At 34.7% G+C, this 71,476-nt stretch overlaps 7 protein-coding genes across 7 annotated transcripts; 2 read left to right on the forward strand and 5 right to left on the reverse strand.

The window, feature by feature from the left end:
- Nucleotides 1-2,115: 2,115 nt before the first annotated feature.
- LOC110111803 (GDSL esterase/lipase At3g48460) lies at nt 2,116-4,147 on the reverse strand. Its single transcript, XM_020843821.2, has 2 exons — nt 3,513-4,147; nt 2,116-2,908 (listed from the first exon to the last, which is right to left on the reverse strand). The coding sequence occupies exons 1-2, from the start codon at nt 4,128-4,130 to the stop codon at nt 2,405-2,407; spliced, it is 1,122 nt and encodes a 373-aa protein (XP_020699480.1). The 5' UTR covers nt 4,131-4,147; the 3' UTR covers nt 2,116-2,404.
- Nucleotides 4,148-7,257: 3,110 nt separating this feature from the next.
- Nucleotides 7,258-7,865, reverse strand: LOC110111797 (early nodulin-like protein 1). The gene is made up of 2 exons (XM_020843806.2): nt 7,667-7,865; nt 7,258-7,592 (listed from the first exon to the last, which is right to left on the reverse strand). Exons 1-2 carry the CDS (start codon nt 7,857-7,859, stop codon nt 7,258-7,260), a joined length of 528 nt encoding a protein of 175 aa, XP_020699465.1. The 5' UTR covers nt 7,860-7,865.
- A 2,172-nt stretch (nt 7,866-10,037) lies between these two features.
- LOC110111796 lies at nt 10,038-18,920 on the reverse strand. The gene is made up of 5 exons (XM_020843805.2): nt 18,699-18,920; nt 15,586-15,697; nt 13,061-13,132; nt 12,751-12,968; nt 10,038-10,315 (listed from the first exon to the last, which is right to left on the reverse strand). Exons 1-5 carry the CDS (start codon nt 18,806-18,808, stop codon nt 10,210-10,212), a joined length of 618 nt encoding a protein of 205 aa, XP_020699464.1. The 5' UTR covers nt 18,809-18,920; the 3' UTR covers nt 10,038-10,209.
- A 3,009-nt stretch (nt 18,921-21,929) lies between these two features.
- LOC110111840 lies at nt 21,930-35,001 on the forward strand. Its single transcript, XM_020843873.2, has 10 exons — nt 21,930-22,231; nt 23,706-23,775; nt 27,355-27,479; nt 28,464-28,572; nt 28,647-28,710; nt 28,794-28,849; nt 32,144-32,251; nt 32,683-32,832; nt 33,737-33,907; nt 34,708-35,001. The coding sequence occupies exons 1-10, from the start codon at nt 21,996-21,998 to the stop codon at nt 34,942-34,944; spliced, it is 1,326 nt and encodes a 441-aa protein (XP_020699532.1). The 5' UTR covers nt 21,930-21,995; the 3' UTR covers nt 34,945-35,001.
- A 1,903-nt stretch (nt 35,002-36,904) lies between these two features.
- On the reverse strand, nt 36,905-50,412 carry LOC110111859 (DNA repair RAD52-like protein 2, chloroplastic). Its single transcript, XM_020843898.2, has 4 exons — nt 49,866-50,412; nt 47,486-47,523; nt 46,692-46,783; nt 36,905-37,203 (listed from the first exon to the last, which is right to left on the reverse strand). The coding sequence occupies exons 1-4, from the start codon at nt 50,177-50,179 to the stop codon at nt 37,057-37,059; spliced, it is 591 nt and encodes a 196-aa protein (XP_020699557.1). The 5' UTR covers nt 50,180-50,412; the 3' UTR covers nt 36,905-37,056.
- A 3,226-nt stretch (nt 50,413-53,638) lies between these two features.
- LOC110111853 (probable calcium-binding protein CML10) lies at nt 53,639-54,807 on the forward strand (the record flags this gene model as incomplete). Its single annotated transcript, XM_020843888.2, has 1 exon — nt 53,639-54,807. A coding segment is annotated over one exon (513 nt), but the record flags the coding sequence as incomplete, so codon positions are not given.
- A 3,539-nt stretch (nt 54,808-58,346) lies between these two features.
- LOC110111807 (protein FRIGIDA) lies at nt 58,347-70,070 on the reverse strand. The gene is made up of 3 exons (XM_020843824.2): nt 68,555-70,070; nt 59,457-59,632; nt 58,347-59,150 (listed from the first exon to the last, which is right to left on the reverse strand). The coding sequence occupies exons 1-3, from the start codon at nt 70,002-70,004 to the stop codon at nt 58,530-58,532; spliced, it is 2,247 nt and encodes a 748-aa protein (XP_020699483.1). The 5' UTR covers nt 70,005-70,070; the 3' UTR covers nt 58,347-58,529.
- Nucleotides 70,071-71,476: the final 1,406 nt, after the last annotated feature.

The following is a 71,476-nucleotide window of genomic DNA, read 5'->3' on the forward strand; positions in this document are numbered from 1 at the left end:
TGGAAAAATATAGATGCAGTCATTTCGAGCTTTAAGTAAACCAGGAGCAAAAGATTCAAGCTTCGTTTGAGATTATTTTTTTACTACTTTCTTAAACAGTTTTTTAGTACAAAATTTTTTAGTTTAAAAAATTTTTGTACTTAAAAGTTAGTTTAGAAGTAATTAAAAAGTCGTACCAAAAGAAGCCTAAAATGCAGGCTTACTGCTCACAGTAACTTTTAAGTTTTAAGTCTATGCTTGCAGGCCATCATTGTAAGGTCTTTCTTGATAGTCCTGAATTGTGCTTGTAAGTGTATATGGAGAAGCAAAGTAGGAGTCTCCTAAATTGGAATTTTTATTCCGTCAGGTTACCTGATGTAGCTCTACGTCAGGTAGCCAATAATATGTCGTCACGTGCTCTTACTCTTTACCGCGTGGATCGACAACCCAACCCGGAACGGACCCGGGAGTTTGCGTATTGCTCCGCATTGCTAGGTATTGGTCTATTTTGCTCGACAAAAAAAGAAAATTATCATTATGTGAAGAGCAATACTAAGTAATACAGAGCAATACCGAGCAGTATCGAGCAATATTGAGCAATATCGAGTTCTTTTAGGTATTACTCTGTATTGATCTTCACAGAGCGGTATATCTCGTTATTGCCAAGCAATACCAAGCAAATACCGAGCAATACACGAAAATAGTAATCCCGGATTCGGTCTGAGTCGGGTCGTCGGGCCGCGCGGTAAAGAATAAGAGCACGTGACGACATATTATTGGTTACCTGACGTAGAGCTACATCAGGTAACCTGACGGAATAAAAATTCCCTAAATCGAGTGAAAACTTGTATTTATCTTTCCATTGAATTTTTAACATAATTTTTTATACTGATGTAATGATTTCAACTGTTTAGTTGGTCAAAAGCTGAGAAGATACATTGAAGATGTTTCTACAATGATGCTAAAATAAAATTAATTAAGCTTAAAATAACCTTAAAATAAAACAATCATTTTTAAATTCAGTGTGAGTTATTAATGATATAGGGAAAAAAGAGAAATTTTAAGGAACTGTCTATGTTGGCCTATAGCATTATTTGAATCTACTTGTTCAGTGATCACTTCAGTGAGCACTTTAATCTGATTAAGGCTTCATCTGAAATGATTTTTTTACTGTTTCGTAAAATAGTTTTTTAGCTAAAAAAATATTAAATTTTTACTGGAAAGTTGTTTTATTGCTTCTTAAAATGAAATTTTAGGACAAAAATTTAATTATGGTCCTTGAGTATCAGCAAGCAACATTGTGATACGCCCTAATGATTTTTCTAGAAAATCACCTTAAGGTTATTGTAATGATGCGAGGAACATAATTTACTATATTTCTCTGATGCAAATTTGATTTTAAAGCATTTTCAATTGATGAAAATTTTGAATATGATTTGAATTTTGATTTTGAAGTTAGGCGGCTACCTAACTCAATTACTTCTTTTTGGTTTTGGAACATTTAGATCAATTAAGATAAATTCATACACATATCACATATACAATTCAAGACTTCTTAGTTGACAGTCAAAGCTCCCACGTAACAAGCCAAGATCAGCTGCGTACTCAAATACTTGTAATCCTTCATACCTATCCTTAAATGTTTCCATATAAAAGAAGAAAAAATAAGCACTCGCATAGCACCACTAGGTATTGTGTTTGTGTGAAGTGTTATTAACAAATGGAAAGGAAAATGTTATCTTTTGAAGTTTAGTAGCAGGGGAGTGATGGCCTAAGAGTTTTCCTTGATTTAGATAATCATTAAGGATTTTGTGTTTGCTACTTTGTGGTTGCCAATCTATTAGGCTTTCAAATTCTTTGCGCTCTATGAACAATGACATTTTTGTTAGCCAGCTTCCGGCACATTTCATTCCTTGAAATGATTGAACAATTCTTATTATATTTGATTAGCTAGGATTGTGAAGTCTAATTAATGTTCTACAAAGAAAATATTTTATATAAAAATAGCATATATGGATGGACATTCACGACAAAATCACTCTAAGATCGGGTAAGCAGCCAAATGGTCGACAAAAGCTCTTCCTCCCTTCTCATCCCGCGCTTAAATCCCCTAACGTCCAAAAAAAAAAAAAGATCGATCTTAAATTTCCTCAAAATTTTATAATAAAGAAGCTTCATTATTAAAGTTTCACAAAAAGACCGTTGACTAATTCCCTACAATTTTATGATTGATGATTATTGCTTTGGAATCTTCGTAACAATCACTTATGAAGTACCAAACACCAACCACTATTAATTGAGAGCACCTCTCATCAATCTCTACATAGATGAAAAGATCACGAAACAGCTATTAACTAGTTATTTTCACCTTCTCAGCTCTTGAATCCTTACTCATTACGTACTACATGAAATAGTTCAACAGCTCTTACTCCTCCTTGTTCCTTATAAATGTATCAAATGAAGGTTGACAGTATCCGCCATGGAAGAACATGTCTGCAACTTTCCTGTACGTTGCTTCAGTGAGGTGAACACCATCCCAGTTGACATACTTAGAAGGATCTGAACAAGCTCTAGAGGCTTCTGCAGATCCACAAGTATTAAAAATGTCAAAGTTATATTGTCCTCCCCCTGCACCACAGCAAGCTTTGAAAAGCTCGACGAAGCCGTTTGCTTTCGGGCTCTTCATGATGGTGCCGTGAGCTCTTAGGTAGTCGGCGTACAAGATAATGGCTTTCGGATAACGGGTCCTGAGCTCCTGTAACTTGTTTTGTAGAAGAGAGTTGTGGGCAGAACCAAGCTTGTTGATGCTTGCAGAGCACCCAAAACTATCCCTATCTTCTGGAGAGCTCAGAAATAATGACAGTGGGAGGCAACCAACTAAAGGCAATCCTTGAACTACTACATGTTTGGCTCCTCTTTTTATTATCTCCTGTTGTACCAACATGCTTTATATGAAAATAAAGAGAAAAAATTTATGTAGCTCAATAAAATGCTTCACAATTTTAGTTTGAGATGGTTTTCCTACTGCTTCATAAAGCAGTTTTTTAGTTAAAAAATTAAAATTTTAATGCTAAAAAGCTGCTTTAAGAAATCTAAGGCTTCGTTTGGGCAAATTATTAGGTCCGGTCATCGGACCTATTTCTGGACATCCACTAAAAATTTGCCACGTGGTCTGTGCTTTGACTCAAAAAAGAGTAGTCAAAAGCGCAAGTAAAGTGCAAGTAAAGCGTAGTTAAAGCGCAGTCAAAGTGCACAGTCAAAAGTAATCCACGTGGCAAGTTTTTATTGGATGTTCGGACCTATATATTTCTAGGTAAGGTGACCGGACCTTTTTGTATTGGATGTCCGGACCTTCGTTTGGGACGGTTTTTTATTGTTTTTTAAAGCAGCTTTTTAGTACATTTTTTTGTACTTAAAAACTGCTTTAAGAAGCAATAAAAATCTGTCCCAAACTAAGATTAAATTCTTGCCAAGTCTTGCAACAAAACAGCCCTATTAAAAGAAGAAGAAGTAGAAGATAGTATAAATATTACCTGCAGCAAACTGATGACATTCCCAACAGCTTGCTGCTGTATAAACTGCGGTGACAGAGAAGAACCAAAACTGTATGCATAGTCATTGACTCCGATTTCACCGACCCAGAAGAGTGCTCCTTGCAAGGCCAATCTGCACTCTGCCGATCCGACTTTTCGACAACCTTTCTTCTCCAAGTAATCGTTAAACCATTTGAGCTCAGTCCCCAGCGACTGCGGCGTGATGTCTAATGTGATGTTATGCTGCACAAAAACCTCATGGTCAAGTGCAGTTGAGCCTGCTACAGCAAAGTTAACTCCATGGGAAGATGACTGAGAGCTTTGGTTTAGGTAGGGAGGAAGGAAAGGGAGAGATAGAGTGGTGGCGAGGAAGTCGATGACCAGGCGGCCATCGGAGTATCGATTAGTTGGGTGGTGGAAGAAGGTGGTGCCATATGGAGGGTTGGAGACAGAGCCAAAGGCATAAGGGCCTGTTGTCGAGTGAGTGTTGCCAGTATCAGTGAAGGAGTCGCCGAAGGCATAGATTTTTGTGAAAGGTTGTTTGTGAGGAGGAGGAAGACGAGAGGAGAAGCTAAATGGAAGGAGGAAGATGACTAATAGGAAGGAGATGTAATTCATTACTGAATAGAGCTGTTTTGCTTTTCTGAGTTTGAACTGAAACAGAAGGAAGGACTTCTTTTATAGGAAGGACTTATATATTATCATTTAATCACACAATTTGACTCATAAATTTATTTATTTATTTAATATTATTGACAAAATTTTATTAAAAAAAATAAAAATATCTATATTTAATAAATTAGACTTACTAAGCTCATGAGAGCTTAAGTTAAAATTAGTCTATTAATTAAAAATGTTGACTATTTTTTTTTTTTTGTTTTTTTTTTTTTTTTTTCATTATATTTATTTAGGTGCTCGTAGCTAAAAAATTATATTTTAAATTACTTTTTATTGTAAATTATACATTAACCTTAATATTCTGAATATAAAAATTATAAATTAACTACAATAAATCAAGCATTTATCCCACTAAATAGTATCAGTTATCTGAATTTTTTCACATATTTTGTCCTATTAAGACAGAATATTAAAAACATTTATGTCCAAGTCTCAAGTATTAGATGACAAAAATAGAGAGTTGTGTTACTTATTTAACATTCAATACAAAATTTATCAGCAATCTTGATGTGATTCATAACACGAGAAATTATCATGTACGGAAATCAGATACAGCTCTACTTTCGGATGTGAATCAAGTGCAGCCTCGTTAGCGGTACCGAGTGAAGGGGTGATGTGGCGCATTCTGATTTGTCTCCGGACGGCGTTCGGCATTTGCACATAATAATTAATCCATAACATGAATATAAAAAGTATACACAATGATAATTATTCCTCGTGTAGTTATCCCATCTCATCCTATATTCCTGTGACTTTGAAAATATAGACAGAACTCTATTTGGTCTGTTCTTTGGGAGCTTTCGCTATTAACCAAGAGGTCCTATATTTGAGTCTTGTGCATATGATATGTGCGTGAGTTTGTTTTAGACTTTATTTGGGACAACTTTCTTACTACTTTTAAAACAGTTTTTTAATACAAAATTTTTAATTTTAACATAAAAAAATTGCTTCAAAAAGTAATAAAAAAGTCATAATGAATGAAGTCTTAGGCTTCGTTTGGGACAACTTTAAGAAGCAGTAAGAAAGTCGTCCCAAACGAAACCTTAATTGACCTAAATGTCTAATATGGTGTAATAAATATGAACCGCATAAAGAGAACTGTATTGGTGGGTTAGCCAGATGGTGACCGGATTTCGACAATTATTATTGCCACCGGCCGAGGCGGTGCCTATAGTGGAAGTTGTGACTGATGTTGATTGTACGGTCATGATGGAGCTAATAAACGAGAATTTAATCGCTTTAAATTACGCTCACCCGCCATGGCGGTGATAGTATACACTCCGTTGCCAATTAATTGGGCTGGAAAATTTTGGTAAGTTCATTTAAAATCTCTCAACATAATCTGGAAAACTATTTAGATGCTTTTTGGTGGGGTACATTAATTTTAAATTTAATTTTTTAATATTTGATTTGAAGAAAATAAACACTAACTAATGATTTTTAAGAATTTGAAATATATAAAATTAATTAAATCGAATAATTATAAAATCTTGTATTACTTCTCTTAGGATTTTTATTTCTTAAGTCTTCCATAGCGTGACTGTTTCACATTTTAGCAGTATATAAAGATTCAACATGAATAGATAAAAATAGTAAAACCAGAGAAATTTTTACATGAAAAATCTGAAAAAGAAAAAAAACTATGGGTTCTGATCCCGTTGTAGAATTCACTATGCACTAAGTGATACAAAGATGCTCCGTTATCGAATAAAAGGAAATAAAAAGATATCCAACAACATGGTTTAATTTTTCCAATACAGATTATAAAAATAAATGTTCACAAGAGAATAAATGTACCCAACACTACATAAGGGTCATATCTTGTTATAATTCTGGAGATGGTAAACATTTATGATGCGAATCTTTGATAACGATAGCGGTTGTTGGCGACAATAACTGGTAGTCGTCGTATCAGAGATAGTTGGAAAATGATAGAGAGCTCTCCCTTCTTCTCTCCTCCTCCTCCCCCTTCATGTGAAGAATGTGAGTCTATTTATAATTTTTTGAGAGTGACATTCTTAGTAAATATGAAGAAGATCCAAATTAAATTTGGAGTGTTCTGTCAAAAGGCTCATAGTAATTCATTATATTATAGAGTTTTCGTCAAGCATTTAAGTGCATTAATTATGTCAAAATTAAGTAATCTTAGGCTCGTTAGTTTCGTTTTGTTGAGCCGCTCAATTTTCCTATAAGCATGTCATATCGATTTGACATTTGTGCCGAATCAATATGATTTTTTGTTACAAATCAAGTTTTTTTCTATTTGTATTTTAATATATTTAAAATATATTATTAAAAAATAAACATATTCTTTAAAATTTTTAATTTACATCCAATCACTTAATTCTTGCATTTCAGATACCGCCTTTATAAAATTTATTTTAAAATATTCAATGAAACAAGCTTTAATAATGAGCATATAAAAAATAAATTTAAATAAAATAAAAGCAAAATAAGTAATAATTGTGTATTGAACAGTGGAGGAGTTGATAAAGAGTTTTCTTTTCAATCAAGACTAAAGAGCTTCCCGTTCGAAGTACAAACAAATCCCTAACTTTCTAACATTTGCAATTAAATCCTAAAAATATAACAATTTTATTTTTTTCTACATGGAATGGGGAAGCAGAGTATAATTGCAAATTCTCCTTTAAATATGTGACATTGGTATTTAAAATAAATGCTGAAATGTTGATAATATCAGCATCTAAATAACATTAGAAGAACCACCACTTTGAAATAGTGATTAAATTAGGAGCTTGAATTAAATATAATTTTTTTTAATAATCATAATTAATTATTCAAAATGATATTGCATTATTACAATCCTTATAAAATTAATCTTATAAGAATTCCTACTCGAAATTTATGTAGATAAAATAACAAAGCATCAACATTAACACTCCATGTCAAGAAGTTATTTTTCACATCAGCATTGATAAAAACAAAGTTCCATAATAATCAAAATAACTGTCTACGAACACCAAATCTATCAATGCTGATAAAAAAACGGTCCATCACGAAAAACCTAATAATTGGACAAAAGCAGTCAACCTTGATATTTTTTTGACTAATTAAACCCTAAAGCAAGTGCTAGATTTCCAACCGTCAACAAAAAGATAGTGAGTGAAGTAGAATGCAGATCATTGATAACAGAGTCCGATGAGTCGGTATCGTTCCTCTGGTCTGGCGGTGATGCATTAGGCCCCGTTATCACCTTAATAATCATTCTCTCTCCCCTTTCGCAATGCCCATTGACTCCGCTAATGAAATAAAAGAGGCCCGCTCGCTCGAACTTGAACTCGGTCTTGCCATTATTGGAAAAGAAGATTGGGTGCATCGATCGACACTTGTCGTATTCTGACTCTGTCACTACTAAGACGGAGTCCTTATTGTACTTGAAGTCTGTATTGTAATGAGCCGACATCAGTGAGATCATAGAGATAATATTTTGCTATGTTAAGATGAAAAGCACTTACTAATGGTGTCGTCAACTTTAAACCGGTTCTTAGCGGCCCACTTGTTATAGAAATCTGGATCTTTGGAAGAGGGAATGGCCCAATCTCCATCGCCGCCGACGGCGAAGTCGGTGGACAAGGTGAGCAGGGATGAAATGGAGAAGAGGGAGAAGAAGAGGAGGAGTTTGAAGGAGACGAGAAGTGTGACTTCCATGGCGTAATTACTTGTTTGATTTCTTTCTCTAAGAAATGGTTGAGAGAAGAGGACTGTTGGAGAGCGAGACAAATAGGAGAATGTGAGAATAAGAAGCAGAAGGATTAGCGTAAGCAGTTAACAAGATGAGACCGTGGGGCTGCCGTGGCTTGCGGTGGAATTTGAATTGGTAATAGCCGTTGGAGATCGAGGCGGGAGGCAAGAAGAGAATCCGGGATGGAAACGTTAGATTTTTTTTTTTTTAATATCCCTTTTTTATAGCTTTCAATTTATTTTTTTGGTATGTTTAAATTACTTCGAATGACTGGTTTTTTTTATTTGAAAAAAGAAAATCCAAGTCGTTTAAAATGAATTTGTTGAATGGAATTTTGTAGCTTTACCATTTAACTAATGATAATTAGAGAATTAGAGATAACATACAGCTCACCTTGTTCTGTTGGTTGAGAGCTTAGGCTTCCAACTAAAAAATATTGGATTCGAATCTTTATGTATACATTGTGTGTTCATTACGGAATTTTGCACGCAATGGAATGCAACCCTGCTCTTATCATTTTTAAATTGTATTTAATTCAATTTTATTTAAATTAATATAAAATCAAACTAAATGTCTATTTTCATTTCAGTTTAAGAACAAAAAAGCTAGATTTGGCAAATTAGACCATTTAACAATAGTATAGACCGAATCAAATAATAGGAGTTTTTGTAAATTTTTTATTACAACATGGGTGGAACCAACCATAATTTTCTGAGGGGGGGAAACTATTATAATTACGTTTGCATATATGTCGCGGGGGGCTCAAGGGGGCACGCCCCCTGGCAGGGTGTCGATTACTATTTCTCTTTGTATTTGGATCATCATATCCTAGCCAGTAACACATATACACAATATATTTAATATATTGGGGACAATTGTCCTAAAATTATAGTATTTTAATATTTTTAGAGGGCAATTACCTAAAAATCTTATAATAAAAAATTAAAAAATACCTAATGAATAGTAGAATGAAAAAAAAAAATTTTTTGAAGGGGGGGGGGGGCCACTTATAATAACTACGTTCGCATAATATGTCGCGGGGTGAGTCGCCCCAATGGCGACCGTGGGGAACGCCCCCTGACAGGATTCGATTTACTATTTCTCTTTGTATTTGGTTCATCATTCCCTAACAGTAACACATCTACACAATATATTTAATTACATTGGGGGCAATTGCCTAAAGATCATAGTATTTTAATATTTTTAAGAGGGCAATTACCCCCTAGCCATAATGTGGTTCCACCCCAGTATACAGATATTAAATTTAATTCAAAATATTGCCGCCCAAATATCTACTGAGTTCGATCATTCAAGATTTAATTTTACATCATTCTCCATTAATTTACATAGAAACACTGATTCAAGCGAAAATACATTAGATACTAAATTCATGGAAGTGCACAACTCTCTCTCTAAAATTTTGAAAATTTGTAATGACATCTCCATCTCATATTGAATTTGAATTTAATTTAATATGAATGTGATAGATAATTCAAGTCAAGTAAAATTAAATAGAAACTGAATAATCACTCAGAAAAAAAAATTCTAACACACTTTTTCTATTTCTAAAAAAAATAATTCCCTAAACATTTTAAAAGTTTTGAGCCGCTGAAATTAAAATTTCGTTTGAGACTACTTTTTTATTGCATTTTAAAAATAAATTTTTAGTAAAAAATTAAAAATTTTATACTAAAACTCTGCTTTAAGAAGTAGTAAAAATAACCGTCCCAGACAGCCTTAAATATACAAAAAAATAATAATAATAAGTTAACCCTTTATTTGGTCCATCAAAACGTACATGAATTTTTGTAGCTTTTTTCAAAGAATAAATGATTTATCATCAACAAATACATAATCAACTATTGCAACACTATTATCGTCGCATGTTTGAGCAAAAAGCAAACAAAATAGAAAAAAACCGAAGTTAATCTTATCATAAGATACACTCAGGCTTTGTTTAGGATGACTTTCTTACTGCTTCTTAAAACAACTTTTTAGTATAAAAAATACGCTTTTGTTTTAAAAAGCAGTAAGAAATCCGTCCCAAACGAAACCTCAATTGCAGCACATGCAAGCAATTTGGTACATGCTTTTCTCTATGCGTCAAAAGCCCAAGTCGTACTTACAAAATTCATCAATAACGCTATAATAACACTTAACGAAAATCAGCTCTCGCAGCATCAACAAACAAAGCGAATAACAAGTGCATCCATATGAACATTATGTCCAGTTAAACGTGTAAATTATCATATATACGCTCCATAAATTTTTAATTATTATTGTCTGAAAAATATGCCGTGTACCGTATAAGACAAACTAATAGGCATTCTCTGCAGGCTGGTGGTAGGTTCTGCGTCGCAGCTGAGACTCCGATGTGGGCTGCTGTAAGAATATCCTGGTTGGATCGTTGGGATCCACATACCTACATTTGTAAAGGAAGAAAAAAAGATAAGAATCAAACTGGTGTGAATCTAATTCTAACATCTTATATTGCAAGAACTTGGTAGAAAACTCTAAAAGATAAAAGCGAACAAATATGATCCAATTCTAACTTCCTAGAAAATGATCTTAGTAGAATACTCGAAAGATAATAAGAAGAAAACTGGAATGAATCCAACTTTAGCATCCTTTAACAAAAATGACTCGTGTCATGACCAAAGCGAACAAATATGATCCAATTCTAACCATACATGACTCGTGTCATGACCAAATAGGCACCCATGTGGCTCCTCGTTTCTGGCCTGATCCCAATTTCAAGGCGAGTCCCCTTGGTCGAGTCTTCCACAAATAAGTTGGCATGGCGAGTCTAATGGGCAAGCTGGCGAGTCGATATGCAAGTCCTTTGGGTGTGCTAGCAACTCTCTAGGTGCAGTTATAAGGCTACTAAAAGCAAGAGGTGAGCTCCTTCAGGCCATAATAATCACGAGCTAAAAGCTAGCAAAGTCTAGAGAATTGAGCCCTTGACCTCCTGAGATGCTCCTTCCCCGAGTATTTGTGGTGACTTGTTGATTTGAGCAAAGGCAGTAGCTTCGGGGAGCTGTCCCCCGTTGAAGAGCAAAACTCTTTAGAGCCTGAATGAATCTATAAGAGTTTCTTGCAGCTCATAGTGGGGATTATTCTTTGACTTATCTAAAACTGGATTGCCTTCTTATATTAAATGGATCATGTCGCTCGTGTTAGATAGTTTAATTCTATTTTTTTCTTACTCATCGTCAAGGAGTTACCCTGCTATCACCATGGAGAAAGTGGGTAGGTTTTGCTCTCCTCACTCGTCATGGAGGAGGGTTATACACTTATACTCTTTGTTGTTGGTGGCAATGTGAGTGGGATCCATGTTGGGCAGCAAGGTGAGTGTCCGGATCTCTGCTATCCTACGACGAACATTCGAGTTAAAAGATTCTTCTGGTGTACTTTCTCTTCGTGCATTCTTGATAATCCTCCTAAGGCATCCTAGATTATCTTTGTGGGTCTTTCCTCCATTTCCATGAAATCATGATGAGTAGAGCAGTTGGGAGCATCCATATTCATGGATGGTTCAGTATTTTTATTGTTCTTCGAGATGTGTATGTCTTCTAATTACTAGCATCAATTTATGCTCACCTTACCTTTTAGGATATTTGATCCAAATATATATTTGGATGACACCCGACCTTATGAACAAACAATTTCAAGAGAAGTTAAGAGTGAATATGGGAAAAAAATGAGAGGATTTAAAGAATTTAGGAAAAACCCCAAAAAATCTCAAGAATACTCCGACAGAAAAATAATTCTTTAAAAAGATTCAGAATGTCTCTCTTCATCCTTTTGTTTATGGGAATCTGAGGGCTACAAAAAAAGGTAAAAAAGTATATCACTAATTGTAGCCCATTGCATACCATACATGACACGTGTCATGACCTGATAGTCGTCACCCATGTGGCTCTTCATTTATAGTCTGATAGTAAATTTCAAGGCAACTCAGAGCTGGCCAAGTCGAGAGGATTAGGGCGATGGTCCTTCCTTGCGGCTATGTTCAGGCGGTGGCTTGCTGATATGAGTAAAGGCGAATAACCTCGGAGAGTTGTCCCCTGTTGAAGAGGAAAACTCTACCTGAATGGATGTGTACAAGTTCCTTATGGCTCCTGTTGGGGACTACTACTTGACTTATCAAACCATGGTGAGTCACATCCTTAGGCTAGCAAGTGCTTGTGGAGGCAAGGTGATTGTTCTGACTACACTCTTGATACTAGAACCTATTCAAATTCCTCTCTTCGAACCTATTAGATACATGTGAAAGTCCTACATCTACATGTACAAGTATATATATATATATATAATGTTTTTTAAATTTATTAAAAGGTTCGCATATAATTAAATGATTCATTACTGTTCCGCTTGAAATAAAATGAGTTGAATACGAACATGCTGTTAATGAATAATTTCAAACGAGTTGATCTCAAATAAACAAAAATATGAATGAGAACATGACCATGCAAGCGTGACTCGTTCACACCCCTACTTAGTATACTCAAAAGATAAGAATCAAACCACTATGAATCCAACTCTAACATCTTACTATAATTAAATTTGGTAGAATATTTAAAAGATAATAATCAAACTAATAATGAATCCAATTCTAGCATCCTAGAATACGTAGTATAATACTTTAAAAGATAAGAAACAAACTAGCATAAATCCAATTCTAATATCCTACAGCAAGAACTTTGGTACAATACTAAAAAGATAAGAAGAAAACTATTATGATTTCAATCCTAACATCCTTGAACAAGAACATGGTATAATATTCAAAATATGAGAATCAAACTAGTATGAATTCAGTCCTAAATTCCTTTAATAAAAACTTTGTAGAATACTTACGCAGAACGAATCATCTCATCCACTGGAGTCTGGGCAGCTTGCAATGGGTCGACACGAGGCACGGCCTCGGCAGGAGCGTTATAGTGCTGATTATAGTGTCTTACAGATTGTATCAGGTTCAAGAAAAGAGGGACAAAAGTTCCACAACCACCTTCCTTGAACAAGATCTTGAAGGAATGAGTGGAGTAGAGGGCCCTATGCTGTTCTTCTGGTATAACCTATGATTTGACACATTAATAGATTAAACGTACAATTCAAATAAAATTGAAAGTAACAGCGATGCAAATAGAAAGGTTGGTTTATAACACACAGGTTCCACTTTTCCAGAAATGTTGTTGCAGTGGAAAATTGGCTGGTTGAACTTATCTTCATGAATATGTAACTGCAAGTAGAAAAACTAGTCTTTGATCAGTAAAGAAGGAAAAAAGAAGTGCACACTAGACAAAAAAGGGAGCAAAAGCTAAGCCAGATGTGGTATTCGTTGAAAGAAAGTTTTATATGATATTTATAATGTATGAATGTAAAATCATAGAAGCCAAATGAAAAAAAATTTGGTCAAGATGAGCATTATAACTATCAATTGTTAAGAGATAAGTGTAAGACTAGTGTTGATTGATTATTGTGTATTAAACTCATCTCAAAATAAATATTATAGTTATAAAACTCATCCTGATCAAATTTCAATCATAATATTCTACCCAAATTTTATCCACACCACAGTGGAATGGAATATGCATGGCCATTACTAGCAAAATCATAAAAAAATAAATAATAAGGTGCAAAAATAACTTGATGCTCGCAATACACAAGTGACAAAAAAATAACTTGATGCTCGCAATACACAAGTGACAAAATATGTTGGCCCGCAAAGAGATTTATTTGTGCCAATTAGGAATATAAAATGATACAAAATCTTAAATTGAAGTTAATTCATCAATTCAACAAATATTAAAATGTTAAGACAATTTTAGACATGTCTAAAGAAGTTGTTTTAATCAATAAAAAGCATTAGGAAGGTTAAAACTATAATTTTCAAGATTGCAAAAATCAGACCAGATATTGAACTAGAAGAATAAAAAGTTCAAGGTTTAATGGCTCAATCAGGATTGAACCAGATGACGTAATAAATATTAAAATTATTTAAATAAGATCTAAATGATATAATAATTATATATCATTTAATTTTGTGTGACTAAAAAATAAATATAGTTCATGCGTAATATTTTTTAAAATTTTAAATTTTAATATCATCAATACTTAAATTTGATTTTAATCTAAATTTAATTTCTATATAAGTATATAATTTAATATAAATTATTATTAATTTATTGATCATAATTATATGTACTTAATACTCATTTAAAAGTTATAATAGATTTAATTTATATTAATTTATTAAGTTTAATATTATATTTAATTTTAAATTTATTAAATTAATTTATTAAATTATTTAAATAAAAAACACTTGAACGGGCCGATTTTAAAAAACCGAAACCGGATCAACAGTTCACGGATTAAAACAACAGTTCTTGCGGTTTCAATCTGGTCTAATGCCAATCCGGTTTTTATGATGAATCAGATCGGGCATCTAACCGATTCATGATTGAACCAGTCAAACCGATCAGTCCGGTCCGGTTTTTAAAACTATGATAATTTTAATGGTGAATATAAATGCAAAACACAATTGAAAAATCATGATAATCTTTTATTTGACATTTCACACATTTACAACAACACTATGGGCAGGTCTGCTCCAGAATAAATCTGTCAAGAGATAGAATCTAGCAAGTGATAATGCTCATCACATAACAATCCTAATCACTACATTAAAATTTGCGGTGAAAAAGCACTGTAGTCTTGTCTGCAGAAAATGTGAAAGCCGCTCCGACAAAAATTTTGGGTCATGATAGGTTTTATAAATACTGAATTTACTATGAGATGAATGCAATATATGCCTAATCAATTCAAATTTATATTGCACTCATCTCAAAGCAAATTTAATTACCATGAAAGCTATGCTGGCCCATTTTTTTTCAATAACTCATTTGGTTGTAGTAGAACGTTTTCCTTCAGTTGTCAACAACTGATAAATGAGTGAAACGCTAGTCGAACAGATCATTTAACTCTTCCTCACTCCCTTCATATATGTCCTCAGATGAGCCGAAGAGCACGTTCGGTGTTTCAGCACACTCAAAGGTAGTGTTTCACAAAATTATTTCCCGCACCATGCACTTTCTATATATGAATTGAATATCTAACTAGTTTGCATAGTGTTAAGTACATAGACAAACTATCGACCATTTTCTCATGGATCAGAGGGAAACAATGAATTTCATAAAGTTCCTCCACAATATTGCATTTTTTTTCCATTAAAGTCCTCATACCCTCATTCACAGTGTGGCATCTTTTTTTCATTCCCCCTTCCGCTTTTTTGGTTATAGTTGTTCTTTTTCCTATTATCATCATCCTTAGTCTTATTTCAAGTAATTTGGATCAATTATAAAATCTCATTCTCCATTCATTCTTATTGACTGTTGCCTGAGATGTCAAAGTTATTTTAAGTAATTTTTTTGCACAGCTCATATTTCCACCTTCCTTTTTCAAAGTATAGTAAAGTGAATGAAAGATTTTTATTTGTTTACATTTCAGCCAATAAATAATTCTCATTGTAAAATGTTATTTTTTGAATGCAGGCTAATGTATGATTGTGCTTGAAAATGCATAGTTTGATTATAATAAACATATAAACAAAAGTGTGCTATTAAAACATGACTATTATATAATAAAAATGTAAAAAAGAGATATATAATGAAGGTAAAGGTAAGTCATTCATACCAAGGGCATATCAAAAGCTACGAAGTTCCCGACAGGCTTTTTTGCTACAAAAACAATACGCACATTTGATAAGTAGATGATTCCCTTTGCTTTGACATGACCACTACCAGATCTGCAAAATAGGTTATTGGTTTGACACATTAAATGAGTAACCGGTTATTAACCTCGCCAAATAGCAAATACGAGGCCTCTGAAAAAATTAAATTGAAAGGCTAGAAGAACCACCTTTCGTACAAGAGCACAATAAAAAATAACTAAGGCCCAGCACACTCAATAATTTGTTGACCTTCTATACAGCAATCATTTAGAATAGACATTCTGGAGAAAAACTGAAAAAGGTATGCATCTTACCTAGGGGTGTAAGTGAGCCGAGCAAGCTCGAGCTTGACTCATTTATGGGCCCACGAGCAGAGCTTATCGAGCTCACGAGTTGAGTTCGAGCTTGAGCCGGCTCGGCTCGTGAGCTCGCGAGCCGACTTGAATAAATATTAATATTTTTAAAATAAATTAATAAAAAGCACCTACATTTTATTTAATAAATTTAAATATTTAAAAATAATAATAATGTTTAAAATATTTAATAATATAAAAATAAATTAGTATTTTATATTTAAAATTAAATAATAAAGGTTTAAAATATTTAACTAAAATTTAAATACTTAAATATTTAAATTAATTAATAATATTTAAAAAAATACTATTAAGGCTCGCGATCCGACTCGAGCTAGTTTATAGTGGGACGAGCTCGAGTTCGAGCTCGACTCAAGTTCAAGCTCAAGCTTGAGGTCGGTATTTTACAGTTGAGCTCAACTCGACTCGTTTGCATCCCTAATCTTACAAGATACAAAACTAACCTTGTCAAGTACAAAAATTAATAACTGATAATTGCAGCTTTCTCGAAGCTATTGAAGTACTTCAAGCAAATAATAGACATCAATATTTGAACCTTATTTGGCATGGTCTAGGACCTACTAAATGAGATAAGGCTATGAAGGACGTTTTCTCGGGCTTAAACTAAGTAATGGTTGTGATGGAGAATCTACGGAGGGATTTCTCTCGATAGTTTAATGAGTGCAAGCGATCACCAGGTGCCTAGAAGACTAGTTGCTAGTCACACTGAGTCGAGCGAGCTCTATAGCATTAGCATCTCAAACATTAGGAAACCATATTGCCTTAAGTGCACCAAGTGCTTTTGAAATCCGTTGGAGCTTTAACAATTAGATTATGGTTCTCTTCACAGTTGACCATGCTAATGATGGCAACCAAGGTGATATGATCCCTAGATGTTGTGGATCTATGATCCATCCTCTATCGAGATAAGAATTTCCATGTGGATTACGATCACCAAGATCTCTATTTAAATATCTCGTTTCAATTAGAAAACTATAGTAGCAAAATCTGTCTAAAAAATCCTCAATGTTGTGTGTCTCAAATACATCTTTTATCAATATCAAGGATTTCATTTCCACTTCCACCAATAAGATTACTATTCCAAAACTCCACATTTAAATTTAAAAAAAAGGCAAAAAAGGAAACATGTTCTCCTTCTCTAATACATGCTATGTCTCAACATGCTACATTTATATAATCAATGAAGGCTCAAAGCCCAACCCTTGGCCACATCCAAAAATTTTAAGCACTTAAACCTATAAGCGCTAATCCATAGATGATTTATAATATGATGACAAAGCTCAATAAGTAAAAAAAGAAATGTGGATGCAAGTGAGGTGATGGTAGCAAGGAGGTGTTGAACCATGTGTGTGGGTGTAACATAAAAATTTCAACTGACAATTCTACTCCTCCACATGGTAATCCATAAATTCTTCAAGATGGAATGCCACATCCAACATTAACGAGTTGCAACTAACGGTGGAGGTGCCCAAGCGAGATAAGGACAAGTAGGAGGCATAGATGGAGGCGCTTCAGCAATGCCATGCAATTTATTCATGGGCATAAGCTTGCTAATGTCACATTGCAAGGATTTCCCCGTCATTGTGAGGTAAGAAACATTTGAGAGAAAGAAGTTGAAAACCCGAAAATGCCGTTTTAGACCTCGCACGCTTTTCAAAGCGCCGCGACGAGTTTTAAGTGAAAAATCTTACTGAGCTTTAGCTTAATGTTAGTTGTTAACATTTTCAGGTAAGCTTAAATTAATCAAATGAGTAGAAGGGGCGGCAATGTTTATCGTAGGGGAGGAGCTCCGGAAGAAAGGTAAGGACGAAGAATATGTTTGCTTATATGCTTATGTGATTTCAAATTTTATTGTTATAGTGGCTCTTTCAAAATATTTTGGAGATTTATTTAGGGAATTGATAAATTTAGGAATTAGATATTTGACCTACCGTCCGACCTCTGTTCCCGCCTCGCCTACGCGATCTCACCGGGCTGGGTCGTGACAGAAATAAGCTTGAATAACAAAGTATTTATAACACTTTGTTCTCAATTAAGAGCAATATCAACAAAATTGCACACATGACAGTCTCTCATATGCTGAGAACCAAAAATAGTTTTTAAGAACATAATGAAGCACCATAAGACCTACCAATAATTTACCCAAAAACTTTCTTAAGGATTGCCTTAAAATTTGAACACGTTCAAATTCTATCATGATTCACTTCTCAAATGTAAATCTTCGTGAAACAAATTATAGATATAAATGAAATTCAAGTACTTCACATATAAAGCAAACAAAATATATAGTTAATCAATCAAAACTTATATTTCATCCATCTCAAAACAAATCTAATGACTATAAAATCCATCTTCATCAAATTTTGATCAGTATATCCTTCCTTTTTTTTTTTCTTTTATTCAATCCCATGACCATGTCAAGGAAGAACAAATAAACCAATGTAAAAGGATTCACAACCGTCCTTTCAACTTTCTTAGATGACCCATAAGCATCTTTCAAATATCTAAAACGCCCATCATATCCCTAGCATCTAGTAACAAATAATAATTAGGACGATTCCATGTAAAAAATGACAAAGGAAGTCCTAATCGATCGCCAAAAGACAATTATATAAAAAAATATAAATCAAGAACGATTGGCAACGTAGAAAAATGAAATTATCAAAGACGATTTCCAGGATAGGAAAAGTGGGGAAACTAACCCTGGGATCTTGTCGACCTCGAACTCGACGCCGTCCCGAGCTAGGACGAACATCTCACCCAGAAATGGGACTGGCATCCCGTTGGAGAACAGCTGAGGGTTCAAAGCCATCCCGTCTTCCTCTGAGTCGATGATCGGATCAGATCAAGGTTGAGAAGAGAAAAATTGACGACGATATACCTTCGAATTTCTCTCCTTTTATTATGTCGGAAACAAATAAATATTTATTTATCTCGACGCCCTTCAGAGGGTTCGAGAGCTATTTGGATATTGCATTTTTACAAGTCATGTTATAAAAAATAATATTGATATTTCTTGTTCGGATAATTAAAAATTATGTAGATATATTTTTGACACAATGAGTGGCATTCTAGAAATATGTATTTTTATAATAAAAAATAATCATAATTATATAACACTATTTACTTATAACATTTTAGCACTAATTATTAAAGATTGAATTGCTTATCTAATTATTAATTTTAATTATAGCCTAGAAAATGATTATATTATGTAAATATAATTTAAAATATTGAATTATATTTATAATTAATATGCATTCTTAACTTGATTGTGCATGAGTCTCAATGCACACTTGAATTGTAAGCTTCTAAAAAAAATTGGTACCATCAAGACTTTGATTTCAACAAACTCATCATTAAATTGATTGGCTTGATGAGACGAAATGAAGAACCCCAAATATGATCTAACCCGAGTCGAAATCAACTCGGATCAATAGCTTGAAGAATAATTGAAAATTTTTAAATTAGTTGAAGGACAAAATAATATCTAAATTTGGCATACATATAGTCAAATCGAGAGTCACGGTAAGATGAATCCAACGAGCTCAAAGTTACCTAATTCTAACAACATTAAGACACTTAAATGGCATATGAGAGTTCTATGATCAAGAGATTTAGTATGGACTGTTTGATAGTATTTTTTATTTTCTCCCATTTGTTTGAACATGTCACTCTCAAAATTATATAAATAGGCCCCTCGTATCTACATGAGGAGGTCCTTTGGCTAAATATTCAAGATAACTTAGAGACTCTAAGAGTCCCAAAGCTCCACTCGATTGCCAACATCGTCAAATCACTACCAAATAGTCGTTATCAAACCTTTATGGCCCAACCATTGTCATCAGATCTTCATCGCTTGATTGTCATTGTTAGACCTTTGCTGCCCAACATTAGCTATAGGACTTTCATGCCTGATTGAAGTTCTCAGACCATCAACTAACTATTATCATCAAACCAACACCCGACCGCCATCAGACCCTTGCTTAATCCTTGTTAAAAAATTTTACTGTATAATTTTCATTGATCCATCATCCAACCCTCGTCCAACTTTCACTCGATCACTACCATTAGACTTTCTTAGCCTGATCGTTGCTACCTTTGTTGCCCAAAATGTCATTATCGTACCACCGACTGATCGACATCATCCAACCACCTCACAACCATTATCTTCATACAAATACTCAACCATCATCAGACCATCGCCTTGGCATCGTGGTCAGACCTTCACAAACTTTAGTAGCCTGACCTTCATCGTTGGATCAATAAATTAAGGCGACATTATTTCTATCACATAGTGCCTGAATTATTTTTAATGATAAGAGCTCGTGCATTAATAAATCAAGGGAACATTATTCCTATCACATGATACTTTCAATATGAACAACAAAATTATTTTTAACATGCACAATTCTAATAAATATAGAAAAAAAGGATCGACAACCTAATATCTAGAAACCTAGCACACGAAGAAAGGATAACACCCTAATAAAGAAGGGTACACCTATCCAATAATAAATAATAATTTCTTACCTCTAGGCGAGCTATATGAAACTTCAAGCGGCAACGATTTGAAGGTCCTACAAGAAACAAGAAAACTAAATAGTGATTTTACACAGCTCAAGTTATTTGAGTTTAATCGACCTAGACTACATATATATGCCAACATTAACAATCATAAGGATCAATCAACCTGGATTGCTTGAATTGAGGGATCCCTTGCCGAAATTCATTTAATAAGATATTTTCGAGACACCAATGACTACATGGTATATATTTATGCAATTTATTTCTACTAAGTCCTATTCTCAAAAATAGAGATCCCCAATCAAGCAATAATCTGCTAGAATAAAATTCAGGACAACAATTAAATTTGATATCAATCTAATATATATAATTTAGCATTAGCAAAAGAATAACAATCAAAGAGAATAACAGAAATAAAAAGTAGGAAGAGGGAAGAAGAACAGTTTATTGATGGTTGCTTAATGTCAAGGAGGAAGAATGCGAAGAGAGAGGAGCGAGGGGAAACTCTGATGGTTGTAGTAGAGAGAAAGAAACTAAGAAAAAGGAGAAGGGAGGGTTTGGCACCACTTTACGAAGGAAAATATGGTGCCTTAGGTTTCTCTTTAGCCTTAAATGAAGAGAGAGAGAAAGAGAGAGAGAGAGAGAGAGAGAGAGAGAGAGAGAGAGAGAGAGAGAGAGAGATGCTAAGGGCGAGAGGATAAAAAAAGAGTGGGCAATTTCGGTGAATTTTAATGACGATTTATGAGAGAACATCACACACGAGAGAGGGAGGCAGAATCAAGCTCTTTGTTGCTCGCTCGGTTCAGCTCGCATTGCTCGATTGGGTCAAGTAAAATGCCTGGACCGATTAGTCTAGATTTAGATGTTACATTTGCGCTGTCAAATTCTTGAATGCATAAACATGATCAAGTATATAAACAAATGTAAGAGGATACTCATGAAATGGCAACAAAATAGATTTTGTTGAGAGAATATAAGTAATGAATAATTTATTCATACTATCAATTAATTTTCTTCTTTGTGCAAGTATCTTTATCATTGCAATTTTTATCAACCTCCTCCAACATCATCTCATTTATATGATTATATATATATGTATGTAATAATCTGATAAAAGCGTAAAGGAGCTAATTCGAACATTATTCAAATATGATTTAACCCTTATTTGTGATATTTGAATCTTATTTCAAGACTATTTTGAATGTAGTTATGCATTTAAGGTTAGAGCCCTAACTCGATATAAACTTTTGATATTTGTTTAAATAAAGATCAAATTTAAATAAAATTAGGGTTCTCCTACTAATTTTTTATTATGATCATGAATTAATTATTTTATTCACAGTCTATAACTAAGTAAATATATATTAAGAACAACCTTTATTTGTTTGAAAGGGCTGGCCTTAAAGCTTTAAAACAGTGATTAGCTCACTCTAAAAAAGTAGACTCGAGCGGAGCAAAGCGTGTATTCGAAGATGGCCATTTCCTCCGTCTTATACGCTTCACGCCTCCCGTGCTCCTTTCACGGGGACTACCAGCCGGATCTCACACCCTGCCGCGGGAGAAACTTCTCCGGCAAAGGCCTTTTCCTCGTCAACGGGCGGCAGCGGCAGCTCGGAGGAAGGCTTGTCTGCCACGCGGATGAGACGCCTAAGAAGTCTGAGGGCGACACCAGCACCAGTGGAATTCAGCTCTACTCCCAGATCGAGAGGTATAATGAGATGCCTTTACACTCTACTTTCTATCTTTATTGATCATTAGACATCAATAATCCCATCAACTGAAGTTGAGCTTCTAATGGAATTCCCAATCTCGACGACGTTTGTTTGGTCATGTTATTATGTAGTTTCTTTCTGCACAACTTATGAACTGGAGTATTAAATTTCCATAGTTTGTGGTTTCTCAATAGCAGCTTTGAAGCTTGAATTATTGCATATAATATTGAAAATATGACAATTTGATGAATTACAAATCCAGTGAAACCATCCATCTGCTTCAGGCATATGTTAAGCTGTGGAGCATAATTAATGCTCTGCATACTCATTGAAAGATCTACCAATATTTCCAAGTTGTTCATTAAATATGTTTTAGATATTTCACTTTATTTTTCGGCTACCATTTTTTTCCATTATACAGAGAAGCGATGGGCATCATTATGTGATACACCTGGGAGATTAAAGTTGTGAACTCCTTTCTTAAAATTCCACCATCATCGCGAAATTTGTAACAGCCGCAACAAGATGCAGCATCATCTGGGGGAACCTATATAAAATTTTTTGTCTGTTTGATATCAAGGTTTAAAATTGCGTAATTAAGCCTCGAGGCGGTCTGAGGCGTAAGCCTCACGGACACAGAATTGAGTAAATGAGAAATTAAGGGTTTTTCTTACAATAAAAAAAACATAAACCCTAGATTTTCTTACACTTGAAAAATCTAACCCTAAACTAAAAAAAAAATACCTAAAATCCAATGTGGAGTACTCCTAGAGGGCGGCCGGAAGTTTCAACTTCGCCGGAGAGAGGCGGCGCTGGCGGGAGAAGCGGCGGGAAGGGAAGCTGGCGGGTAAGGACCGTGCGGGAGCTCTCTGTTTCGCGAATTGGAGCCGCGCGGGTAGGAAAAATTCGGAAGGAGCTGCTGTCGTGCGGGTTTAAGGAGAAAAAAACATTCATTTTAAGTGGGTGGGTCCATTCCCATGAGGCGTACGCCTCACTAAGAATTGCGCAATTGCGCCTCTGAGGCGCGCCTCAGTCCATGTGAGGCGTACGCCTCTGCCAGGGATGGAATTGCGTAAGCTTCGAGGCGATTTTTGGACGAATTGCGCAGAGGCGCGCCTCTTATTGCGCAATTTTAAACAGAGTTTGATATATTTATTGTTTTTATGTTTATGCACTCTCGTTGATTTGAATTAGCTCTCGTCTAATTCCCAACAACGTAGTCGTGATCAGCTTTATATTCCTAATTTTTAAAATCAAAATGAATGAAAATAAAATATTCTTAAATTTCACTAATAATTTTTGTGGATGAAAATTTGAATAGGATGTGATGCTTAGATGTAGTGCTTCTTTCCGTATGCAAATCCTGCCAATTTGTTAAGAAATCCTATTCTTGTGCTTCTTTCTCCTTCATCCAATATAATGCTAAATTTCAAGCAAGGAAATTAAACTTTCGCCCTTTTTTTTTTGCAGGTTACTCACTGAAACAACAAGAAAATCTCAGGATGGATGGGTTAGTACCGGAGATTGGAAGGAGATTGAGGTCCCATTCTTGTGCTCTAAATATCTATGATTTCTGATTTTTTAAGAAATCCTATATTCTAAAATATGCTAATTTTATGTTTAAATTGTTGAGTTGTGTACAGCCTTAGACTATTCTGCTTCCATCATTTAAAATAGTTGAGAAATGTGTGTCAAAGTTTTGTTGAGGTTTTAAATATTGGAGTGATTAGAAATAGTAATTGAGAGACTAAAGAGTTTTTATATGTAATAGGATTACATGCATTTAGTCTTTATTTATTTGAATTGGTTGTAAAGATGCTTATAAATGATATTGAAAGTGAGGTGAATTGGTGAATACTTTTCACTGATGTCATAATCTTAATCAATATGATTTTTGTTGAAATTGGTGGATTTTAGAGTAATGAAGAAAATATATAAATATATAAAGTTTAGAATTAGGAGAAAAAAGTTTAGTTTATTATATGCAAATTTAATTAACAATTATCAATCAATTTTATTAAAGATGAAATAATACCGATATGCGATGGAGTTAGTTATTTTTTGTTGATAAGTAGAATAATAGAGATATAATTGAGGATAAAACTTCTAGACCTAAGGTTGTACGGTTAAAAGGGGAATTACTTTAGGAGTATTATGTGATGATATCATGAAGACTAAAGAGGCAAATATATGATGATGCAATTCGAACAATCATATTGTATGAATCTAAGTGTTGGGTCATTGATAGTTAAGTTTTATGGTATGAAAGTAAGAATGTAAAGATGGATGCCTATCAAAACTAGGCATGATAAATTAAAGGATTATTATATTAGAAGAATTATTACAGTAATAATTATTTAAGAAAAGTTAGTGAAAATTGATTGTGGTGGTTTGCAGATGTATAAGAAAGTATAGAAAATAAATCAATCAGACAAGTATATTAACTTAAGGATTTGGAAAGAAAGTGGTAGACTTAAGTAACATGAATATAAGTTGCTCAAAATAATTTTGAATAATAAGTTTAGCACTATAGGCAATACCAAGTATCTAAACATGCCACAAATAATTGTACGAAGCTTTTTTAAAGTTAGGTTCATTGATTTTTTCTATGTTTTTGTTTGATCCATATCCGTTAAAGTTTGATATTTCTTAATTTGTATTTGAATCATTATTATTTTACTTGTTCATGAACATAAATGAACAAAAACAAACATATCAATCGACAAAGAAAATTTATTATTCTAAATAAAAAAAGAAAAATAGGAAATAATTAACTCAAGGCCACATCATACAAGGGCGACACTTGACACCATATGCAATCTCAATGCCAATTATTATTATTTTTTTTAATTTTTGCATTATTTTAACCAAAAAATATACACATTTAAACTTAATAATGTATGTTTGAACAAGATTTTATAGAGCTGAACATGAGTTTGACCTACACCTTTGGCTACACTCAGTAGAAATGACTGAAAAATGAGATTCATAGAGACTATCCCCAAATAGTTTTGATAAGCCTACTAAGAAGGATGAATAGCAATCGAGATTGATTACTATGATGAAAAAAAAGGTAGAATATATATCAGTTTTGAGTAACAGACCAATACTCTTAAACTAGTACAAAGGAAAAAAGGCAAACAAATTATCTTACAATCTACATCCATACTTATTGTATTACTTGATATCCATTTTCTCTCCAAAACTTTCTTTTTCATGAGTTTAGGTTGTTAGAATTTTTTTTCTCAACCATATTTTTAATTATCTTAAAGTTATTACCAAAATAACATATTATAGATACGGATACCGAAGGACTAAGCTAAGAATTAGAATGTATAAATTAAGTAATTAGCTTGTATCATGATGGTTTTTAGAAATTAATCCATAGAAATTGATTTTTTTAAATATGGTTGTTTGATACCTATTGAATGAGCATGTATTATTAAAAGCGCCAGCATTCTAAAGCTGATATGGTTGTTGAATGCCTGGAGTGCTAGACATCACCATAGGCGCTTTCCTTAGTGAAAGGAGGCACCAAAAATTTAATTATGTCCCCGTTGGAGTTCAAACTAAAGGTTGACATGAAATACTTGAGTCAGGTTCTAATAATACTTGCGGTGATTATTATCTCAATTGCCAGCTTGCATCCATACAAATGACATTCAAATCTATTCAGATATAATACAAGGCTTGATAATGATTCCCAATTTTCTATCTTTTTTTTTTGTTTAGGATCTCCTTGGCTAACAACAATATCTTCCAATAAAATATTTTATATAGTTTGCAACTTATTCATGCTTGATTTTCAGGTCATCTTGTCCAACTGCGATCTTTATCATATGTTGTCGGGTGGTATCCATATCAATAAGTTTCATGAATGGTTTATCTTATTTTTTTTTTTGGAATTATTTTGTGCACATAGTGATAACATATTCATCCTTGTAATTCTATTTTTCTTTAAGTTAGCAATATTTTGTTTGTAACATCTGCAAAATTAATGCACCGTTCAACCCATTTCGACTTGATCAGATTCAAGGTAATCCATTAAATTTATACATTTGAACTCTTCTACATGTGTCTGAGAATGTTATGTGTACCTGTGAGAGTTTGCATGTGTTTTGAAATAGGCCCAGGAGGTCGTTTGCATGTTTGGAAAAGTCTGAAATTTTCTCCTGAGGTGCAACGGTGTTGGGGTTGGCAGCACCTTGGTACCAAGCTCTTTGGAATTTTGGGAAAAAAAATCTAACGCTGTGGCACTGTGGGTGACATTGCGACACTGTGGGCTCCCAAAGGGGCACCGTGGCTCATAAATATGGCCTGTTGAGCTATGTTAGTGCATAGTTTTTGTTTTTTTGTTTTTTATTTTTAGAGTCTGTGAAATGAAAAGAACCAGTTGAGTAGCAGTTTTTAGGATTTGATCTGAGTTTGTATACATACTTCTTTTCTGGAATTTTGTACACTCATAGAGTCATGGTTGATTATTTAATCTGCTTTGTTTTGTATTTCGGTCTCTAACCATGTATTATAGTGTAATCATTATATATTTAATTTGATGATAAATGAAAAGAGAATTTTGTTGATGAATTTATTTTCTTTATATTGATAGTTATTAGCAGTACTATGATTTGTTGTTTGTCTTAAACTTAAAATTGGACGAAAAATCTCAAAAGTTTTCAAAACTTAAATCATGGGGTTTACCAATTACAAACCAACATAATAGGACATGTCCAATCTGTGGGTCTTATCGGGTTAGGCTCTGACATTGTCAAAGGTAAAAACATCACCTCAAGTGTATAGGTTGGAGTCTTACTGTGATTACGTGACCATAATTCAATTATCAACCAGGCTAGGAAAATGAGCTCCTCGTTTTTAAGAGCAATGACCTAGCGAAAGTTTGAAAATTTGAAATATACATTATATGGAGGTAAAGTGGGTATACATCTGCGGAAACTATGAAAAATGTTGGGGAAATTGGATATGCTTGGTCATATATTTGCTTCATGTATTATTCTAAGCTAACACGTAATATGAAAAGGTTAGGATAAGGTTTTTTGTTTTTTTGACCAATTAAATGTATATCCTATTTTTGAACAAATTTTTATCTTCTGTTTAAACTTAGGGTGCATGGGTTCTCAGACCAAAACACAGAAGACCAATCTCAATTATTCATTTTGTTGGGGGTATATTTGTTGGTGCTGCACCTCAACTTACTTATCGGCTATTTCTTGAGCGTCTCTCTAACAAGTAAGCTCCTTTGAATTGTATGATTTTTTCCTTTCACTTTTATTATGTAATTTTTTTTTTTTACAAAGCAGTCAAATCTTTGCAAAATCAGACATACCTAATTTTTCTGTGATAATTCATGCGCCGGCATGCTACCATCCTTAGGGTAGGTTTGATTTGAAGGAATTGGGGATGTAAATTTATTTTTGATTCACAATTTAGCATTTGATATTTAATATTAATGTAATTCATAGGTAATTAGATTTACTAATGATATGTTGGCACACTTTTTCATTGGCGATTTCTTACCCTATGCTAGTGGAAATGAGAAGAAAGATTTGTTAGTCATTATTATAGCTTACATGTCCTCTCCTAAAATGAAACGAGCAAACAATATCTCATCAATCAAACAAGATAAAATAAATAAATTTTCACTCTATTCCTCAACCAAACAAATTGGTGAAAAAAATTTCAACTCAATTCATTTCCTTTCTTCTAATTCCTCAAAACAAAACGGAGTCTTGGTAAACATTATGCAATTAATTAGTTTTGTTTGTAGGTTTAGGTCTTGTTTGGGACAATTTTCTTACTGCTTTTAAAAGAAAATTTTTAGTTAAAAAATTTTATTTTTTGTACTAAAAAGCTACTTTAAGAAGCAGTAAGAAAGCTGTCCTAAACGAGTCATTAGTTGTTATATATTTTGTACACAAGTTAGGCTATTAAAGAATTCTTTGGCCTCTTGTTATTCAATGTAATGGTTAACTTCCTTTAACTAGGCTAGCTGATTATTTAATATGGTCTGTTTTTTTTTCTTTTATTCATTATACTTCTTCTTCAAAACTTCTAGATAGGGTTTTGTGGCATCCGTTTTTTGCTAAATCTGTTTGCTTTTTTATCTTCTTGTTAGATTTAAACAATAATTTTGATTTATTCAATCCATAAAGCCGATTTTTTATTAGCTTTTTATACTGATTCCCGACTTCATTTCACTTTTTGGTGGTCCAGGGGTGCTTTGGTGGTTGCAACACCTTTTTCTAGTGGTTTTGACCACTTCTTTATAGCAGATGAAGTACAGTTCAAATATGATAGATGCTTTCGAACTTTCAATGACATAGTGAGTCCGTTTTAGTAAAATTGTTGTATTTGTTAATCTTCTGAATTTTGACGCTTTGTTCTTTTTCGTCACAGGAAAAAGACCTTCCAATATTTGGTATTGGTCATTCCTTGGGATCTGTAATTCACCTTCTGATTGGTATTGATGAGTTATATTTATTTGTGTTCAATAGTTTAAATAAAGATGTAGTTCAAATATTCTACTTTTATTTTGCACATCAGGGTCTAGATATGCAGTGCAAAGAAATGGCAATATTTTGATGGCTTATAACAACAAGGTAATCAGTTTCTAGGCTTTAAGCTGCCTTCTTACAACATATTGCACAACTTTTTTTCTTATAAATCTTTTCCAGTTATTTATGCTCTTGTAATTCGTCTATCTTTAGGAGTTCTTAATAGGAATTCAAGAACAAAATTTCACGAGGAAGCAAGATTTATTGTTTCTTTGCTTGGCTAGTCATATCTGTTCCCACTTAGGAGAAGTTTTATGGTGCACAGGAGGTTTTTTTTACTTTCAATTGGCTTCTTATCGAGTAATTCCACCATTTCAGAGCTTGAATGATGGTTCATTCATTAGGAGTGTCTTTGGCAGCTCATTTGCTTATCACGAAATGTTAGGAAAAAAACAACTAATTTTTGTGTGGATGTGCCTATAAAGAATGAATAAGATGACTACACAAAAGTAAAAAAAAAAGATCATGAACAACAATAAGACATCAAGATAATAGCCTATGTCCACGAGAGAAAAGATATTATTTAATTCACTATAGAGAAATCACAAATTTGTACAAAATAAATTGTGCTTAAGAAAACTTTCTTTCCTAAACCCAAGTGCACTCAATTCCATTGCAAAAAAGGCGCCTCACATCTCTATTAAAAAAAGAAAAGGAAAATGGAGAATAATATAAGAGAGATCATAAACAAAGAAGTTATAACTAAAACTAGTATTTACCCGCTTTAAAGATTCCAAAAGTATACCTTTCACATATCTATGGATTTGCCATAAAATTTCTGTCACCTTCATTTTTTGATTGCATCAAGATTACTTTACAATCACTGAAAGCTTTTTTTGCCCTTCTTCCTCTTGGCCCTTCTCTCTCTCTCTCTCACTTCTTTATTATCTAAAATAACTCCAACTTCCCTTTTTCTCTCCAACATCAGGCTTAATATAATTATCTCGCATATAAGTAATTCTCCATCTAACTTCAAAATCCCATGCATACATTCCATCTACTAGTAAAAGTTAGCAACTCTTTCAGTCTCCTATTTATACGACTTTAAGGAGGTTTATTTCAAAACAATATTTGTTTAAAAAAATAGAATTTGTCACAAAATTTTGAATCAAGATTTATTTCTAAAATCACTTAATTTGAATATTGTGCATATCCTAAGAAATTGTTTAATAAAAAAAAATCTTAAAAAATTGCCCCTTAATTTAATAATGTGTCAATTTAATTTTGGATATCCTCTTAGCTTCTCAAGTTGCCAAAACGTAGATGTACTAAGCACCACAATCTCAACAAGCCTAGATGACACAAGAAGTATATCGGTTGTTCGTCAAATTTGTTCCCAACACAAAAATTACACTTACTATTGAATTTTTATTCTCTCGATGTAGACTTCTCCTCGCTGGTTTAATGGTATGATCTGACATTGGGTCAAACTGTGCAAGATTAGACTGATCCACCTGATCTTGTCCAATAGTCTTCCCCTCATCTTTTGTTGCTGAAATAAGATTGAATATGTCTGACTTTATTTTAAAATATAATATTCTAGCCAAAAAATGAGCCTATTTTTCTGCTGTGCAACATCATGATTCTTCAACACAAATGATGATGAAATTGACGTAACACCACTTGAAATTGCGACTATAACATATAGAGTTCACAATCTCTCTTGGCCTTAATGATGACCAATGTACCTCTGCACCACACAAACTATGATGTTTAAATTTCTTCCCCACGAAATAAGTATTGGGAGATGGATGAAATCTAATTCAATCACCGAGAGCAATAAAGAACAAAAATAGAAAAAAAGATCAACACAAAAATAATTCACTAAATTTTATACAGGTGCACCTAATTGATGGTTATCTATGACGCACAGATATGGACACGACACGGAAATGTGATACGTCAATTTTTAAAAATATATGACACGAATACCGGTTCGACTCGGTATTATAATTTTTTTATCTTAAAAATAGTGTATAAAATTGAGCAAGTAGAATATTAAGAATAATTGTAAAATAATAAATCATTTAACTAGGATTTGTGCTTAAAATAATTAATATTATGATGTCAAAAGTTGAGTGTGGATGTCATGTTTCAAGCGTTGAGAGGGGAGGGACGACAATGCTAGTCGGGCATCTAACATTTATATCAAGACAGCATCTGTCATCTATGTTGAGATGATGTCAGCCAAAGATTAGATGTCGAGATAACGTGGGGGAGTGATTGTAGGGTAGAAATTGCTAGAGTCAACTTTTATTTCAGATGGTTTTGAAACATTGATATTAAAACGTTGATTTTACGATGACATCTGGTGTTGTTGTAAAACCTAGTTATGATCTGTAGATAGAAATGAAAATGATATGTTCAGGGACCGGGGTATTGAATGCGGACAATTGATTTAGTGTTGAGAGGAAATAACAAAAAAAAGTTTTTTTATTTTTAAATAAATAAAAAATTATATTAAAAAATTCATAAAATATTTAAGACACGCGTGCCCAGTTTATTTTTAATTTTTTTTAATCAGACACATCTTTGGCGTGTCTGATATATATCAGAGGAGTGTCGGACACGTGATGTGTCCACTGCATACCTCTTTGAGGAGAAGTGTCGGACATTGCATATCTCTTTGAGGAGAAGTGTCGGACATTGCATACCTCATTGAGGAGAAGTGTCAATGCATCATAGATGGTTCTATCCTATTTCACCACTTCGAATTTATCATGATTTGATTGCGAAGAATTACAATCCTGATTTCTCTAATGCAACATAAATATGGCACCTCCCTCTTCATAAATAAAAATTAGGGCAACCAAAAATTCAATGAAATACACAAAACTCAGTTAATAAAATAATCCACAAATATAATATATATTTTGAGGCTTTGCTTTTGAACCTCTTAGAAAGGGAACTCCCTACCTCCTTCTAAAACTCATAACGACCTTATCTCGAAATTCGACCTAGGACTATGTCTATGTAAATTTTTTTCCATTAAGTAAAAATTAACCTCCAGAATAATAAAAACAAAAAAGACTCAATAAGTTGATAATTTTGATGTTTACTTGCATATTGATTAGTATTTAAAAATTGCTTGTTGAGAAAATATTTTGGGTGGCTGTGGAGATGATCATTGAATCATTTGGAACTTTGGATCCGTTCTTTTTGAATGCTGAACCATTATTCAGGTGTCCATACACATTTTTGACCAAAAATTTCAAGCTCGACTCTTTGTAGTAGTGGAAAATATCAGTTTCTTTTTTTTTTTACTCCAGTTATTTGTATTCAGGTTGGGTCATGACAATTTGGAAAAAACGCTTCTGGATTCTTTTATTTGTATTGCAGGAGGCAAGTTTAGCTGTTCCACTGTTTACTCCAGTTATTGCGCCAATGGCCCAGAGTTTTGGTCCACTTCTGAACCAACTCTCGTCATCTTCCAATATTCGTCAAGGGGTGAGGATTTGTGAGCTTGAATTTCTATCTTTTGAGCGTTTTGATTATTTTGTCTTTCAGTTTGATAATTTTTTTTTGGAGATTTATGCACTATTTACAAAACTAATGCCTGAGTTTTAAAATGAACTATTGAATTCTTGTATTTGTGTATGTTAAAGATTAAGGGTTCGTTTGGGACAGATTTCTTACTGCTTCTTAAAGTAATTTTTTAGTACAAAAATTTTAAAAAGCAATAAGGAAGCCGTCCCAAACGAAGCCTACATCTTTGAATGTTTAATGAAAGCAAAAAATATTAAGTTTGTGTTTTATTGCTCTTTGTGATTTTGGAAATATTATCATAAACGAAAATGGTTGGATGTTTGTTTTGTAAATAGATATTGCTCCTTTTTTTTTGCCATTGTTAAATATCTGAAGGATGCGTTATTTTTCAGGCAGAAATGGCCATCAAGCAGTTAGAGTCCCTTACTCCACCGATTATGAAGCAAGTTCTACCATTGGTCGAGCAACTTCCCCCTCTGTACATGGATCTGGTTAACGGAAGAGAAGAATTTATTCCTAAACCAGAGGAAACTAGGAAACTGGTATGACAAAACTGTTTGGTGATAAGAACTTTTTTTATAGTTCATGGGATTATTTTGGTTCCTTTTTAAGAAGTTAAGGGATTAAAATGATTTTTCAATATAGTTGAGGATAATTTTACTTTTTCATGAAGAGTCGAGGGACCATTTTGATTTTTTTTTCTTAAGTAATTTCTAGTTCATTTTTATCTTGCGTAGTAACTTTATAATGACATAAATGCATAAATTTGCGTCTATATTTTCTAATGCAGTTTGCTATGAAAAAGTAAGCATGCTTAGGTTTTGTTAAGCTATTGTTGTATTGAGCTTGCGCCCGGCCTAAAATTTTAGCATTCTCAAATGGAAACAGTATAGTACTTCAACATAGAAGGTCATGATGCTTTTGTAACTTAATGGTTCTAATGGGAGCATTATCAGTGATGATGTTTTAGTAGGTACGAGATTTCAAATCCTATTCATCAGATATAGACATAGGCTTCATTTAGGATAATTTTTTTTTATTGCTTCTTAAAGTAAATTTTTGTACTAGAAATCAGCTTTGAGAAGCAGTAAAAAACATTCTCAAATGAAGCTGAAAAAAAAATGAAGTTATCATCATTTTTGTTTTCATTAGGCTTCATTTGGGACAGCTTTTTTACTGCTTTCTGAAATAGCTTTTTTAGTACAAAAAATTTTTGAATTAAAAATTTTTGTACTCTAAAGCAGCAAAAAAGTTATTCCAAATGAAACCTCAATGATTGTTGTATTTGATTTTTTTCCTTGTAATATGATAATTCTTTAGGATTATCTTTATTATACTCATATCATTACATTGTTATCAAAAAAAGGCAGAATAGTACTTCAGTTATTATTTTTATTGATTTGAATTAAATATGGTCTAATTTCCCTTCTGTGATTCCTTCTGTAGATAAAATCTTACTATGGAATTTCAAGAAATCTATTGATACAGTTCAAGGATGATACGATTGATGAAACTCCAACTCTGGCCAAGTTATTAAGCAGTGAATCTGCCATAAGTTCTCAGCTGGACATCTCAATTCGTTCATTGCCTGGAGATCATGGGCTTCCACTGCAGCAGGTCATTTTCATGTTAACATTATAAAAGAATTTAAGGCTTTGTTAGGGACGGTTTTCTTATTACTTCTTAAAGCAGTGTTTTAGAACAAAATTTTTAATTTTTGTATTAAAAAGATTCTTTAAGAAGCAGTAAGAAAGCCGTCCCAAACGAACCCTAAGGGGCTGTTTGGTATGCGGATTTAGGCCGGATTTGAGGTGAAATCCAGCCAAGCGGCCTAAAATGCAAAACCAAATCTCACGGAAAATCAAAGCCTCCGTAGACGGAAAATTCCACCTTTTCGTTGTAAATCCCAGATTTCAGAAATCCTCTAGTTTGGCGGATTTCCGAAATCCTCTAGCTCTATTAGCGCGAGAAGGCAGAAACTCCATCCAAATCTTTCGACCTCCTTAAATCCTAAATGGAATAGTCAAACATTCACATAGATTTTATCATGAAGGTTACCAAACAGTTTTGAGGATTTAACCCCCTCAGGATTTCATAAATCCGGATTTGGAGGATTTACAAAATCCTACTTAAATGAAATCCTAGATTCTACCAAACAGCCCCTAAGTTTTAGATTACTGTTTTTTATTCCTAAATAAATGGAGAAAACTTGGATCAGTTAATCCAAATTTGATCAAAATGAAAAACACATTTGTTCATATTTTTACTTGATAAATTCAATTATTTATTAATTATATTAAAATCAAATGAAATTATGAAATCAAATGCACTTTATTAACATTTTGCAATCCCACATATAATATCTTTTTTCTTTTTGTTTTTTTTTTTAATGAGAATTTTGCCATAATTATCTATAGATCCTTCCTGATGTTCCACCTGCAATGGCTGATGCTGTGAACCGTGGAGGAGAGCTTCTCGCAAATCTAACGGCTGGGACGCCATGGGAATCATTGGCAAAAGAAGCTGGAATCACGATGGGTCCAGATTCAAAGATCATTCGTGCACGAAATTCAAAGCAAGTTGATGTTCTAGTGGATGTTATTTCATCATGGATCACCTCACATTCTAATCCAATAATATTTGAGGAGAAATAAGGAGAATATTTTGATTTGATATTCTACTTAAATTTGATGAAGATAAATTTATAATTATTTAGTTTCTTTTGTGATGAATGTAATAAATTAATGGGCTAAGCCCACAATTTACCCAAAAAAAAAAAAGTAATAAATTTCTTTTATTCATTTATTATAAAATGTATTTATCTTAAAATAAATTTAATTAAATCATAAAATTTATTTTAATCAAATTTCAATAAAAATATTCTGGCTAAATCTGTAATTGAGCCACCTAAATAAAATGAACTCTAATTTAAACCGAATAAATCTCAAAATTTTTAAGCAATAAAAAAATAATGATAAAAAACTATTCTAAACAAATCTTTGAATTCGTTTAGGATAATTATAATACAACTTCTAAAAGCAAATTTTTAATACAATTTTTTTCTTATAAAAATTATACTAAACAAAATCTTAGACTTTTCAATTTCTACGATAAAGCCAAAGGGCTTTCGGACCAAAATATCATCAGATTATTTAGGAGATTTTATAACAAAGTCAAATTGTACACCACCAAAAAATATTAAAACAAAAAAACATAAAAATAACTACCAGATAAAAACAAATTAACTTGCAATTGAGCCACTAAATAAACTGAACCCAACTAAAATAAAATTAATTCATTTTTTTAAACTAAAACTAACGTTGCAACTTGTAAGGCTTCACACCCTTTCTTTTTTCAGATAAAAATTGCAATATATCATGATACTAATTAGGACTGCAAACCAGAGCCCTGCATTGGGTATCCATACCCACACACACCCATGTACCCACCTATGGGTGGGTATGAGTAAGTAGTAAACATCAAGAGATAAATCGATTTACATTGCTAATCACCATATATCTTACTTATACTACTGCAATCATCACTATGTATTGTGCAGCACTTAACCACGATACGAAGATGATAAATTCTGATATGCGACTTGAAAGTTTGCCATCATAGCAAATGAGAACAAGTCTCAAGGTCATCAGCCCGTGGCAAACTGCATTCAAAAAATAGGGAAAGTGGGTGGGTATAGGTGGGTACGAAATCCCGGAAGTCACCATAGGTGGGTGTGGGTGGGTGAAGCCCGTCAGAGTAAAACATGGGTACCCAATGGGTACCCAAGCAGGACCTCATGTAGGGCTTTGCTGCAAACGAATCAAGCCGAGCTGAGTATGTGAGTGTTCATGTTTGTGTTCATTTAATATCAGCTTGTTCAAGTTGGTTCATGTTTGTTCGAGCTTAATTGTTTGTGTTCATGTTTGATTCATTTAAATTAATGAGTGTTCATGTTCGGTTCATGTTCGTTCGTTTAGTGTTTATCGAGCTTGTTCGCGAACATATTTAACGAATTTTTTTTAACTATCAAACAAACATGTTCATGAACATATCTATGAAAAAACACATTTATAATAAAAGCAATTATCTATGTAACAAAGGCAATGATTATTTATATATATATTTTTAAATTCTATAATCAAATATTAATTATTTTTATCGATCTTGTTCATGAGTTCAAAATCGAACACGAATTGAGCTTCTTATCGAGCTTAATGTCGAGCTTGTTCACGAACTTCAAATGATGTTGTTCGCGAACATAAATAAGCCGAACGCATTAGTGTTCAAGTTTGTTTATTTAAGAATTGAGTATTTAAAATATTGTTCAAGTTTGTTTGTTTAATTAATTAAACGATCACAAAAGAGCTTTAATCGAACCGAACAACGAGTAGCTCGTTGAACGTTTGATTTGCTTGCAGCCCTAATACTAATTCAATCAAAATAAGCTTAAAAATCATTGAATATTTTTAAAATTAATGCATATAAAAATTTAATACTGTACTACCCTCAAAATAAATCCAAAATTTTTTCAAACCCAATCTAATATAATTTATATCAAAATATTCTAGAATAATTTTTCTTAAACCCACAGGATAATCAATGTTATGACTGCTCAACAAAAACAATTTAATTTATTACAGCACATAAGCCGGCAATATGGAAATCTATGTTAGGCAATTCTGAGAGATGAATGTAATAAGTAACAGTTTCTTAACTTTTGGAACAAAAAATGATCAGTCGCAGATGATTCATGGCTTTCATTTGGGTTAAACAGCTTCATCTTCATGATACAGATATAAGCCAAAGCCAAATCGAGCACAAGCTCTACCAAACGCAATTTCTTCTGCAGCAGTCACAGGGTCTTCATATCGGCTATCACTCGAAGATGCCGTTCCAGTAGATTCGCGGTGTGCCTGCATTAATAGTTTAAACAAACGAAATATATTATATTGGCAGTTTGTTTCTCATATATCTGTATACTATGTCATATCACATTTTTTTTCGAATTAGGCTTCGTTTGGGACAACTTTTTTATTTTTTTACTGCTTCTGAATGCAGCTTCTTAGTACAAAAATTTTAATTTTATAATTAAAAAACTGTTTTAAGAAGCAATAAGAAAGCCATCCCAAACGAAGCCTTGGACGGCTTTTTTTATGCTTCTTAAAGCATATTCCTAATAAAAAATTAAATTTTTATACTAAAAAACTGCTTTAAGAAGCAATAAAAAAGTCGTCCCGAATGAAGCCTTAGGCTTCGTTGGGGACGGCTTTCTTATTGCTTTCTAAAACGGAGTTTTAGTGCAAAATTTTTTATTTTTGTACTAAAACTCCGTTTTAGAAAGCAATAAAAAAGCCGTCCCAAACTAAGCCTTAGTCTACTGACTATAGAAAATTTATCCCAATATATTCCCAGTTTCCAATTTCTACTTTTGGGATCATTTCAGATCAATTTTGTATAATCATGAGGATAATTTGGACACATGAGATTAGTTAATAAATTATTTTGGTCTCTCTGTCTACATTTAAGATCATTTTAGATAAAGAATGAGTAAGATAAAACTTTAAACATTTGATTAGGTCAAGATGCTATACTGAAATTAATGTTAGCTTATGGCATGCATGCATTTAAATTTTTGAAGAAGAGAATATTTTACATTATCGTTGATGCGCTTGATAATACGAGCAGGACCATTGACCTTGAGTTTTAATTTGCCATTAGAACCCAGGGGAAACCTTTCCCTGCATAATTTGATCCACACCAAGTCACTTGCGTTTGGTGTGTTGCATTTTATCTTTTAATGTTAGTTTCATGTGGAATTTGATTGTGTCGATCAATCGTATTGTACTGCTGCCTCGAACCTCAACTGTATCGATCGAGCTCGTCGGGTTCTCCCCTTGCTTGGATTCGGGTGCTTTGCACATGATTTTTTTCCCCGTATAACAATACAGTGTTGCAGTGCTATGTACTTGAGCGATGCGATGCTGTATAATTTTCTTGGAGACAGACAAAGAGCATTGTGCTGCAGTGCTCCAAACCCCGGCGCCACGGAGTTGTCAGGATTACTGGAGACAAAGAGTAGAGCATCGCGGCGCTCCAAACTTGGCAACACGGCGCTACAATGTGGGTTGGCAGTTATGTTGTCTTGTATCTCTTTGTTATTTCTATTAGGGAACGATGCAAGAGAGAAGAGAGACAAGGAGAGAGTGAGAGAGAAGAGAGATCTATATTATTTCTCTCAAATTTTCATAGTGAATTTCTTGGTGTTGTGTGGCTTCGTGATTTTTCCCGATTTTGTGTTTTTTCACGTTAAATCCTAGTGTTCTTTATTTTCGATGCATTTTCTATTTCTCTTTTGTGTTCGCTACGCAGTTTACTTCCCCAATACTTAATTTGCTCCTACACTTGTACGTGGAGTTTCTAAATATCTTGAATGCAGATTTCTGCTTCACAGTTGCATTCCTTAAGGACAATGGGTGGAATCAAATCTATAGGAGAGGTGGATTTCTCCCATAAACCACCTCAAAAGGGTTGCGACCCATTGTTTGGTTAAAGGATCTGTTATAAGCAAATTCTACTTAAGGAAAATTAGGTCCCATTGGCAACATCCAATGAAACTCCTTAGGAGCTTTTCCAAACTCAGATTGATAGATTTTGTTTGTCCACTATTTGAGGTTGTGTTGTAAAGTTGAATTATAACTTAGTACCAAGCTTATCCCATAAGGTCCTCCATAAATGGCCAAGGAATTTGACATCTCGATCGGATATAATTGTTTTGGGAATGCCATGCAATCGGATGATCTCTTGAAAATAAATATTGGATCTATTTGTAGCATCCAATGTCTTTAACACGGGATAAAATGGACCATCTTTAAAAATCGGTCAAATGAAATCCTAGCAGCGTTGAGTTGTAGGGAGCCCCCACAATAAAATCCATACTAAAATCAATCCAGGTACTACTAGCATAAGTAAGGGCATGTATAGCTTGTACTTTTGTTGGTGAGTCTTGGCTAGTTGATTAGGAATGATTGAACCTTGGACAGCTGCCGGTAGTGGGGATTGCTTGAACTCAACTACGACCTAAGCCAACCTATAGTCGGCCATTTTATAGGCCTGCATGAAGAGAGATTGCGGCACCATTTCAGGGTTGCAGTTCATAGGTTTGACCAGTTCTTTGGAAGGTAGGAGCACCACCGAAGTACCTTCTTTGTGAAAGGAATAGGTGTTATGGAACACGTCATACTTAGTCCGATGATCGTATTGCCAATGTCTTTAAGGAGAAGGTGACATGCATCCATGAGAAAAACATCATAAAGAAATTGTTCTTGAAGTTTTCCCCCATTTGAGAATTGTACCAAGTATTCTTTTTTGGCTGTGATTTCATTTCCTTTCTTGAACCATAAAATTGGTAGGGTCTTGGGTGCAACATAGTAGAAATGTTCAATTTTCTACCATCAGGGTTGATACCACACTTTCACATCTTCCTTCATCTATCATCATATTGCATACCTTGCCTTTGGATAGTGCACATTATTCTGAGCATATTGTGATTGAGTCATTCATCCTCTTTCTCATATTAAACACTTAAAAGCGGCAAACAATTAATAATTCCCTCTCATATGCTTGTATGAGTTGTTCTTCCACTGGTTCTTCAACTTTTTGATCCAAGGAAGTGGGGTTTTCGCCATGTGCTTCTTCTACTAAGGTCATCAACAATCTTGTAGGACAATTGGGTATAATATGTCCAAGATAATGGCATTTAAAACCCTTGCAAGCGGGGAGGGAGGTTGTAGAGGCCGATGTAGAAGGTCCAGTAGCTCGGCCAATAAGAGTTCCTTTGGTTTCAGACAGTCAACCAGTCACAAGAATCGCTGTTTTCTTTGGGCTCTAGCGGCGTCTAGAGATTTGGGAGAGATTGATCCTCCTCTCGAATTGAGGATCAATTGTATCTTTGCTGCTTTATTTATCTACTAGTTAAATACAAGAATTTTTCTCAGATTTCTCGTATAAAACTCATGTTTTTCTCTGTTTTTGAGTTGTTTCCTGTTGTGGACAGCGGTTGGATTTGTGATTTGTTGCCAGAGTGATTAGGAAATACTTCAAGTATTTCCTATCATATAACCTTCCACTGAGACTTCTTTTTGTTGAAGATTGTGTGGTTAAAGAAACTTTTATCTTGACGATAATGTGCAGGCAAAAAATTTAGTTCCATTTCTTTCTTCCTTTTGTCAAAAAAAAAAAAAGAATATTGTTGGGATTCCCTTCATGCTATCTTGATCACTTCAAATTCTTCCACCACAAAGAAGTGTTGCCGCTTAATTTGATGGCTATCAATTTAACAATGTGGTCAAAAGGTACCTCTTTATATTCAAGGATTCAGTAGTCCATTGAAAATTTCATCCGAATCTAATCTTCCTTCAAAGTCTAGAATATCGATCTTGATTCCGAAATCTAGAGGCCTTTGAGATTCTCGCTTATAATAAAGAAGTGGAGGTTTCTCATTTTCACAAGAAGCTTCTAGGTGAAAAGGACTTTCCTCCTCTGCTAAACGTTCTCCCTCATTTTGGCATTTAATTGGATGATGTAATTCCATCACCACAAACCATTCTTGTAGTTGTTGAATATCTCATTACAATTCTTCCATGAAAGATTCTAGAATTAGCCGTTGATTGGCTCTTGCCGGGCTCTAAAACCAAATGATACTTATGTGGGCTCCGAAAATTCGACCTCGGCCTCCGCTCGCTTTTCTTATTCGGCGAGGGAGTTTTAACGGACTAAGTTCCGAGGTAAATTTTGGAAGGGAAAGGGAGTACAGCAACTCTTGCAGCCTGGAAGGAAATGGACAACAGGTCTGCGGCCTGGGAAGGGAGATGGGCAGTAGTTCTGTGGTCTAGAAAGGGGGCGAACAACAGTTCTTGCAGCTTGGAAGGCAATGGACAGCAGGACTGCGGCCTGGGAAGGGAGATGAAACAGTAGTTCTGCAGTCTGGGAAGGGGTGGATAACAGTTCTGCGGAATGCTAAGGAGCGTGCAGTAGCTAGACATCCGCTTTAGGCACTGCAGAGAGGCGAAACTGCACTTGGTGGAGGGTAATAAAGGAGGAGAGGAATAAACAGCTTGTCGGAGGCTATTGGAAAGAAAGACGCCACCAGCTCGCTTAACCAAGATACATCGAAGAAGAGAAATCTGAAAAGGTTTCTAACTTTCTTGATGAATACCCAAAAGCTGATTACAAGAGGGGGAGCTAGGTCATATTTATAAGACAAGACTACATCTAGAGTCCTTTAAGGAGGGAAATAACAAAAAACAGAATTTCACAAGAGATGCATCTATGGAGCACATAGAAGGAAGGAGCAGAAGTGACTATTTAGCAAGACAGATAATGATATTTATGTGATGCCAAAAAGATGAGCAAAACAAGATTTGTAGTAATTTCCAAGAATGAAAGAGGAGAGCGAGTCAAGAACAAGAGGAAGACATATGAGATTGCGTGTAATGCATGTGAAAAGACAAGCTCAATGTATGTCAGAACAAAACAAGGACACAAACGTGAAGCCGTGCGCTATGCAATGGAGGGATTTGTAGGAGTCGGGTTCAAAGTGAGCACAGTGTTGCAATCAACGAGCAAGGATTGTTTGTCTTTGATATTGACAAAAACCATAAAAGCTAGAAGAACTGAGAATTAGAGAGAAGAGTAACCATCCATTGATAAAAGAGATTAATAAAATACCTTTGATTCAATTCATTCTGTAACGATCAATTACAATTCCTGAATCCCAAATTTATAAAAATAGTGTTATAAAGACAAGTCTCTTAGATAAGATCGATTATTCAAATTCAAATTAGAGCCTACAACAACAACAACAAACCTTTATCCTACTGTGAGGGGTTAGCTACATCAATCTTTTTATCCATTGTATTATGTTAAGAATTAAATTCTTATTTAAATCTAATAAAAAATTGTCATTTATAATATAAGCCTATCTAAACTAAATTTAATCCCAATAATTCATACTGATGACACAAGATTCACGCGATTTGGCGAAATTTGCCTGGTTTCATGGCTGCATGAAGAAGCGGAAATTTCTTCTTTTCTGGCGATATGCATAAGATTAAAATATTTGTCTTAAGATATTCCCTCACTCTAGGCTCTCCCTATATATATATATATATTTTTTTTTTTTTTCATTTTATGTTTACGCAATCTTTTAATTTTGAGGCTTACGCCTCAAAATGCCTTGAGGCTTACGCCTCGCCTCACGAATGAAAACGCCTCAATACCCGAATACGTAATTTTAAACATTGATGCTATGTACTTGAGCGCTGCGGTGCTGTATAATTTTCTTGGAGACAGACAAAGAGCGGAGTGCTCAGGCGCTGTCAGGCAAACTGAAGATAGAGAGTAGAGCATCGAAGCACTCCAAACTTGGAGCCACAGTGCTCGGCTGACAGTTCTATTGTATTGTATATCTTTATTAGTTCTATTAGGAAACAATGCAAGAGAGAAAAGAGAGAAGGAGAGAGCAAGAGAGAAGAGAGAAGATCTGTATTATTTATCCAAAATTTTCATAGTGAATTTTTTGATGTGGTGTGGCTTCGTGATTTTTTCCCGATTTCGGGTTTTTCCACTTTAAATCCTAATGTTCTTTATTTTCGATGCATTTTCTATTTCTTTTTTTGTGTTCGCTACGTAGTTTACTTCCCCAATACTTAATTTGCTCCACTTGTTCGGAGAGTTTCTAAATATCTTGAATGCTGAGTTCTGCTTCACAGTTACATTTTGTAAGTATAATGGGTGGAATCAAATCTATAGGAGAGGTGGATTACTCCCATAAACCACCTGAAAAGGGCTGCGACCAATTGTTTGGTTAAAGGATTTGTTAGAAGCAAATTCTAGTCAAGGCAAATTAGGTCCCATTGGCAAATGTTTTTGCCAATGAAACTCCTTCGGAGCTTTTCCAAACTCAGATTGGTAGATTTTGTTTGTCCACCTATTTAAGGTTGTGTTGAGAAACTGAATTATAACTTTGTACCAAGCTTATCCCATAAGGTCATCCATAAATGGCCAAGGAATTTGACATCTCGATCGAATACATTTGTTTTGGGAATGTCATGCAATCGGATGATCTCTTGAAAATAAATATTAGCTCAATTTGTAGCATCCAATGTCTTTTAACACGGGACAAAATGGCAATCTTTAAAAATCGGTCGAAAATAATCATGACGAAGTCCTGGCAGCGTTGTGTAGTAGGGAGCCCCCACAACAAAAACCATACTAAAATCAATCCAAGGTACCACTGGCATAAGTAAGGGCATGTATAGCTTGAACTTTTGTTGGTGAGTCTTGGCTAGTCGATTAGGAATGATTGAACCTTGGATAGCTGCTGGTAGTGGGGATTGCTCGAACTCAACTACGACCTAAGCCAACCTATAGTCGGCCATTTTACAGGCCTGCATGAAGAGAGATTGCGGCACCATTTCAGGGTTGCAGTTCATAGGTTTGACCAGTTCTTTGGAAGGTAGGAGCACCACCGAAGTACCTTCTTTGTGAAAGGAATAGGTATTATGGAACCCGTCATACTTAGTCCAATGATCGTATTGCCAATGTCTTTAAGGAGAAGGCGACATGCATCCATGAGAAAAACATCATAAAGAACTTGTTCTTGAAGTTTTCCCCCATTTGAGAATTGTACCAAGTATTCTTTATTGACAGTGATTTCATTTCCTTTCTTGAACCATAAAGTTGGTAGGGTCTTGGGTCCAACATAGTAGAAATGTTCAATTTTCTACCATCAGGGTTGATGATGGGTTGATACCACATTTTCACATCTTCCTTCATCTATCATCATATTGCATATCTAGCCTTGGATAGTGCACATTGTTCTGAGTATATTGCGACGGAGTCATTCATCCTCTTTCTCCTATTAAACACTTAAAAGCGGCAGACTTCATCCTCTTTCTCCTTTTAAACACTTAAAAGAGGCAGACAATTAATAATTCCCTTTCATATGCCCGTATGAGTTGTTCTTCCATTGGTTCTTCAACTTTTTGATCAAGTGGGGTTTTCACCATTTGCTTCTTCTACTAAGGTCATTAGACACCTTGTAGGACAATTGGGCATAATATGTCCAAGATAATGGCATTTAAAACCCTTGCAAGCGGGGAGGGAGGTTGTAGAGGCCGGTGTAGAAGGTCCAGTAGCTCGGACAATAAGCGTTCCTTTGGTTTCAGGCAGTCAACCAGTCACAAGAATCGCTGTCAGAGGTGCTCCCAGCCCTGTTCACCTGCTAATGTTGTTTTTTTCTCGATTCGTTATTGCTTCTCCACCTTGAAAGGGAAATTGAAGATGTCGTTGATTATCGAATATGGCTTCAATTGTAACGCAATGGCAATGGATGGGTTTACACCTCCAAAAAAACAAGCAATGAAGTTTTCTTCATAGTTTACCAAGTTGCACTTCAGTGCTAACTGTTTGAATTCAACCATATAACCTTCCACCGAGACTTCTTTTTGTTGAAGATTGTGTGGTTAAAGAAACATATCTTGACGATAATGTGCAGGCAAAAAAAAGGATCTTGGGATTCCCTTCATGCTATCTTGATCGCTACAAATTCTTCCACCACAAAGAGGTGTTGCCTTTTAATTTGATGGCTATCAATTTAACAATGCGGTCAAAAGGTACATCTTTGTATTCAAGGATTCAATAGTCAATTGAAAAATTCATCCGAATCTAATCTTCCTTCGGATTCTAGAATATCGATCTTGATTCCGAAATCTAGAGGTCTTTGAGATTCTCGCTTATAATAAAGAACTGGAGCTTTCTCCTTTTCACAAGAAGCTTCTTGGTGAAAAAGACTTTCCTCTTCTTGGTGAAAAAGCTTCTTGGTGACGATAATGTGCAGAGGCGAACAGTAGGTATTGCACTTGGTGGAGGGTAATAAAGGAGGAGAGGAATGAACAGCTTGTCGGAGGCTATTGGAAAGAAAGACGCCACCACCTGGCTTAACCAAGATACAGGGAAGAAGAGAAATCTGAAAAGGTTTCTAAGTTTCTTGATGAATACCCAAAAGCTGATTACAAGAGGGGGAGCTAAGTCTTATTTATAAGACAAGACTACCTCTAGAGTCCTTTAAGGAGGGAAATTACAAAAAACAGAATTTCACAAGAGATGCATTTATGGAGCACATAGAAGTAAGGAGCAGAAGTGACTATTTAGCAAAACACAAATGATGATAATTATGTGATGCCAAAAAGATGAGCAAAACAAGATTTGTAGTAATTGCCAAGAATGAAAGAGGAGAGCGTGTCAAGAACAAGAGGAAGACATGAGACTGTGTGTAATGCATGTGAAAGGACAAGCTCAATGTATGTCAGCACAAAACAAGGTCACAAACGTGAAGCCATGCGCTAGGCAATGAAGGGATATGTAGGAGTCGGGTTCAAAGTGAGCACAGTGTTGCAATCAACGAGCAAGGATTGTTTGTCTTTGATATTGATAAAAACCATAAAAGCTAGAAGAACTGAGAATTAGAGAGAAGAATAGTCATCATTGATAAAAGAGACTAATAAAATACCTTTGATTCAATCCATTCTATAACGATCAATTACAATTCCTGAATCCCAAATTTATAAAAATAGTGTTATAAAGACAAGTCTCATAGATAAGATCAATTATTCAAATTCAAATTAGAGCCTACAACAACAACAACAACAACATCAAGCCTTTATCCCACTGTGAGGGCTTGATTACATGAATCGTTTTTCTCCATTATATTATGTTAAGAGTCAAATTCTTATTTAAATCTAATAAAGAAAGATCATTTATAATATAAGCCTATCTAAACTAAATCTAATCCCAATAATTCATATTCAAACCTAAAATCATTCATAAATATATTTTATCTAATAGAGTAAGTAAAATCTTAAGTTAAAAAAACATTGATATAAACCTAAACCTAAATTATTGTGTTGCATCAACAACACAAAAATTCCTTTTCCTCCCCCCCTCGCCATCCCTTAGCACCGTCTTCACTTTCTCTGTAACTCTATCACCACTAGATATCTAAAAGAGGTTCTGACAATGAAATAAAGGGTATCAGCACTGTAGACCAAAATCTTTAGTACAAGAAAGCTTAACATCCGATAAAATATCTAAGGTTTTAAAGAGATGAGATCTAACCTAACAATATAGGTTTTGTAAAGTGTTCACAAGATATCAAATGCTAGATGTGCATTGTTTTTTTAAGTACTTCTACACGGTACAAATCCACAGCCACAAATCCCCACTAGCAACGTTCAACAATTTCAATGCTCAATCATTATTCGAAATAATGAGTTTCTTAAATGAAATCTAAGTACTGCACAATATTCAAGGTTTTAAAGCGATAAACAATATTAAACTTTACCTCTCCATCTGATCCTCGTATAGTAACGCGATACACCACTGTCACGCTTCCATTCCCTGAGAAGATAACATCACGCACCTCTCCACACCAGCCTTGCAAAACATAATAAATAAGATAACTTTGGTTCTTCTGAGTGATTAGAAATCTCAAAAGCAACCCAAGGTAAAAATTTGAACAAACTTTAATGATTGACAAGATTGCCAAACTAACGATAAACCTATTTTTATATAAAAATTAAACTAGTTAGCCGGTCACCTTCCAATTGTCAAAGAAAATAAAATGAATCACTCTAAACCGATATAGAAAACTTATGGTAATTTATCTGGCCAACCTATCCAACTATATCAATGCATTTATTATCCTTCCCAACGGACATTTTGAGTGTTCTGCTGCAAATTCCAACATTATGAATGGAACAAAATTCAGATGTACAAGCTTCATGATTGTTTACATGTCTTGCAATAATCATTCCATATGGAAGGTCCATTTATAAATTATCCATTAGGATATGCACACAGCAACATTGATGAAAGGAGCATCCTACTGACAATCACATCAGTATTTACAAAGACATATGATTGAAACTTATAACATTTGCAAATGCAGATATATGATTGAAACTTATAACAATTGCAAATGCAGAATGTACACAAGAAGAAAAACTATACATCATAGTCTCTAATTGAGAATAAGAATATGGAGAAAAGATTACAACAATGCTCCCAAAGGATATATTAAACATAATGACAAACAGCTGTATGATTCAATTCATGTATATAGATTGATAACTGTACCTGGGGCGTAGAAGCTCAGCATTCTGTTCGCATGATACCTACATACCAAAAAAAAAGTACAAGTTGAGGCAAATTGTAAATGAAACTACATTTTTACCAGGAGAAATTAATAATAGACCATATATGATGAGCCCTTCAAACTGGACAATAAAATCATCAATTGCTTCAGGAGGTAGGCCCTGAAATGTTCAGGACTTAGGCATCATCAATCTTAAAAAAGAATCCTTAAGCAAGTATGACTTACTTGTAGAGGCAGGCATTATTAGACAACTGGCATTGTTTCATGAGAATTGCTATAACATTGGGAAAGAATCCAGAAAATAAACCATCAAACAACAAACAATTCCTTGTTTTGAAAACTGTGTAGATACAACCCTCCCAGTACACACACTGGTAAGGAAATCCAATATACTATTACTCTTAAAATTGCTCGTATCCTATGTGAGCATGGTGATCATAATTATAATGACAACAGCACATCAGGCGCATAGAAGATGCCAAAGCTTTTACAGAACACAGCACTTCAAAGTTAATTTAAGCTGAATTCTGCAAACTCATAAATTTTGGAACAAAGATGAGAGGAAAGAATGCAAATATGAAGAAGAAAGATTTCCATTTCCAATTGGAGAAAGACAACAGGTTACAGAGGAATTGCATCTGCTGCCATGAAGCACATAAACTTTGACCATCCTACTAAAAAGCAAGCAAATCATGTTTTCTGATTATAAGTCCATCAATTTTATTTAAGGGGATTTAAATGCCTACCACCTAATACATCTATATTTATATATCTAACACCTAAAACTTCTTATTTACTTATATAACATATAAAACTCTTTAACATAAAAAAAAAAAAATCTAAAACTCTTTAACATCTCAAATATATCCCTCCATTACTCCCTTAACCCTATGGGAGATTACTCTGTCGAATCCTCCGGTAGCTCCATGCGGGCGAACTCAATGAACACCTGCTCTAGCAGGTGAACTCGCCCGCCTTCGACTTCTTTTTCTCTCATTGATAAATTCCAACAATTATTTCTCCTATCCAAAAGATATTTCATTCTTAATTTTAAAAGCATGCATAAGGATTGAAAGAATGGTTGATTTAAAAGTAAGGGCAGGAATTTACCCAAAGTCATATCGCTTTTCGGTAAAAGTTTTAATTTCAAAATTAGGCATAAGAATTTACCTCACTTGATTTTAAAGAACATTTATAATGACAATAAGCTTCATCCTTCTCGTTTCATGAGCGATAGAAAGAGAGCAAGCAAAATCGCATAGGAGGGAGAGGCTCACGCACCTGTCGAGGGTGGGAAGAAAGTTCACATGCGAGTAGCTAACGAAGATTGGACACAATAATCTCTGGCAGGCCATAGAGATAAAGAGAGGGTGTATTTTAAGTGTTAAAATATTTTAGGTATTATACAAATAAAAAAAATTAGGTGTAAGATACGTAAATATGGATGTATTAGATGGTATGTATATAAATCACCGTTTTATTTAATGTGTAAAATCTTTTTTGAAAGGTGAAATCACGTTTAAATTAGGCCTGATATCCATGTCATTAAAGGTTGCTCCGTTTATCACTAAATCATTCTCCGTAATACTATTTATAAGAAAAGGTGATTTCTATCCTGAAAAGTGACTTTCCATCATGTCCTAGTCTTATGATCCTTTCATGATTCTCCAACATTCACATATGCTCCACCAGCTGCATTAATGTTTAAATTCAGCTCATCGTAATTCGCCCAATGGTTGTAGCACCACTATGATTAATAAAATGGAGAAAATAAACTACCAAATTTCAAAACCTTTCTATCATGGCCGGCCATTTCCAAGCACATTAGCATGTTAATTAAGCAACTCATTTCCTCTTACCTAATTTCCAAACCAGAAGTTACCCTGCACAAATGTTGATTACAACTGTTCTTCTTCAAAATTTCTGAATTTTTCCAGCAACATCAGAATTTTCACCTCACCGACTCAAAGAATTCACTCTGCTTATTCTTCACTTACACAGAATCTACCTTTCCAGAAACATACAGACGTTTAAACAATCAAGACTAAACAGTTCAAAAATTAGTGACCTCGACATCTTCCTCAAATGCCCCAACAAACAGAAGTGAGTTCTTACTCCTGCTATCCACTAGCATCATGCAATATCTTCAGCTTCATCAATCCTAGCACAGATCAAAGAACACAATCTAGTTCGAAGCAGCAGAAGAACAGTAAAAAGCTTCCATAATCCGAGATCCATAACAAAACAAATAGAATATACAAATCACTCTTTCAACCGATCAACAAGAGATCATACCAGATCTAAAATAACAAAAGCCGATCGACGAAATAATCAAAAGTCCGCGAGTTAAGAATGGCGTACCAGGGAATGGAGTTGTCCACAGGATTGATGATCTTGTCCGGTACCCTCTTGTTCAGGTCTCGCAGGATCTCGTTGAGGGGACGAGTTAAACCCGCCGCCGCCATGTCGAGCGGTACAACGTAGTTGGAGTTAGGCACACTAACCTTCTTCCCATTACTCCCGCCGCCAGTTCCCGCATTCTTTTCAAGCGAGGCCGTAGCCATACATTTCCTCCGGCCGCCCTCAAATCCGATCCTCCCCCGTGGACGAGAAACTCGCGATACCGCCGGGATAGCCAAGTTAGCGCCAAAAAATACGGCGTTTGCCGTCTCCATCAACACTACAGCAACTCTATATCCGATGGGAAGCAGATCGTAGAAGAACAAGAGATGAGAGATGTAAAAGCAGCGTAGAAGCTCTGATTAGCCTTCTGCTTCGTCTCTCTCTCTCTTTCACGCATTTATGGATTTTTCATTCATTTCCTTTCAGTGAATGAAAGGAAAGCATTCTCCAACTACCAACCTAACCTCGCGCAACGCAAGCAAATGCCTAATGGCTTTGGTCAAAAAGTCGTCCAACGTCCATAAATTTTCAATTTACACGTTGATCCTCCAACAGTCCAACTCATGTGACATTTACAAATTAAAATATAAAAAAAAACATCATATTTTCTATAGGATTGTTTTGATAGAGATAGTTAGGGCATCTCTAATGGAACGCAATACAAACGTATGACGTTTCTTCAATCCTCCATTCGACCAGCAATTTTAATGTTATTTTATTACGGATGAGCAGTGTGACATTAATATTGGGGTCGCACTTCATCCGCCATTTGTTTTTTTGTATTCGATAAATAAAATTTATGATTAAAAATATATAAAATAAAGTATTTGAAAGAATATCCTAGAATTTTTTTTTTTTCGTTAAGAAATGGAATTTGGTTGGAGACCAATTACTGCATTTTATTGTATACTGCCAATCCATACAAGGTAAATAATTTATATTTAAAAAAAAAAATTGTTCAAAAAAATATAAGGAAAACACATGTTATAAAAAAAAAATATTTTCAGGAAATGAACACCACCAATACAGAAATAAAAATATATTTGGTGAAATTTTCAAGTCAAGATAGGACCACAGAAGAACACCAATACATTTTCATACATCCCTGAACTACAATGGTTTACAGTTCACTATCATTAAAACATATAAATCTTATAAAATAAGTTAAAAAAGTAAAGCCATAACAAAAGCCACCAGCTTGAATCAGTAGCGACCAAACTTAGAACCAGATGGAGAAATGTTGCTGCATCTACTGGATTTAGCGAGTTGCGCTTCTTCTTGAATTGCAGTATCAGCAAACTGATACAGATTTCTGATGTGATAACTTTCTTCAGCTTTAACCTGCAAATCAAAGTAAGCATACAGCAGAAACAGAGAACTAAAGCATAGAGCATAAGGAAGATAAAACGCAGCAGAGGAAGAAGCTGCCGAGCCAAAATATGATCTGATCTATATTCATCTCCTTGGTATTTACAGTATATGTATATGGCTAAGAAAGCTATGGACGGTGAGATCAAAATCAGTTAGAGTTCAATGGTGAGGATTAATGCAGTACTGTTGATGGCAGACAAAAGCTGCATAGGTGACAGAAGAGTTGAGGAGTTGTGCGGCTATGGCGGTATAAGAGCTATTGCTTATACTATCTGCTTATCACCCCCCGCAAGATGACACTCGTGTCAACGAGTGTAAGCTTGTGATGTAGCTCTTGAAACCGTTTTGAAGACAAAGGTTCGGTAAAAATATCGGCCATTTGATCAATAGTGTTGATGTGCCGAATGGAGATAGATAGATTTTTGACACAATCTCGAATATAATGATAATCTATCTCTATATGTTTGGTGCAAGCATGAAACACAAGATTATTTGCTAAGGCTATTGCAGAGACGTTGTCACAAAATATCAGTTGGCTCACTTGTAGGAATCTTGAATTCTAAAAGAAGGCGTCTCAGCCATATTAAGTCTGCGCCAGTAGTAGCAAGAGAACGATATTCCACTTTAGTGGATGAACGAGCTACTATTTTATTCTTTTTAACTTTCCAAGAGATGAGATTTTGACCTAGATAAGAGCAGTAGCCTGTGGTAGACTTTTGGTCTGTTGTATCTCCTGCCCAATCTGAATCGGAAAACGCACATAATTGTAGATCAGTTGGTTGAATCATTAGGCCAAAAACCAATGTACCTTTGAGATAACGTAAAAGTCGTTTGAGAAGAGAAAAATGTGTGTTTGATGACTGATACATGAATTGGCATAGTTTATTGATAGTATAGGAAAGATCAGGTCTTGTAACTATCAAATATTGGAGTGACCCAACCAAGTGTTTATATAATTCCGGATTTGAAAAATGTTTGTCATTTTCGGGCAAAACAGAATTTTTAACGGCCGTGGGAGTAGTTAAATACTTGCAATGATCCATTCCTGCTCTTGTCAGAATTGATGAGGCATATTTTTCTTGAGTTAAAAACAATCCATTTGATGTCAACTGAACATTTATGCCAAGAAAATGATGGATATGGCCTAGATTTTTCAAGTTGAAATGAGCATGTAGATCCCGTCTGAGGTGATTGATGAGTTGCTCGTCATTGCCGGTCAATAATATGTCATCAACATAGATCAAAATGAATAAGAGCTTGGAATCATGTTGATACAGAAGTAAGGATGGGTCGGTTGTACTTGGTTGAAAGCCAAAATTGATTAAATGTGTGGAGAATTTTGCAAATCATTGCCTAGGCGATTGTTTCAATCCATAAATGGACTTTTTTGAGAAGGCAAACATGGTCAGGATGTAAGGGATCAATAAAGCCAATTGGTTGAGTCATATATATGGTGTCATTTAGATCTCCATGTAAAAAAGCATTTGAAACATCTAATTGTAGTATTTTCCATTTGTGTGTAACAACCACTGTTAGAAGTATTCGGATAGTTGGAAATTTAGTCACCAAACTAAAGGTTTCTAAGTAATCCAAACTATATTGTTAGAATTCATAGAATTTGAGAAGGATAAAAATACCTTATGATTATTATACAAAATTATTCATATTTATAGATCTATACAAGATGTCTTAATAAAGAAATAAATAACTTCTAATTGATACATAATTGCCTCAATATAATCCTTCCTAATTCAGCTACCCAAATATAGAAGGATATTGGCGTGATCCAGGTGAGCCTCCCATGGATTCTCATCCTGACCGTGGGATCAAATGCCAAGGGATGATTGAGATTTTGACACTCCCCTTCAAGCTGGAGACCAGCTTGCAATTACTCGCTCAAAGTTAGAGCTGCATTGGTTATAGATAGGATATCAACCACAAGAGAAAGCTGGCAATGAAGGCCGATGATGGAAAACTATCATCAAAATTCTGACAATTAAGACTGGTTGTGGGAACTTGTATTCCTCATAATTCCTGCAATGAAGGCCGGTAGTGGGAACCTGTCCTCAAAATTCTGACAATGAAGGCCGGTGGTGGGAATTTTTTATTCCTCAAGTTTCCAGCAATGAAGGCTGTATTGTGATATAGTAGCAATAAAGGCTGATTTGATCATGTCAGCAATAAAGGCTGATTTGCTTGTATCAGCAATAAAGGCTGATTTCATCAGCAATAAAGGCTTATTTGTTTATACCAGTTATAAAGGATGATTTTATTATACCAGTAATAAAGGCTGATTTGATTATGTCAACAATAAAAGTCGATGATTCACTCCTTTTTGTTGTTGTTGAAATAACCGACTGGTCTTTTATGACTTGAACCGAGTAGCTACGCAAGCAGAAGTCTGTTTAAGAAAATCAAAGGCCACCCCATCCAGTGGAGAGGCTTCGGAGCCAACTTCACTGGAAGTTGCTGTAGTGGTGACACAAGAGATCAAACTCGTTTTTCGGAAATTTGACTCTAACGATGATGGAAAGATCTCGTCATTGGAGCTAGGCGCCATCTTCGATAGCCTAGGGCACACGGCGTTAGCTGTGGAGCTCGCTCAAGTGATGAGCGAGGTCGATGCCGACAATGATGGCTTCATCAGTCTTGAGGAGTTCGTGGATCTGAATACTAGCAAGGTTGATTCCATAGCAGCACTCAAGGATCTCCGCCACGCTTTCTCTGTCTTCGATCTTGATCGCAACAGATCGTTATCGGCGGAGGAGCTCCCACGCGTGATGCACGGCCTCGGCGAAGGGGTTTTCGTCGTGCAATTCCAGAAGATGACAGATGGCATCGATCAGGATGGCAACGACTTCGTTACTTCGTAGGAGGTGTGTCGCTTCTTCGGCTCCTTTGTGGTTGTTCGACTGCACTCCTTCGACGATTTTCCCTTTCGGTCGGATCGAAAGTTTCGCTCCTTCGGCTCGTTTGTGGTTGTTCGACTATCCTCCTTCGACGTCTCTCTCGTTCGGCTTCGGGTGCTTCACAGGAGGCGCTTTTTCGGCTCCTTTCGTGATGTTCATCTACGCTCGCGCAAGTTTGGACCCTGCTGCGACGCCGGTGTTTAGCGGAATCGAAGCTTCCGTCTGGGGCAGCAACTGGCAGGATCGAGGGTTTCGTCCGTGGTTGCGCTTGCATCTTGAAGGGTCCGCGGCTTCTTGCAGCGTTAGAAGCTTGGAACATTCGGCAATGAAGGCCGCCCGATTTTCTTTGGCTCTGATATCATGTTAGAATTCATAGAATTTGATAAGGGTAAAAACACCTACTAATTATTATACAAAATTATCCCTATTTATAGATCTATACAAGATGTCTTAATAAAAAAATAAATAACTTCTAATTGATACATAATTGCCTCAATATAATCCTTCCTAATTCAGCTACCCAAATATAGAAGGATATTAGCGTGATCTAGGTGAGCCTCCCACGGATTCTCATCCTGACCGTGGGATCAAATGTCAATGGATGACTGAGATTTTGACAACCATTGCCTAGGCGATTGTTTCAATCCATAAATGGACTTTTTGAGAAAGCAAACATGGTCAGGATGTAAGGGATCAATAAAGCCAATTGGTTGAGCCATATATACGGTGTCATTTAGATCTCCATGTAAAAAAGCATTTGAAACATCTAATTGTAGTATTTTCCATTTGTGTGTAACAACCACTGTTAGAAGTATTCGGATAGTTGGAAATTTAGTCACCGAACTAAAGGTTTCTAAGTAATCCAAACCATATTCTTGTTTAAACCCATGCGCAACAAGACGAGCTTTGTGACGAGCTATAGAGCCATTTGCATTGTATTTGGTTTTATAAATCCACTTGCATCCAAATACATTTTGATTAGGTGATGGGGGCACTAGAATCCAAGTCCCTTGAGCTTGAAGAGCGTCAAATTCTGTTGACATGGCTTGACACCAAATTTGATTCTTGGAAGCTTGAGAGTAATAGGTGGGATCAACAGGTTGAAGGGAATGTGACATGCTAATGATGTGCTTTGGTTTGAGGTGGCCCGTTCTGGATCTTGATAACATTGGATGTGGTGGAGGTTGATGTGGTGGAGAGGTAGGGTGGACGGGCGAGGTAAGGGGTAGCGAATTTTGTGGAGCTACAAGGTTGGGCGAAATTGTTTGAGGCTGGATAATTGAGGTGGATTGATTTGGTTGAGTTATGGGAGAATCTTTGGTGAAGGTATCTGTGGATATTGTAGGGGAAGTAGGTAAATGAGATGTCTGTTTGTGGAGTGGGACTAAGGTTAATGGAGGAGAGTATGTAGGAAATGTGGAAGATGGTGTGGTGTTTGTGGATGATTTAAATGGGAAGATATGTTCAAAAAATTGAACATGCCTAGATATGAAAATTTTATATGTTTGGAGATTGTAGCATTTATAACCTTTAGAGTTTGAGGCATACCCAAGGAAGACACAAGTTGAAGATTTTGGATCGAATTTATGTTTAGGAAGAGTAGGCAACCAAGGACTATATAAACAACCAAAAGTTTTAAAACTTTTGTAATCTGGTTGTTTTTTATAAAGGCGTTGAAATGGAGACATTTTGGGTGTAAGAGAGATAGGTAGCCGGTTTATTAGGTAAATGACAGTAAGTAAAGTGTCTGGCCAAAAGAATAATGGAATGTTTGCATCCAACAGAAGGCTTCGTAAGGTTTCAATAATACGATGATGTTTTCGTTCTGCAATTCCACTTTGCTATGGTGTGTATGGGCATGTTAATTGGTGGATGATATCAGACTTCTGTAATGTGGTTTGGAAAATAGAGTTAACAAACTCACCACCATTATTAGATCGAAGAGCTTTAATTTGTTTGTTAAATTGATTTTCAACAGAAGATTTGAACAGTGAAAATTTGGAATGAGCTTCAGATTTTTGTTTTATAGGAAAATTCCAACAATAACGAGAATAATCATCCACAAACAATACATAATATTTAAAACATTGGTTTGAAAAAATTGGGGAAGGACCCCATACATCGGTATGTATCAAATCTAAAGGTTGTTTGCTACAACTTGAAGAACAAGAAAAATGTAGTTTGTGACTCTTGGAAAGAGCACAAGCTTTACAATGAAAGTTGGAACTACAAAATTTAAAAGATGTACGTAAATCCGCTTGTAGAGAAGTTGATGGATGGCCCAAGCGGCGTGCCAAAGTGTGCTGAGAAGTGCAATGGATAAAGTGTTGTTGGGTGGTGGAGCTTTGAGTCTATAAAGGCCTTGATGGGAGGGACCTTGGAGAAGTGTATGATTGCTCGTCGAATCCTTTATAGCAAAGCCAAATTTGTCAAATGTAATGGAGCATGAATTGTCATTCACGAGTTTGTGTATAGAGATTAAATTATGGGAAAGAGAAGGGACATGAAGTAAAGGATGTAGATGTAGCTTACGTTGGGGGTAGGAAGTAGGCCTTGTCTAGCATGAGTGATAGGTAGCATGTCACCATTGCCTATCTGAACCTGTTGATTTCCCGTATATGTATGAGGTTGGTGAATCAAGTTAAGATTGGACAAGAGGAGAGAAGTAAAACCAGAATCAAGCATCCAATCTGAAGTTTCTGAAGCAGAACTTGCAACAAACGCTTATGGGTTTTGTGGCTGATAGTGAAGGTTGGCTCTATGCCAACATTTAAATGTTGAATCGCCTAGTTTGCGACAAATTTGACACTCAATGTAGGCGTTTGTTGATCGTCCAGGTAGCCTATTTTGAGCTGTTGTAGTAGTAGCTGCAGTATTGTAGCGACCTCTTCCTCTGTTTGAGTTGGAACAGAAGCGTCCATGCCCTCGACCGGCTGCAAGAGCAAGTTGATGATCGGCTGATGGAAGAAGTTGAGTTTCTCGAGCATTTTCAACTGCTATATTAAGCTCTTCACTCCATAGTAATGCATAGAAATAATCTAAATTAATTGGCTGCAGTTGTGTGCGAATAGCTATTTTAAATGGTTGATACGTTGGAGGTAGTCCGTTCAAGGTATACATTTTGACATCTTCGGAATCTAAGGGTGTGTCAGAGGAAGCTATAGCATCACATTTGCTTTTGATATCAGATAAATACTGCATCATTGTTCTATCCTTCATTGAGATGTGATGCAGTTCGCTCTTTAAGGAGACTGCAGTCTCCGCTCAATTGTTTTCCAAATATCCACACATGTTTCCAAGTTGAGAATGTAAGGTAAGAGACTTAGTGAGATGATCGAATAGAGAGCTGCAGCGAAATTTTGATCTATAAGGATCAAGTGTGATACTGTGGATTCGGGATGATTTGTCCAGATTCTGAAACTATATGTTTTACTGGTTTTGGCGTAGATCCATCCAAGTATCCGTCAAAGCCATTCGCGGTGAACAGTTTCAGCACTTGGGATGTTCAAAGAGGATAGTTGTCAACATTTAACTGGGCATTCATCACAGCCTTTCACATTAAGCATGAGAAATTTTAGTTGAGAGGGGATCGTTACTTCACTCATTTTGACCGGTACTTGGGAAGAAGCTAGAGCAGAGTTGGTGGAAGATTCTGCTGTACTCATCTCTTGAAATCTTTGAGTTTACTGGAATAAAAACTGTGAGAATGTATGCCTGATGCTCTGATACCATGATAACTTTCTTCAGCTTTAACCTGCAAATCAAAGCATACAACAGAAACAGAGAACTAAAGGATAGAGCAGAAGGAAGATAAAATGCAGCAGAGGAAGAAAATACCGAGCCAAAATATGATCTGATCTATATTCATCTCCTTGGCATTTACAATATATGCATATGGCTAAGAAAGCTATGGACGGTGAGATCAAAATCAGTTAGAGTTCAATGGTGAGGATTAATGTAGTACTGTTGATGGCAGACAAAAGCTGCACAGGTGACAGGAGTTGAGGAGCTGTGCGGCTATGGCAGTATAAGAGTTATTGCTTATACTATCTGCTAAATCCGCAAATAATTTATAAAAAAGATTGTTCAAAAAAATATAAGGAAAACACATGTTATATAAAAATATTTTCAGGAGATGAATAACATCAACACAGAAATATATATTTGGTGAAATTTTCAAGTCAAGATATGGCCACAGAAGAACACCAATACATTTTCATACATCCCTGAATTACAATGGTTTACAGTTCACTATCATTAAAACATCCTACTCATAATAAAACATATAATCTTATAAAACAAGTTAAAAAGGTAAAGCCAGAACAAAAGCCACCACGTTGAATCAGTAGCGACCAAACTTAGAACCAGATGGAGAAGTGTTGCTGCATCTACTGGATTTAGCGAGTTGTGCTTCTTCTTGAATGGCAGTATCAGCAAACTGATACAGATTTCGACCCGTAATCCCACCACTATTTCCGTATAAAGAAGGCTGTGGCTGACTGAAATGTTGAGCTGAAGAATATTCCATGGCCAAAGATCTGTAACCGGTTGAAGAGTCAAAATATTTTCTTTCCCAAAGATAAGGATAATCTCTGGTGTTACTAACTTCTGCTGAAAGAACATAATTTTCTACTTTTGACTCAGGAAATAGAGGCTGTGATGGAAATCCTGGCTCTGGTTTATCCTGAATCATACGTGAAGGAGCAAGTTGGGCTGCTTCTGATGTAGAAGGAACTGATTCTTTGGATTGAGATTTAGATTTCTTGCCGGCCTTAAGATGTTTAGCTTTTCTCTTCCGAATCTTGTTCTCGACTGGCTTTTCAGCCTTCTCAACGATTCTTTCTAATTTAGAAATCCTTTCAGTAAGGCTTATAGAATCGAATTTACGTTCGACAAAATTGTGGTCCTTGAGACACTGGACAACTGATCTCAGTGATTTTAATTCCCGGATATAGGCTTCGTTCTATGACAAATTAAATAAGAATATATTATAAAAGTAGCTTCGAATGTATAATGAAATTATAGTTTACTGAGCGTAATAGCAGCAGAAGGTGCATACTCTTATCAGTTATCAGTTCTCAAACTTCTTATTAAAATTTTCATTAAAAATCAACAATCGGTACAATGCGATGAGAAAAATTATTTAAAATGGCATAAATATCAAGATTTTGAGTCATTGCACTCGAAGATGATTGCGTGAATTCAAGGATGCTTCAGTCAGAGTTTTCTAAGTTGTCAGTGATTTGCGCTAAAAGAAGATAGATCATACCTTTGACTTTGGCAAATCTCGATATTTTTGTCGCTCTTGCGTTCCAGTTTGAAGGACTTTTGCTACACCGGATGACAACAAAGGCAACGGGGGGAATGTATCAGTTAGCCCAAAATAGCAAGAAAGTTCAGCAGCTTCAAGATACATTTCCCCTCTGATTAAATCCTTGATAACACCTGCAAAGAATAAGAATCAGCTACATCCATATGAACGAGTTCAATTTTTTGTCGATATTGCTAAACAATAATATATATATATATATATATATATATATATTTTATAAACACAAGCAACTACATATTGCAATGTGCAGAAAACATTAATACAATTTATTCCATTAAGGATAATGATCTTTAGAAAACCTACTGTTGTAAGAAAATAGTTATAAGACTTCAGGTTAGGGGTGTAAAAGAGTCAAATCGAGCTCGATTCAAAACTAGCTCAATCTCAACTTTATATACTTAGAGGTAGGCTCGAACTCATAGTTCTTTTAGTGAGCTCAAGCTAAGCTTGATAGAAAAATAGTGGGCACGAGAGCCTTGTGACCTCGCGGGAGGACACAACGAGGTAGCTTGCTCGGGATCACGCTGGAGAATGGCAGCGATAGGACGTCAAGACCTACATAGGAAAATGAAGCGATAAGACCATAGAAGGCATCAACGGGTCCAGTTGCAAAAGTTTGTGGATGGACTTCGTTGTAGAAGGCATCAACATGCCCAATAGAAGTCACCACTGAGGTTTGTTGTTCATTATAGAAGACATCGATTAGTCCAACAGAAATCACGGCAGGAGTTTGTTGTAGAATGCATCGATAGGTTTAGCAACATGAGTGCTAGAAAGTAGCGGGAAACTGAGTTTAAAATTTAAAAAAAAAAACACATGGACAAAAACGCATTTAGAGTTTCTAATCAAGACAACAAGCTAAAAACCACTTAAGCTCGACTTGTGAGAGAGTCAAGTTTGAGTCTCACAAGCCAACTTGACTCACTTACACCCCTAATTCATGCTATTTGGGCTTGATATTCAATCATAAATCATCATTCATTCATATTTATAGCTAAATTGTTGTGCTAATCCTATTTTGTCAAAATATTTCTAAATAATTTTCATCTTAGCTTTGACTTAATTTTATTATAACAAAAAGCCAAAGACACAAGGTGGAGTGAAAGAGAGAACAATTTTATTAATAAGTTTTTTTAAAAGGAAAAAACAAGAATATCCTATACACTTATATCATAACATAATTTGGAGTTTGAGAGCGGAGAGTAACCCATGGTATTATGGAGATTATGAGGAGTTTTGTTGGTGATAAATTGGTATAACCCATTCTTTTCATTAGTGCTGTCAATAAACTTTTCCAAAACTTGGACCTGAAAATTACAATAAGAGAAGATATAAATTACTTTACATTTCATACATTTGGCCAACTTACTAACGAATAATAAGGGTAAATTAACTTGAACATGCATAAAACATACTTCAATAGTAGACCTCATAAGTAAACCTTTCCTCATACCAATGTTAAAGATTTCTTACCATTAGTCACTCAAATATCAATAAGGTAATCAATCTTAGTGTAAATTCAAATGATTGGAGTGAACCCATCATATGATCTAATGCGCATATGTCAATAATCCAACATGTTTCAATTTTTTAGAATAAGGAATAACTTGCATTACCATATCAAACAAACATAGACTTTTTTGTGCCTTGAGCCTCGCCTTCATTCTTTTTTCTTTGGTTGATTAAATAGTTGGCAAAGTGTCTACATGTGTTCAAAAGTTAAACATAGAAACTTAGTTATATCTATTTTGTCAATATGAGTTGTCCAACTCGGCCCCTTTATGGATTTGAGGATCTCAATTTTCTAGTTTATAACATATCTCCTAACACTAATCACGCTGTGATATGAATTGTGGTAGTGCTACTATACCTTTTCTTTGACTTAAGCACTTCAACCCCCATACTTATTGAAGGCAACCATAGTTGTGGATCAAGCATGTCCTCAAACTATTGAGTGCCGATATTTTGATATCTAATAAGTTTGGTGTTCGACTCGCCATTACCCATCATCTACTTTCTTCTCTCCTTACATCAACAAAGAAGACATGAATTACAAAAAAGGTTTCATTTCAAGTAATCTTTCTCAGTTTCATCTAGAGATGAGCCGAGCTCTTGAAAAAAAAAAATCAAGCACCCATTCTTTCTTCAATATATTTTTGTATTTTCTCCCTCACCCGAAACAACTCTATTTGACTTTATAGAAAAGATCTATTTCCAACTAAAACTCAATTGGTAGTATTTGGTGACAAAGGTTTTTCGTTGTCAGGTATTCTAATTTTACATCTAATTTTCAAAAAAAGTGGGTTGTATTTTCGAAATAACAGTAGATCTCTTGGACAACATTCCAAATTTTCTTTGTAATTTCATAGAAGAGGTTGGTTCTTCCAATATTTACCATGTCGAGCAAAAGCAAGCAAACATAAACTTTTTTGTGCCTTGAGCCTCGCCTTCATTCTTTTTTCTTTGGTTGATTAAATAGTTGGTAAGTGTCTACATGTGTTCAAAAGTGAAACATGGAAACATAGTTATCTATTCCGCCGATATGAGTTGTCTAGCTCAAACCCTTTCTGGATTTGAGGCTCTCGAATTTCTAGTTTATAACATACCTTCCAACACTGATCATGTTGTGATATGAATTGTGGCAATGCTACTATACATTTTCTTTGACTTGAGAGCTTCGACCTCCATACTTCTTGAAGGCAACCCTAGTTTTGGATCAAGAATGTCCTGGAACTAGTGAGTGCAGAACTTTTGATATCTAATAAGTTTGGTGTTCTACTCGTCATTACCCATCATCAACTTTCTTCTCTCCTTACATCAACAAAGAAGACATGAATTACAAAAAAGGTTTCATTACAAGTAATCTTCCTCAAATTTCATCTAGAGTGGAGCTAAGCTCTTGGAAAAAAATCATACACTCATTCTTTCTTCAATATATTTCTATATTTTCTTCATCACTTGAAACAACTCTATTTGACTTCATAGAATAGATCCATTTCCAACCAAAACTCAATTGGTAGTATTTGGTGACAAAGTTTTTATGTTGTCAAGCATTTCTAATTTTACATCTAATTTTTAAAAATTGGGTTGTACTTCTAAATCATAGTAGATCTCTTGGACAACATCCCAAAATTTCTTTGCAATTTTATAAAAGAGGTTGCTTTTTCCATCTTTACCATGTCTACCACGTCAAGCAAAAGCAAGCAAACATAGACTTTTTTGTGCCTTGAGTCTGGCCTTCATTCTTTTTTCTTTGGTTGATTAAATAGTTGGTAAAGTGTCTACATGTGTTCAAAAGTGAAACATAGAAACTTAGTTATATCCATTTCGTCAATATGAGTTGTCTAGCTCGACCCCTTTATGGATTTGAGGATTTCAAATTTTTAGTTTGTAACGTATCTGATGTAGGCAAGCTAGCTGTCCTTTTGGTTTTGCTGCAGTTCTTTTTTTTTCCTGATCATTAAAAGATGTGTTGATGCTTTGGTTTTTCCCCCCTTGGTGCTTCGGTTTCCCCCTTGGTAGTTGTCCCTTCGGTCCCTATTTGCTGCAGTTTTGAGGCGCTCCTATTGGTTGGATGAGAGGTGCTTTAATTACTTGCATTTTTTGTTTTTTTCCCATTTATTGTTTTTCCCTTTTTTCCCTATAAATAGGAGCTGGTTTTCATTGTTTTGAGTGTGTGACTGATTTTTGGAATGTAACATGCAGATTTTATTCTAGCTTGCGACCTAGCCTCCTTTCCCCTTCCTCTCTACTATTTTGTCTTGTTTTTCTACCTCTTCTTCTCTATCAACAGTTCCCACCCCATCTATATCCTTCTTCTTTTAATATTTATAATTTGTATGGTGTTATGTCCTATGAAAGTGTTGTTTTTTTTTTACAAGTTGAAGTTGTTAAGTGTGTCTCTTATAATAGTATTGTTGGTTCTATCTATGTTTGTCTAAATTGTAAGAGAAAGAAGACATTCAATTTTTTTTTACAAAATCTTACTTCCACCAGTATCTCCCAACATTGATCACGTTGTAATATGAATTATGGCAGTGCTACTATACCTTTTCTTTGACTTAAGAGCTTCCCTCCATGCTTCTTGAAGGCAACCATAGTTGTGGATCTAGCATATTCTGAAACTAGTGAGTGTCGATCTTTTGATATCTAATAAGTTTGGTGTTCAACTCATTATTACCCATCATCTACTTTCTTCTCTCCTTACATCAATAAAGAAGACCTGAATTACAAAAAAGGTTTCATTTCAAGTAATCTTCATCAAATTTCATCTAAAGCAGAGCTGAGCTCTTGGGAAAAAAAAATCAAACACCCATTCTTTCTTCAATATATTTTTGTATTTTCTACATCACTCGAAACAACTCTATTTGACTTCATAGAATAGATCCATTTCCAACCAAAACTCAATTAGTAGAATTTGGTGCAAAAGATTTTTCATTGCCAGGCATTTCTAATTTTACATCTAATTTTCAAAAAAATGGATTGTATTTTCTAAATCACAGTAGATCTCTTGGACAACATCCCAAATTTTCTTAGTACAGCAGCTATAGAATGAATTGATGTTCCAATTAAAACAAATAAGGCAATACAAAATCCATGTACAGCACACATGGGTAATTAGTGTTGGATGAAATAGGCAGGAAACCAGCTAAAAGTATGAATTGAGGAATTGATTTTCTGAAGGCCTGGATTATGGCTATGATGAAGTATCGTGGATAATGTCAATTAGGAGAAACGACAGCAAGAATCAAAGTGGCGTCAACGGCTAAAATAATGGAGTTTTTAACTCAAACATATATTCCTAGTTTACTTGCTTTCATTTCAACTTAGCTCAATATAGAAATAAATATTGTTTCCTAATTTTACCAACATTAAAAAATCAATTTTAGGAAGAGATGAGTGAACTATTATGATGAAAGAGTGTTCATTAGAGAAAACTTAAATAGATATATAGGTTTTTAGTAAAATAGCTATGATAGGATTCCTGATTGGTATGAAAAAGAAGGTAGATGTAATGTGAGAATCTATAGAGTTTGACCACACGATATAAAGTATTAATTGTAGATGTATAATTATAAGGAAATAATTATCATAGAATAAAGTGGCAAATTTTGAAAAATAATAAATTATTAATATTTCAAGATATATTACTAAAGGAAAAAAATTAGATATTTAGTTGATCTAATAAAAAAATATATAGATAAGATGGTTAGTTTCTTTTTTACAAAAGGTAAAATATGAGTTTTAGGAGAGAGTCTATAAATATATCAAGCATTAACAAGAAAAGAAAACTTGGTGATTGATTGAGAACATATATAATGCTATTAAGAAAAGTAAAGGTGCTTTTCAAGAGAGGGAAAAAATAGAAATCTATCCCAAATGCACTCTTAATAATTTATCAAAATAACTTTTTTATCTTTTCCTGATGTCTTCATCTTTAACTAAGATATTGTTATTTTTGCCTCTAATGCATCTAATTTGTTCAAATCTTTAAATCTCTTATCTATTGTCTTAGTTAATCTATATATATTTTATTTTCACTTTTTTTATCAAAGTCTATTATATAAATCATCAAAATATGCAGTTTTTGTTTTGCTTACTACACTCTTCGTGAGGCTTTTAGTTTTCTTATTTTACAAACCATTGTCACACTTCTGTTTGGCCACAACTTGCTAATTTTTAGAAATAATAAGCTTTTCACATATAGATTTGCTAGAGTGTGGTAGTAGTAAGAAAGATATTGGATGACTTTCTCTAGAGACAAAAAACCTATAGTTCCAGACAATTGTCAAAATTTCTATTTTTCCTACAAAAGTCAATAAATAATTTTATAGACAACTAAAGCCATTACAAACAAACCCTAAGTAGTAGTCCCAAAGAAAAAATTATCTTAGAATTGTGTAGAGAACAAATTAATGAGGTATATTAAGGATTAATCCAAAAAAATGAACTTAAGATACCTCTAAAGAAAATACATAAAAAGTAAAACTTTAGGTACAAATTATTTTTAATGACATTTTAAAGACAGAGGTGTTTAATGATTGGAGAAGCATTCTAGTATAAATATTTTTTAAGAACACAAAACATGTTCAAAATCATTTTAACAATAAAGGAATTAATTTTATAAGTAATGAGATTAAATAAAATAATCAATTAATGTAACATAAACTTAGAAACTTGAAATCAACTTAGGAGAATCATTTTGATTTCATGAAAAATCTAAAAGGAAAAGAATTGTTCTCTAAAAGAATTAAAAGAAAAGTATTGAGAGCAAAGAACGGATCTTCAAATGATTTTTATTGACTTGTAAAAGACAAATGATCAAGAATTATGATAATTGGTTTCATGTGCATTAAAGAGGAATAGCATGTGTAAACGATATGTTGAAGTTAATTAAGACATGTATAATGAATCATTGGTATTGAAAGTGACTAAGTGGTGGCCAAAGAATTCTAAATTACAGTAAGATTACATCAAAAACCATCATTCAGTTCATATCGTTTTGTATTTATAATAGAGATGCTTAAAAAGAATCATTATAGTGAAGTGCTTTTTGTATACTTTTGGCATACGGCAGTGCTAATCAGTGAGATATATATTAAAATAATTGCAAAGAAAATATTTAAAAGGTTGAGACTTTAAAAATAGTAGAAAAAAGATTGCACGAGTGAAATCCATTTTTAGAGAATAATATTAATAATTATCACTCAATACTATTTGAGAGATAAAGTGATATGCAATTTGATAAGTTTAAGTATATTGGATTTATTATACAAAACATTAGGGATATGGATGATGATGATAATAACTTTTTAAGTTAAAGTTTAGTGGTTAAGATAGAAAAGTGTCTCTAAAATGTTATAAGAAGAGAGGATATCATAAGCACTTAAAGGTATATTTTATAAAACCATACATTTAGTCGATGATGTTATATTGATTCGAGTATTGGGCGGTAAAAACCCTATGATAGAAAAAATGAGATTGGTATAAATAAGAATGTTAAGATGGATAAATGGAAAAATTAAAAATAATAAATTAAGGAATGATTATTAAAGAAAATTTTAGAATATCATTTACTTAAGATAAGATTATTCAAAAATATATGTTAATGGTCCAAACATGCATGAAGAATAATAAAAATACGCCAATTAGATAAGAGAGATTATTCTTGGAGCTTTATAAACAAGAAATGATAGCCCTGCGCTAAAATAAACAAAAGTTCTTCAAAATGATTTAAAAAGAATATGTTTAAGTTTAACACTTCAAACAACACTCAATAAGAAAGAATTGAAAACGAGAATTCATTAAGCTAATCCAAAATAATTTGGATAAGAAAAAGTTAGCTAATCTTAAGATTTCCTCCTTACTTTTATCAATCCTACAAATTTTTCCATCATCACTGTCATTTGTAGTTCTCTCAAGGTCATCCTGTCTCACTACCCCACTAACCTATCATCACACAAGCAAGCATAAAGCCTCAAAACTAAATTTATAGGATGTTTTATGCTATAAATGTCAGAATTGGTTCCGATTCCTCATGCATTCCTCCTCAGAACTATCAATCAGACATATGGAGAAACTATCCATAGGTAAAACTTGGGCAAGCATACAGTGATGCCACCAAAAGGAGATCGAAACCTTGCATCTTTTCTTATTATTGCTCCATGTACCAATAAAAGCATATGCCACACAGACATTGAAAGTGCATGATGGTAGTACGGCGCAACAAAAATATTTCCATTGCGGTTAGCCTCCCAGCTAGCAAAGAGAATAATAAAAAGGTGAAGTGGCAAACTAGTGCATCTTCATTCTGCAGATCCATACTATCAAAATATAGCACCTCTAGACAATTAACTATGACCGGCAAATACTATCATCATAAGTGACCCTAACTATGAATTTTTCTTTATTATTTATTTAAGTTGAATATGAAGCCAGCTTTTGCGAGACGAATAATTAATTATTTTTTTCCTTCAATCAAGAAACATGTAACAACCAAGGTTAAGAATTGGTTGACAATGAAAACAACGCTCAAGTTACTAAACACCTTTCTCTACAGCCAGTTTCCATAATTATGGTCTTTATTTTTTACTTTTTCAATTAGTTTTACCAATAATTCTTCTACATTGGATACAGTCATATGATTATCAGTCACAACAATGCTAGATACTCTTATAGGCATCTAAAGTTACAATTGTAGAAGCAGGTTTTACTGATATTGAAAGAAGATAAAATAATACAAAGCTATGAGTAAAAAACAACCATTGTATCTATCACACATTACAGCATATGTATACTACTACTATAAATACATCACAAACAGTAAACATAAATGTATCTAATGGTTGTAAATAAAACAGGTTGTTATATATGAATGACTGAGATTAAGGCTTCGTTTGGGACGGCTTTCTTGTACTAAAAAGTTGCTTTAAGAATCAACAAGAAAGTTGACCCAAACCAAGCCTAAGTGTTCTGCAGCTATGGCAAGGAATCAAAGGAGTGGAGCAGGCTTTGTACAGTTGAGGCGGTAGTATTGCGATTAGTATATGTGGTGGCCGGCACAGCTCATGTTGCCCTATTGGTTGAGAGCTTAGGCTTCCAACTAAGAGGTCTTGGATTCGAGTCTTTGTGTATGCGTTGTGTGTTAGTTTGCCTTAAATGGCCTAAATGTCCAAAAAAATATATATGTGGTGGCTGGATCAGTAGCTTTATCAAAAATAAAAGTGGTGCTATGCAAATAATGGCAAAAAGTCACCTTCATGTCAACCCAGGCTGAATTTGAAAGAAAGTTTCAAGTGGCTTTTTCATTCACATGGCAAACTTTGCTAGGAGCACTAATTTCATGAAGCAAAATTCAACGAGTTGGATCAATACCAAATAAAAGTGATTTTAAATAATTAATTATTGAACAAATATCCTATCAGCAATTTTGTAGCGCATAAGTTTCTAATCACTAAGTAGGGTTTGATATTTCATCTTTGACATTTCAAACAAAATATATATTTAGAAAATTCAGGAAGAAGCTGTTATTGTACCCGGGATCCTCTCAACTAGGATGCTTGACTTAAGGAAGACATCGATATTTATCTTCAGATTACTCTTCAGGAGAAGGACGCAGAGATCCTTGGAACCAAATTCCTTTGGAATGCCAAAACATGCTAGGTATAGGATGAGGCCAAGGGAATCCACTGCGGTTGCAGACTCGATGTTTTCCTTAACAAGCCGCTTCAACCAGCTTAGGGCTCCAAGCTTTGCCTTTTGCTTCACCGAAGAGTCTGCTACAGTGGGACGGCCCGAGAGCACAAAAAACTCTAGCAAAAGAATGCTCCCGCGGCGAGGCAAAAGAAGAGGCGGGTTGATTTTGGAAGGCCGGCTTCCCTCCTTCCAAAACTCTCCTATGGCTTTAAACACGAGCTGTTCCGGGTCTCGGAAGCGGCGGAGGGCCTCAGGCACCTCTTGACGAAGACGATCGACAGCGTAGAAATTAGATTCAATGTACTTCCGAAGTGCTTTCCCCTGCATCTGTTCGCAAAGGATCTCGCAACTGCGCTTATCCTTCTCCTTCTCCTGCTCGCTACGCTCATCCTTCTCCTTATCCTGTTCGCTTCTATCGTCCTTCTCTTTCTTTTGCTCGATGAGCTCATCCTTCTCTTGCTCGGGCGAACGTACATCGTGCTGGGGTGGTGCGTGTGCATCGATGGCGGCGCCGATCGAGTCAAGCGATTGATTGAGACAATTCCATTGGTATAGGAACTTTGAGAGAGCGCAATGGAGCTTTTCTAGATCGCTCACAGACTGGAGGAAAGGGGGAAACGCCGTGCGCCGTGGGAGCGCCTTTCCTTCCGATTCCGACATATTTTCAGGATTTGCCGATTTCTTTTCCTTCCTTACTGGGTCTTCAATAGATTGTTCTTCTTCTTTAACTTTCAGAACTTTAACCGCTTTCTTCTCATCCTCCTCCTCTTCCTCGTTTCGTTCGATCTCCACCTCCTTGTTGTTCTGCTTTATCTCCTCCTCTTCATCTTTTTGCTCTATCTCCTCCTCTTCTTCCTCATCCTCGTTTTGTTCAATCTCCTCCTCCTCCTCTTCTTCCTCGCTTGGTTCTATCTCCTCCTCTTCTTCCTTATTTTGTTCTATCTCCTCCTCCTCTTCTTCCTCGCTTGGTTCTATCTCCTCCTCTTCTTCCTTATTTTGTTCTATCTCCGCCTCCTCTTCTTCCTCGATTGGTTCTATCTCCTCCTCCTCCTCTTCCTCGCTTGGTTCTATCTCCTCCTCTTCCTCGCTTGGTTCTATCTCCTCCTCTTCTTCCTTATTTTGTTCTATCTCTTCCTCCTCGTTCTGTTCTATCTCCTTCTCCTCCTCGTTCTGTTCTACCTCCGCCTCCTCCTCTTCAAATGCTTCCTCATAATCTTCGCCTTCTACGTCTTCTACCAATTCCACTTCCTCATAATCCTCGTACTCTTCCTCGTTTACTTCGCAGGCCATCACCGACCTAGCAGAGAGGATGACGAAGCCCTCTGCAGAATTCCTTTATAATTATTTTGAGGGCTTTTTCGATTGCTTTAAATAGAAGGAATTAATTTTTTAGGGTTCTTACGGGGTTTATTTTTAGATACTTTTTTTTTTGGGAAAATATTTTTAGATACTCATACCATAAATATTCATTGGGGGATTAGGCGATTTATATTTGTGTGTTATAACTTTTTATTATTCTAAATTATTTAACTTTTTTGTATTTTAAATTATTATAATTTTTAGGGTAAATGAGGATGAATTTAATAAATTATTTATTTAATGAGGTTATTAGTACCTTCAACAAATAAAATAAAACTTTATAAGCATTGATCAAATTATTTTTTACTTGTGATTAAAAACTTCTTCAATTATTATTTGGTCATTGCTCCGAAATATAAGCAAGTTTCGAAGAATGTTTCATGCCCCAAATATGTGATGACCCATAATTTAAATTGAAAGAATTGTATCTCTTATCTCTAATTTAGTCTATCAATATTTTTTTATAAAATCATTAATATATATCATTAGCGCAACTAAAGCAAATCTAAAAATCATCTACATCAAAATCTTTCAATACATTTATTCATTAAATTTTAATTTATCTTAGCTAAGAGATCACTTATAATATTGATATATCTCAATAAATTTATGCCTACAAAATAATAAAGCAAAATATATAAATCAAAAGAAAATCTTGAAAATCCTAATAACCTCACTCCACAAAATATGGATTTGAATGATTTTAGGTCAGGAAAGAGAACAGGATTTTGTGGAGTGAGGATGTCACGATCTTCAGGTTTTTCTTTTGACTTTATGTATTTTATTTTATTATTTTGTTATCAGGAGTTTGTTGAGATAAATCGATGTTACAAGTGACCTTCTGGCTATTGTAAACCAACTTTTGATGAATGAAAATGATGAAAGTTTTTAAATGTATTTAGTTTGTACATTTGCTTTCAATGTTGATATATTACCAAAAATTTACCTTGATTGAGCACGAATCTCGAGATAACATCAAGTTGGAAACTTCAAAAATTAATTTGGAGACCATCTTAACTCCTATTTCAATAAACTTATAGTCGAATTGAGCGTCATCGAAAATATGAACCCAACGACATCAAATTCAACTCAATCTAAGCCCAAATGGGTCCAAATCGAAGACCGAAGCGCTATTGGAAGGTTCAAACCACAATTTGGATCACCAAACGGTTTCAAAACATGACATGCTTATAGTCAAATCGAGCGGCTCGACGAGAAGAATCCAACGAGCCCAAAATCACCAAATTATGATATCATTAAGAGTTTCAAATGTCTGACGAATGGTCCATGATCAAGGGATTCAATATCGGTCGTCCATCCAAACCACTCCACATTTGCCCTTGATCCTCATCTTATTTATGGGTCATGGCACTCTCAAAAAACTATAAATATCTCCTCATTTC

The sequence above is a fragment of the Dendrobium catenatum genome, unplaced genomic scaffold (genome assembly GCF_001605985.2).
Source record: "Dendrobium catenatum unplaced genomic scaffold, ASM160598v2 fragScaff_scaffold_621, whole genome shotgun sequence".
Lineage (NCBI taxonomy): Eukaryota > Viridiplantae > Streptophyta > Magnoliopsida > Asparagales > Orchidaceae > Dendrobium > Dendrobium catenatum.

Excerpts from the sequence above, each read along its gene's own strand:
- LOC110111803 (XM_020843821.2), bottom strand. The coding sequence starts at position 4,130 with ATGAATTACATCTCCTTCCTATTAGTCATCTTCCTCCTTCCATTTAGC. Across the intron at positions 2,909-3,512 it reads ATGTCATCAGTTTGCTGCAG|GAGATAATAAAAAGAGGAGC; the intron begins GTAATATTTATA and ends TTGGTACAACAG.
- LOC110111797 (XM_020843806.2), bottom strand. The coding sequence starts at position 7,859 with ATGGAAGTCACACTTCTCGTCTCCTTCAAACTCCTCCTCTTCTTCTCC. Across the intron at positions 7,593-7,666 it reads TAAAGTTGACGACACCATTA|ACTTCAAGTACAATAAGGAC; the intron begins GTAAGTGCTTTT and ends ATTACAATACAG.
- LOC110111796 (XM_020843805.2), bottom strand. The coding sequence starts at position 18,808 with ATGGCTTTGAACCCTCAGCTGTTCTCCAACGGGATGCCAGTCCCATTT. Across the intron at positions 12,969-13,060 it reads TTTCTGGAAAAGTGGAACCT|GTTATACCAGAAGAACAGCA; the intron begins GTGTGTTATAAA and ends GTCAAATCATAG. Across the intron at positions 10,316-12,750 it reads GATGAGATGATTCGTTCTGC|GTATGTGGATCCCAACGATC; the intron begins GTAAGTATTCTA and ends TTACAAATGTAG.
- LOC110111840 (XM_020843873.2), top strand. The coding sequence starts at position 21,996 with ATGGCCATTTCCTCCGTCTTATACGCTTCACGCCTCCCGTGCTCCTTT. Across the intron at positions 28,711-28,793 it reads TGTAATTCACCTTCTGATTG|GGTCTAGATATGCAGTGCAA; the intron begins GTATTGATGAGT and ends TTTGCACATCAG. Across the intron at positions 32,252-32,682 it reads CTTCCAATATTCGTCAAGGG|GCAGAAATGGCCATCAAGCA; the intron begins GTGAGGATTTGT and ends GTTATTTTTCAG.
- LOC110111859 (XM_020843898.2), bottom strand. The coding sequence starts at position 50,179 with ATGGAGACGGCAAACGCCGTATTTTTTGGCGCTAACTTGGCTATCCCG. Across the intron at positions 47,524-49,865 it reads GTGGACAACTCCATTCCCTG|GTATCATGCGAACAGAATGC; the intron begins GTACGCCATTCT and ends TTTGGTATGTAG. Across the intron at positions 46,784-47,485 it reads GCTGAGCTTCTACGCCCCAG|GCTGGTGTGGAGAGGTGCGT; the intron begins GTACAGTTATCA and ends ATGTTTTGCAAG.
- LOC110111807 (XM_020843824.2), bottom strand. The coding sequence starts at position 70,004 with ATGGCCTGCGAAGTAAACGAGGAAGAGTACGAGGATTATGAGGAAGTG. Across the intron at positions 59,633-68,554 it reads CCTAGTTGAGAGGATCCCGG|GTGTTATCAAGGATTTAATC; the intron begins GTACAATAACAG and ends TATTCTTTGCAG. Across the intron at positions 59,151-59,456 it reads GAGATTTGCCAAAGTCAAAG|AACGAAGCCTATATCCGGGA; the intron begins GTATGATCTATC and ends AATTTGTCATAG.